Source organism: Aphelocoma coerulescens, chromosome 1 (assembly GCF_041296385.1).
Source record: "Aphelocoma coerulescens isolate FSJ_1873_10779 chromosome 1, UR_Acoe_1.0, whole genome shotgun sequence".
NCBI lineage: Eukaryota > Metazoa > Chordata > Aves > Passeriformes > Corvidae > Aphelocoma > Aphelocoma coerulescens.
The window spans coordinates 24,636,406-24,708,494 of NC_091013.1; the positions used below are offsets into that span (position 1 = coordinate 24,636,406).

The 72,089-nt window shown below is 41.6% G+C and overlaps 1 protein-coding gene across 2 annotated transcripts; it reads right to left on the reverse strand.

Moving 5' to 3' along the window:
• Positions 1 to 16,860: 16,860 nt before the first annotated feature.
• On the reverse strand, positions 16,861 to 45,505 carry IRS2 (insulin receptor substrate 2). Of its 2 annotated transcripts, none has more exons than XM_069003970.1 (2): positions 41,911 to 45,505; positions 16,861 to 19,259 (listed from the first exon to the last, which is right to left on the reverse strand). In XM_069003970.1, exons 1-2 carry the CDS (start codon positions 45,419 to 45,421, stop codon positions 19,255 to 19,257), a joined length of 3,516 nt encoding a protein of 1,171 aa, XP_068860071.1. In that variant the 5' UTR covers positions 45,422 to 45,505; the 3' UTR covers positions 16,861 to 19,254. The 2 variants fall into 2 exon arrangements, with proteins under 2 accessions (XP_068860071.1, XP_068860067.1); XM_069003966.1 differs by lacking the exon at positions 16,861 to 19,259 and adding an exon at positions 40,219 to 40,636.
• Positions 45,506 to 72,089: the final 26,584 nt, after the last annotated feature.

The window sequence follows — 72,089 nt, forward strand, 5'->3', positions numbered from 1 at the left end:
TAATCCAGCAATACTTGTTGCACATGGCTCCAAAGCAAGAACAAACAGCAGGATGCTATTGCCAAAAGTCACTGCAGTGCTGCTGTTGAGGCAGGTTTTGTCTTCTTCGGAATAACTACATGACTCAAAATAAGGATAGACCAGTCTCTTTTCAAGATAACAGACTTGCAAAGGAAAAAGGAGTAAAAACCCTGAAATCAGTGACTCCAGTGACAAAATGTTATCATTGATAAGTTACTAAAATCTGTCTGTTACATACTTGCCGTTATATGAAAATACAGTTCTTTCTGATTTTTGCCATTTTCATAGAGGAGACTTTGATTTTCATTGGCATGCTCAATTTTTGTACTCCATTGCATTGGAGTTAACTCTTGATGGAGCGAACCGTAGTCAACCCCACAGTAATTTAGCATGGCATTAGGAAATCCAAAATAGATTACAGAATCCAGGCAGCCTAAGGAACAAACCAGTTTTGTTTTCATGTAGAAGCAAGGTAAACAGCAGCAGTGCCAGAAAACTGGTTTAACATGACTGTGCAAAAAAGCTTTAGCTATTGGCAAAATTATGCATGAGTCTGGAGTTCCTCACCTACAGCTTATCAATGATAAATCAGGGAGTCATTCCCCAAAGCACTGCCTCATCCTGCCATTGGGCTGGATTCTGACAGCATTACCTAATTTTCTACTGACCTCTTTGCACTTGGAGTGATCAGTAGTTTTCCAACAAGGGCCAAAAGCAGGATCATTTCAGGGGTTTTGCTACAAACAAGTCTGCCTTCTGATTTAGTAGTAGTAGTAATATCCTGCATCCTTTAAAATGATTTTTTTCTCCCTGGAAAAAGTAAATAAAACCCAATAATTTCCTCTGCTACGAAAAACGTCTTCAGTCTCTTTTGTCAGCACACACCTGACTGCTGCTGTGGCTGACACCGATAGCCTTTGCTCTGTTTACTTTAAAGAATAAACTACTGCTGTTTGATTTAGTTTTTCATTTTTAATGTCTCAGCCCTCTCTTGATCCTGCATTCCAGAGAAAAGGAACTAGACTTCTTTTAAATATCATGCGAGGTGCCTCTGAAGCCAGAGCTGTAGATATAAATCCCCCTAGCAAATTTATATAACTGAGATTTATAGGGGAAAAAAGAAAAATAACAACAAAACAATCATGTGAGCACCAAGTTCCCCTGGCAGCATTAACATGACAGGTGTACCTCAGCCCAGCCAGTCACTTTTTATTTAACTGTCAGGACACATGTTATAATGCTTCTACCTGCATTGCACCAGTATAGCTTTTGATTCTAAAGGTCAGCCATCCACACCAAAGTTCAAAAAGGCATTTAATGCAAACAAAAAATCAAGTCAAAGGTGGCATTCATCAGACCTGGCTTGAACCAGCTAGGCAAGATAAAGTGCATTAATATATGCAGGTTCCAAATTTTAAAGCAAAAACATTCTCATCAGGGCCATATGAATTGCAAAATGAGTAAGCTATAAAGAGCTGTGTTCTTCCTTATGTTTGCATTTGTTTAAAGTACTAAAGCTATCAGAGTTACCCAAGGAGGGATTTGTATACAGAAGCAAAAAAACACTGAAGAATGAAATTTAATATTTCACACTTCAGGGAGAAATAAGGACCCTGATGTTCTCTCTGGAAACTTAGTGTAATTGATGAGGGTGGTCAGAAACAGGTTTGAAATTACTGATTATGAATGCCTAATCCTGAGTCCCTGATGTTGAAGGCACTCTGCAAGTCACCCCACTGCAGGTGCTGAATGAAGCTGTGATGGCCACTCAGTATTTAATATCAAAAGAGTGATTGTCCATCCAGAGTCCTGCTATTTGAGGCTGCCCCATACCACCTCATGCCCTATATCTCAGGAAGAGACAGAAAATGAGCTGCAATGGCTACGTTAGATGTCAGTAGAGGATGTCTCTACACAGCTCACACAAAGACAACTAGAAGGAAAAGAAATCACTTCCCTTCTTTCTCCTTTTCTCAGTTCTGGAAGGTGACAGAAGAAGCACAACAGCACTTCCCAAAACCTGGTGGTCCCACTAGGCAGGAATATTCCTTCCCTGGCCAAGTTGCCTGGGCTTTATGCTGACAGATGAACAAAACTACCAACATGTCCAAGAAGACTGGAAACATGGTAACAAATGTGAAATTAAATAGCAGTTTGGTTTGGGTTTGTACAGGACCAAACCACAGCAACAGCTGCTATGTTTACTAATGTAAACATAGTCTTCTTTAGCATGGAAACCACTTATACAAGTTGTTTGAATTGGCTGATCCTCAGCAAGGGGAAGATGATGTTTATATAAATCCTACACTTCATCCCAGATAACAACATAGCGACATCTTAATCCAAATGACATGGGGCCTGATCTTTCAGACTCTTTGCGTGAAGACTTCCTGATTAATTCTCTGCATCAGAAACAGGTTACTCATCTATTTTCAAGAGCATTTGTCTGATGCAAATATTTACAGTTCTTTATTAGGCAGCTCCATTCCTTGGACATCCTATCAGATTTCAAGATACCCTAATCCGCATGGTGATCTCAGAAGCGCCTCTAGGGATGTACAGCAATCCCTGACACATATCTGACTGTGCTAAGTAAAAAGGAAGAGTTTTTTCAGGTGGGCTTTCCAGTACTTTACAGCTTATGAAGTCATTTACTGCCCCAGAAAGCAGGGATTGCAGACTCCCCTTCCAAATAAGAGAACAGTCTGAACAAACCTAAATGTCAAATTCAGCCATGCTGAACACGGGGAAGTGGACTATGACTCAGGAGTCACCATATCTAATCTTCAAAACTTTCAGGCTGTTTTATATATCACAAAGCAGGAGAAACAAACAAACAAAACTCCACAATTTTTTTTCTCTTCATGTCATTTTTTAGTTCAGACCTAGGGCCAATGGTCTTAGGTTTTCATCTTCCTGAGTAAAAAGAGCCCAGCTAAAATTTGCCTAATTTTTCATGTTTTGTGAGAATTAAAAAAACAATACTTATTCCTGTTGGAGGCTTGGCTTTGAGGAGTTTGTTGTTTTTCTTCTTGTGGAAAGTCAAATGATTTTGCTATCAATGGAAAAGACATTTCAAGTGAAAAGCAACCTTTAGTGTAAAAATTTTATCAGTTCCCTTTTGAATGCAAATCTTCCAAATGTTTATACAAGAACTCAGTGCATTTCAAGGTACATTCAGACTTCTTCACCTCCTTCAATGAGGCTATGCAGAGGCTTAACTTTGAGGGTTTGTTCAAGTGTTTTGCTGCAGAGGAGCCCCTGAGCCCTTGATGCAGAGGCATTGTTGTGGTGATTTTGGACCTCCAGGCAGGAAGGAAATTGCACATGTGGCATCTTGCAAAGGACAGAAAATAACACTGGCTTTTTTGGAAAAACGTAAAAGTGTATTTTTTCATGGATTCTAAATGGATAAATTAGTACTCATTAGCAAAGACAAGGAGAGAAGAAAAATTACAGGAAAGTGAACAGTGGAAGAATAGATGTCTTTCTTCTTACAGACTTTACTGAAATGCTTTAGAACAAATGCCTTTGGATCAAGAATTCCTGAATTATTTTGCAAAACAAAGTAGAACTACAAACAAAAGCAACACTGATGCTAAAGGAGATGTTTCCCAACATAAATATAGTAAAACAAAAGGTTGGGGGAGCAGAGAAGAAGGGGGAAGGAAGAAATGCATTACCCTATAAAAGAAAATAAATAGAGGTTTTTTAAGGGATGGAAAAGTCTGTAAAGATGGGAAAGCACTTTTATATCCTGCTGTTTCAGTGTAACTTATATATTCTCAGCATTTCACAACCGTAATATTGACCAGTGTGTTTGATAAAAGAACTTGTATTTTTATCTATTTATTTATTATGATGCCACTATTTTTGCATATCAATAGAAGTGTTTTCCTCCAACCTCAGATATCCATATGTTGGTCTGATTTAACAAGGATAGAGGACAAAAACAGTCTCCCATTGCTGTACAGTCCACCTTGAGCTGTCTACAGAATCCCAAGATCATTTGCCTTCTAACGTATCTCCTCCAAACACCTGAGATGCCTGTGCTTCAGCTGAGCTGCACCAGGCCACTCTCTTACCCATCACCCAGCCTGGTTTTGTTGGGGGCTGTCTGCCACCTACCCTTGGCCCTCTTGTGAATGGAGACTCCCATTGCTACTTTCTTAAGCCCTTACACAGGCCATAAAGCCCATAGTTCCTCCCTAAATGTAGGGTACCTGGATTGATTTTTTTTTAATTGGGATTCCTGAGTGAGAGACTGTGCAATGTTTGGAAGACTTTAATTTTTGTGCTGAACTGCACATATTTTCACTGAGGACTGCTGGTCATGATGGACCTTGCTTCATACGTGGTTACCTCGCTCAGACACATTGTGCAAACAGCTGTAGTCTAAGTGTGGACTAAAAGCTGTGCTTACACACATAAATGCCACTGGTAAAGCCAGCCAGTGCCTGAGACATCCCCATATGATTACGTAACAAAGTGTCTTTTATTGCAGACTGTTACATTAACCTCATCTGCCTTTTGGATTGGAAGACAGTGGGAAGAAGCAGCAGCGAGATCAACTTTCCAAAGGGCAGTCGTCATTCCTACTGCTCTCTGGTTGTCTCCTGCTAACTACACACATGCAAGAACACCACGGCATGGGCTTTGTGCCAGGAAGTACCCAAGACCCCATCAGTGACTGCTGAAGGGCGCTGTTGTCATGGAGACAGTGAAGGCCCCCCCAGAAATGCAAAAATGTGTCAGTCCCTAATATCTCAGTTTGGAGTGCAAGCAAAGGGAAAGCAGCCTAACTCAGACTGGAAAAGACTTGATGCAGTCAAGCATTAATACACAAAGTTACACAAAAAACCAATAAAAAATAAATAGATTTATTGCCTGTATTCCAGGAGCCTAGCCTGATGGAATGGATGCTGGTTACCATTGACCAGAGAAAATTCTCAACCAAAATAGGATTTTATTCATGGTTTAACCACTCAGAGACTTTAATTCCACAAACACTTTGGTCCAACACTGGGGCCAAAAGAAGCAATTCCATTTTTTTTCTGATTCAACATTGCCCTCTCCCCTGTTCTGGCATTCAGAAGGTGCATGTTGCTGCAGTGGACCAGAGTGGAGACCAGACCCACGTCTGAGCTATCCAAGCCCCTTTTCCTGACACAGCTTTCTCCTGGGTGGGTTTCCCTGCCTAGCGTGCTGTGCAGCTGCATGAAACCTCAGGAGGCACCAGGGATTGTGTAAGTTCGAGGGGGAAACCCACGGCAGGGTGTTGAAACAAGATGATCTTTAATGTTCCTTCCAACCCAAACCACTCTATGATTCTAAATATGCACAGGGGCAAGGAGAATGAAGGACTGCCTATTCCAGTGGCAGTGCTGTCTGCTAGTTAAACTTGGCTAGGAATGACTGTGGCATCAGAGTCATTCCTTCTTGCTGCAGCCTCCAAATTCACTGACCTGTTTTGGAAGTACATCCTCCACAGTGACGTGCTGTAAACGTGTTAAGAGGATGTTACTTATACAGGATATTTATAAAAGTGACAGCATAAAGCTTACACAAAGGAAATATACAGAACATGCAGCATACATTTATTACAGAGGTTTATAAATGGTTTTAACTATGTTAATGCTGAGTATCCATATCTAGAACTCAAAAGGATGCATTTTACAAACACTGGCGTAACAACAAGTGATCCAAAATGGGGAAGGGACCTAGGTTAGGACTCTTCACAATCTATGGCTACCAATAGATACAACAGAGCTTTTGAAAAAGACCTAGTGAAAAATAAATGCCTAAAGAATTAATCTGATCTTAACAAACAGTTTAAATAAACACTATTTTTCTCAGCTGAGTTCTGGATAGTTTTTAATAAGGGGAAACAAACCCAATATTTTTCTGGGACCGAAAAGCAGCAGTTCAACGGCTGGCAAGCATGCCTGTAGAGTACACAGAAGAAGAGTGAGGAATTAGGCTGTGCTATTTTAAAAGGCTGCTTTCATTGACTGGAACTATTATTAGACTGCAGCACTTTAACTTTAGGAGGGTATTTTACTCTTTTTCAGTTCTTAGAACTTTCCTATTCCCTAGTACCAGGTAGACTGAATATTAAGTATTTCCTATGTGATGCTGATCATTCTTCTGTGCATTCCTTTCCCAGGATGGATTGATCTATTGACAAGCAACTATCTGGATTTGACTGCTTGGATTTACACACTGCCATTTGAATCACCTCCCTCAACCCACTGGCCATGCTGCTTTGGGTGCAGCCCAGGATGCAATTGGCTTTCTGGGCTGTGAGAGCATATTTTTGGCTCATGTCCAGCTTTTCATCCATCTGAACCCCCAAGTCCTTCTTTCATAGGGCTTTTTTCAATGATCCAGTCTGTGCTTATGTCTGTGATTGCCCCACCCCAGGTGCAGCACCTTGCACTAAATAATTAACACCTCTGTTTTCCTGACAATGGGATTTTCCCAGCAGACCACTCTGGAGTAGACACCCCAGGAAAGTAGTACCATGAGACCTGCACCTCCAGTGCCTTCTCTTTTTCTTCCAGCCTCCTCCTCTTTTATCCCTAGAACTATCTTTTTCTCTCTCTCAGCCCATGGCTTACTGAAATCCTCCCTCCAACCTGTCTTTCTGCTTTTCTCTTTTTTCTGGAAACATGGCCTACCTTATCCCCATTAGTCCCTCTATCCCTAAAGCCCTGGTCCTTTTCCAGACTCATTCTAGCCCCCCACAACACCCTCCTGGAGTATGGATCAGTGACATGGCTGAGGACAAGCAAGGGCACTCATTTCTGATCTATCCCCATTATGCATCTACACCATGCAGGCAGAGGACTGTGCAGGCTGCATCTTACAGATCAAAGGTGTAAGATCAGAGGGGATAAGGGTAGGGAAAGAGGCACAGAGGGTGGCCACGTGGCTAGCACACCACAGAACAGAAGAATGGTGTTGCAAAGGCTACACATGCATCAACACCCAATAATTTTGGTACTACTTGATACTGTGTGTTTAGAATGGTGGCAAGCTGCCTAACAGTGATGTAAATAGGGGATGGGGGGACAATTGTTGCTCTTGGAATTTGTCCTGTATTCTAACAGGTTTTTATCTTCCCTTGTAGTGAGCAAGTAGAGTGGTTATTGTACAGCATAAGGCTGACTATTAAGTGACAAGTAGGCACACTAAATCTGCTTCTTGTCCCCTCAGGCAGTGGTCCCTAGTTCTTGGCTCAGAGACAATATGTTGAGCACCAGATTCCTCAGTGTTACTTGCTGACATCAGGGAAAGTGGAGCACAGCATCAGACATCACTTTTGGTGTGCTACTTCTTCAGTACATTAGCCCAGGCTCGTGGAAGCTGGGGTTCTCTGCTTGGGATCAGACATTGGGCAAAAGGCATCAGAAAGAGAAAATAACAGACGATGGAAAAGGAGTTGGATGATCACAAAAATAATCTTTTCTGGTGCCTGAAAGCTCCCTCAAATAAAAAAGCAGGCCCTCAAATAAAAAACACTGGGCAATTCTTTGCTTTCAGTTCCTTCCACAAACTTCTTCCTCAGGTTCATGAGAACATAGACACCATCTCTGCACTAGTTATGGGCTCCTTGTGCCATACTGTATTTCATGAGGAAACTGGGAAAGCCACATCTTTGTTTGACAGAAAAAGAAACAAAAAACCCAAACAACAAACTGAAAAAAGTCTGGAAACATAATAAAGTAATTGAAATCAAACAGAGCTGTTCACCTGACTTGGGATGATACTTTTTGTCAGTTTATAAAGAATTACCTAAAACAATCTTAAGTTCAGATGCCTCACACATCTATTTATATTTTAACTGGAAAAGAAAATTATCCATTAAATACTAGTTAGGTTGCAATGCACTGCTGAACCACAGCCACTGACAGACTGGAGATATTTCTCTGCTATATTCAAGTATAATAGTGATGATGGAAAGAGGCTACCTGTGCTTCTGGTATGCAGGGCAGCAGCAGTAATGCCTATTCAGCAGAAATGAAGGGCTGTCCAGACAAAGACAGATATACAAGCTAGTCTCACAGATAAAGTAATTCTGGTGAGCCAAACTTGAAGTGAAACATGCATTTATGGACATTATTGCAAGCATGCATGTGCCTGACACTCTTGAGATTTGGATTATAAATTTTGCACACAGATGAGTTAATTCACTGCACAACCCAACTGTGGCTAAGAAAGAGATGATCTTAAAGGATGTTATCTTTGGATCTCTACTCCACATTCAGAAACACTCTCCAGGCAGGACTAACACTCTTGTATAGGTCTACTACATGGAAGAAGAGGAGAAATACCTTTACTGGGCTCCTGCAGCTACCTCTGCTGGGTCATTGGCTCTCTCCTTAAGTGTAATAAGCTACCTCAAGTTCACCGTAGCACACTAACAATGTGCTCTCCCTACTGAGTAAGTTTTTAATACCCTGCAATCTCCATGCATCTCTTACTTGTGCTGTGAACTGAGTACCTGCAAGAGCACAGCTTGTCTTGCAAGTTGCCAAGGCTACCCTGAAACTCTTCCCTCCTTTTCTCTGCTTCGTGTATCCTTTTCTTGGTACGCAAATGTCAGCAGTTGTAACCTACTGTAGGGAGGCATCTGGCAGTGATGGCTGCCACAAAGGAGGAGGCTCTTACTGAAGATGCTCTGCCAGCAGCGTTATGCAGACTCCCCTTCTCAATTCACATTTCTTGGCACCTACACCCCTGTCTGACTGACTTTTAAATGGGCAAAGAGTCAATCCAACAGATGGGCTAAATGGCAGGAAACCAAGATGCTATGAATGTACATTGTCTGGGTGTGGAGAGTCAAATTGCCACTCAGGGATATCCAAGTTAATGCCCATCACACAGCTATGTGACGACAGCACAGAGATATACCATGAATAGCCAAGTTTAAAATGTCTTCTGTAACAGCAGCATTCATAGACAGAAAAAATCCAGTAAATGGGTGTCACAGCTGACCATGCCTGGGAGGGATCCAGGAAGGAATTGCAATGGAGAGGCAAGTCCAGAGAAAAATGACTTTCCTTTCACAAAGTCACTGTTGCCATCCTCCATCATGATACCTTCTGGCATCACAGGAGAAAACTTTATACAGCACGAGGCAAGCAGCAGAGAAAGTTTATCTTTTGTCTCTCGGGAGTTCTTTAATACAAAAAGTCTAATGCATTAAATGTTTTTGCTAAATGGCTCAATAAGATTTGTACGGTATTTGGTGGCCTCTGCATGCATGGTATGAGCAGACCAGCCTAACAAGTCCAGTTACCAAGGAAACGGGTTTTTAAACATGAAACATAGGTATTCATGACAACAGAGATCTTACACTTTTTTGGAACATGTCTCTCTGAGGAGTGAATGTGCAAGCTGGCTTTCAAAATCCTCCTCGCTGTGGTCATGAGGCCAGTGGAAAATGTTGCATTGCTGACCCTGACTCACTGGTCTAGCAGAACTGGAAACAGAATATGGAACAAAAGATCATTCCGCATCATCTCCTAATGCTTTACTTTAAAGGAAAGCAAATGGGGGTGTTAATTAGACAAGGACTTCCTTTCTTTGAGGGACTCAATCAATCACGTTTTTTCCATCCTGAAAGGAGGAGATTTATTTTTTTTAACATAAATCTTTTAAGCCTCAGTGCTATGGCTTTATAGGAAGAGGAAATTGATCTCAGCTATTCCCTGACAGAGTGGCACTGAACAGAAAGTGTCTTTTTTCCAGAATATATTCATTAGCTTCTTCTCTCAATCTGACCTTGAATGCATTTGATTAAATGATTAAAAGAATTTTATCCCAAAATGACAGTTTGTAGGACAAAATTAATTAAGCTCCAGGACTGAAGGATGGAAAAGCTTGTGCTATGCTTCCTACTTTGTATGAACTCTTATGCTTAAATAAACACATGAGGACCATTGTAATCCCCTGAAATATGTTGGACATCTGGCCTCCCTGATTCTCCTCTACCTGGCAGGCTCTCCAAGCCCCAGCAGCCATAGGTTACTGCTCCCTGCCTGTCTCACTGCCTCAGACACAGCTCCTTTCCCTAAAAGCAGAGTGAAGGGAGCAGAGTGCACTGTGAGCAGAGTCACTCTTTAGCATCTTCTCGTTTCACAGCCCATCAAGAACACACAAACTGATCATAGAAACCTTGAAAAATCATTTGATGCATGTAAGAAGAAGGGAAGGGACTCCATTAGCTTCACTGTTGTGTCATCATTTGAAAATACAAAAAAAAGTTTACACATTCTGTAGAATAGTGCCGTGAAAGTTGTGAAATTACTGGTTTCTCACGACTTTGATGAGCCTATCTACACCATCAAAAGCCCTGAATCTGAATTCTCTGCTAAAATAGCACCACCACTTTTGGCAGTAGTGTAATATTAATGCAGATCAAAATCTTCAGCATTGCTTCTTTAAATTTGTCAGGTTATCTCATCCTGGCAGTTTAGAGATATGGGGCTTCATTTGCTAACATTCACATTGCAGCTAGCCTGTTTCCAGGGCCATTGGGTCTGACAATCCTGGATATGTCACATAAATACACCCTTTATACAAGGCTTGAGAGAAAACTACAGCAGGTTGAATATGATGCTCAGTTATAACTAAGGAATTCTATTGACTTAAGTGGGGCTGCACAAAAATAATTGCTAGCCAAACTTGGTTCAGAAACTTAAAAAATAATAAAAAATCCTTTAACTACAAGCAGTATGTGATTCATTTTGCAAACAATTACTTAACTCACCAATATATTACTGATAAAAACAAACCTCCCCTATTCCCCAGCCAACAGAAGAAAAAAAAAAAACAGTACTAGGAAAGCAAAATTGCCTATGCAGGGTAAACGCCACACAAATAAATTTGAACAGGAAAAACATATTAATGAATCTCCTTTTAAGAGGTAAACAAAATGCTGGCTTCTCGCCAAGAAGGCATGCATGGAAGTAAGCAGGGGATCCCTGAAAGCACAGCAAAGCAGCTGACAAAGCCTCTTTAGTGCTGTCAATGAGGCAGACACAATGTGAGAGATGGCCGTGCCACACACGCAGCGGAGCGGCGAGCGCGAAGCTGCGAGCGCAGCCAGCCGGGGAGGCTGCCGGGGCCACCTCCTTCGGCAGCCGCACTTGAGAAAGGTGCTAAAACACCTCGAGGGTCCCACTCGTGCCCTCTCACTGGGGAGAGCACGACAGCGGAACCGGCCGAGGCTGAGTCTGATGTTTTGTGACATTCCCGAGTGGTGCGGCTGGTTGGAGCGGGAGCAGCTGGAGCGGGAGCAGTTGGAGTGGAGCTGGCAGATGAGGCATCATCCCATGAGTTCTCCCAGCCCCAGTGGCCGGGGAAGTTGCATACAGTATTACGCTGCTTCCATACCCACCGCCATAAAGGTTTCCTGTGCAATGATGCACTCAGCTCTACGCTTAGCTGCAGGGGTTATTTCTTCTCTTGTAAGGCTCCTGAAAAACCTGAAATGCAAAAGGAAACACAAAAAATCCCACTTTTGCTCAAGTCAGACATCTCTCAAAGCCTCCCTGCAGATTAATGTAGTGAGACAGGGGTTCAAAAAGAGCTTTGCCCTCACTACATCTCTGTCCCACAGATCAATGTGATGATTTACATAGACGCACTAAGAGAGGGGCACAGCCGGTGTTTCAGGCTCTGAGGCAGGAAGATGAAGTCTGGTGGCTGACAAAAGCTGGACAGTCATTTGAATTATCATTCAGGGAACATTCAGAGATTTCACCTTGTGGATCTTCTGTGCTTGAGCACAAGTTAAATAGTCACCCTCTCATTAGCAAAACAGGACAAACAACCAACCAACATCCTCCAGATACATGTCAATGGTACAGTGACATCTGACAAACTATCTGAATGCACACAAAGCACCAGATTTCTTGTGTAGTAACAAGTATAATTAGGCCTTTGGCAAGAGTACCCATTGATATCCTTGTCCTGCTGCTGCATTAGAGGAGAACCAGAGCATTTTTCAGAACTTCACACACAGAGAGATGATGCACCCCACACTGAGATGGTGTATCACTGCTTTACACATCAAATTGAGGACAATCATAGTGTACAGTGACAGAATTTCTGGAATGTATAATTTGTCACAGGACAGGGAGTTCAATGGCTGGAAAGTGTAAATATGAGTCCAAACATAAATGAGGTTCTTCTGTCCATGGCCCCTGGATGTTTCTCCTAATCTGCATGTCTGTAAATGAAGAGCAAAGATCATGGAAATAACCTGGCAATGTTGTATTCCAGGTACATCATGGAAGTGTGATTGTCCAAAAACAAAAGAGCAAGTTTCCAAAATGAAAATTATGCTGTCTTGAATTTCTTTGTGGTGCTTCTTCTCTGGTTTTGAAGGCAACGGACTACAGATACTAAATTAGAAACTTCCTTTGTTTTTTATTCCCTTAGGGCAGAAAAAATCCTGGGGTCTGCTACCATCTAAGAAATACAGGCATAGTCAATAAAAAAAATGAAATGTTTATACAGTGAAAGTCTTTCCTGTGAAATAGTAAAACCATTATTTGATTAAAATAATATAGAATCCAGCACTGGGATATTAAACATGATGCATCACAGGCAAAGAAGGAAAACATTATTCCTCTTCTGTCAAGTCTGTTACTAAGAAAAGGCTCTACTAAAAGTAGAAACGTTTTAATACTTGTTCTTTAGATAAATAAGATTAAAATTTAACCTTTACTCTTATGAAACCTTTACAGAAACATTCATTTATCTGCAGTTGAAATTAATGCTGGATTTCTTTATTGATTCATTGGCTAAAAGCATAGACTAGTTGTAAAAATTCCACTCTGCTTCCATTGACACATTGAACTAGAATAAAAAAAAAAAAGTCATTTAAAAGCAGTTTAGCCTTGAGAAAATGGGCAGTCATTGTGAGGTTTGGCCTTCTAGAAAAAAAATTCTTCATGTATTCCACTTAAGAACCAAGATATTTATATGGAACAGCTTGATAGACATGATAAATAACTGACTATATTTACATTTCCTGAAGTACTGCCCAAAGGCAATCTTATACCACAACACAGAACAGCCTTTAGAGGACATAAGTTTTGAAAAAAAAATGTATCAGAAATACATAAACAACCTCCCAAATGACTCTGAATCAGAGCTGCAGCAAATCACCATGAATGCAATGGTGGCATATTCCTGACCTGTGGCCACTGGGACCAGGGCTCCAGAGTTTATCTTTGTGCAACAGCTTGGGCTATTTAGACTACAAACTGGCAGCAGTGGAAGGGCAACTGGTGGTCATGTTGTAGGTGACCAGTGTAAACTTAGTCCCCAGTGTCTGTGTTGTCACAATACCTGATCCCAAGTGTGAGATAATTTGAGGCCATCACTGTTCCATAGGGAAGGAGTAAACACCTCAAGGTTACCTCTGGACTGGATTAAGTGAAATAACAGATATGGCAATGTTGTTGCCTTGTATCCCTTATTTCTCCCTTATCTAGGTAGCTTGTTTAAGTGTATACCCATGTACATGCACCACAACACCTTCACCTATGTTTATCACACAGCTCAAGTAATGGTATAATACACCCCCTGTCCCTGCACTTTCTTGTCCTTTTGTAGGATGGTCCACTCTCCTCAACATCTGCATCTAAATCAGCTAAATTACCAGTAAAGGGCCAATGATACAGAAATATTTTTTTTTCTTTTTTCCCCAGGAGTAACTGCTCTGTGGAATACAGCTGTAATGTATTGTAGTATCAGATATTTAGACTATGCCTTGGAGACCTTATAGGGGACACCTGAACACCATTCCACAGTCATTTAGTGTATAGATTTGTTCAAAAAGTCACTATGCTTTGGTGAAAGGAATCTTTTTTTTAACTAATTAGGAGCATATTAACTCTACTCTTTTTAAGGTCAGACTTTTACACAACAATATTCTAGTGGAGATGTAGTTAATTCATCCCTTATACACAAATTTTATCAGCTGATCTAATATTTTGAACTAAGTGTACCCTTCAGTTCACCTTTTGGGGTGAAAGTCATATTACAAGATCTAAGTCTGGACCCTTTTGGTTGAGCAAAATTTCCATGTTGAAGTTTGTCTGAGGCAGAATGGTAGGCCTGGATGTTCAGCTCTACAATATAGCTTACTCACTATGAATGAATTGTTCGGTGCACCCACGTTTTCAGACAGGATCATTATTTAATGAGAAGGAAAACTATTTTTACGAGCAGTAGCAGAAATTTTAAAGGTTGAGACAGAATAATATACTAATGCTTAACTGCTGTCAAATGTGGGAGTTCAATTTAACTGGTCCATCTGCAGAAAGCATGTTTCCAACTAAGGGAATCCTGTTCCTTTATCTTGTCCCTCGTCGTATTCACATTAACGGATGTTTCAAGGTGTGCCTAATTCCACCTTCTGCCTCCTCCATTTGAGACATGTAAACTTAGCCCGATGTTTACATCCTCTTCCTACATAAGAGCTCGTATTTTAGCAGTAGTGCTCCTCACCTCCCAGATACACCTTCTACATTCAGTTTAGCACTTAAAATGCATTTTTATGATTGTATTTATTACTCACTTTATGCAAATGGGAAAAGAGAACATGAAAAGAGAAAACGCAAGGAGGCCTTGTGAAGAAATACCGAGGATCAAGTGGACTTTTCAAAAACTTTTGGCTGCCATGCATTCAACACATGACACTATGTTGCCTGATAAAATGCAAAAAAATGAGGCCATAGCTCATTTGAAGCAATATTATGTGCCATATCCATCCCAAAGGCCATCCCTACACTGAACATTATAAAACATATGTTTACTCTTATAGATAGACAGGACACATCACAATGATAAATAAAAAAGAAAAGTTGAAAAGAAAAAAAAGCCCAACTGGGATCTATGTTTTCAAAAGTAAATGTTGACATTTTCTGTCCCTATTACTTTTTTGCTCTCTGCAAGAGCTGGCTGAAGCTGAAGTTTCTCAAGCTGGAAAAGCCATCCATAAAAGACTGAAGCTGTAGTAATATACTGAAAGATTTTGTGGGTGATTTGCCTCCCACAGAGCATTAAGGCTTGCACCTCCAGCCTAATTTGTTTCCTTTACACTATTCAGCAATGACCCTCCCAAGAGCAAACACCAGAACACTCACAATTACTTCAGAATTAGCGCAGCAAGGACCTAAACCCTTTCCTATTCCCATGGTCTTTGAGAAAGGAAAGCAAGCTGGGGTGACATCTGGACACATATCAACCGTTCTCTGAACCATGTAACACAGAGTAAATGCAGGTTCCCAAGGAGGCTGGAAGCCATGGACTCCTTATCCTCGAGAAGTACAGACACTGGGAAATGACTGAAGAGCACCACTTCCAGTCAGTGCAAATGTTGCTCTGTTTGAAAGCATCCTACATCACATTAAAATGCTGCAGGGATGTGGAGGACCCAAAGGTTTCCTTTATTTTCTGATTATCAGAAATTGTACCTTCCAGAGAATCTGATACTGGATTTCCAGATGTCTTATCAAAGACATTCTTCTTCTATGGTATTGTAAGGTACCACTCTCATACCCTGTTGACAGCAAAAAAATGAGGAGGTTCTTTTGGATAGCTGTATTTCTCCAGAGCAATTTCAAAGACTAAAACAGTTGTTTTTCTTTGCCAAGGATGTAGGCACCACAAAACTCACAGTGTCCCATTTTCTCTCCCCTAGAAAAGCCTACAGATAAGAAGGTCAGGACAGATGAGAGAAGGAACTGAATGTTCTCTCTTAGGGAGCATACACATTCATTTCTGCACTTTGTGGCTTATATGGACACTCCAGCAGCCACAGGATGATCTTACTGCTGCAAGGAAGAGAACTGCTCTTTTCTATTCAAGCCACTTTCAGAGAAAGGATCATACCACAGTGAGCCAGGTTGTGTCCTTTAAAGGCCAAGTTGTACAAGTATGGTCCTTCAACCATCCCCAAAACATCAGGTAACCATGAAAGTACCAGCCACTTAGTAGGAGATGTGACCAGAAGAATATAACATACACATCCCAAGGCAGGACTTCACCTCAAATGAGTTAAAACATGAAAGACAGTGAGATCATGTCTCTTCCTTGCACCAGCAGGCCTTGCATCTGAGCAGATATGTCCCTCTTGAGCTTAAGCAAAGGAGTACTCACCAAGACTGCTGCAAAAAAGACATCAAGCTTTTTACAAAGCAACTGTTGTTGTCCCCTGCCCCTCATCACCACATTCCCTGACATGAGCCCATGACCCACATACATCACTTTCCTGGATGCAAGGAAAATTGAAAAAGGGTCTACTGTCAGGTGTAAAGACATTCCTGCTGACCAAATGAGGCTACAGCGACCTTGTGGTGTCTCTGACTGCAGGCCAGGGTCCCTGCATGCAAACCAGCAGCAGGACATAACTACAAATAGCATTAGGTTCCCATTCACCTTGTACCAGTGCAAGAGACTATACAGCTTCTATAGGGCAAGTCTGTTCTCACTAAATAGGCTGCCAGAAGGACTCCCATAGTCTTCCACTCACTTTTAAAACTGGAATTCAAAATTAAGATGATTTCTGCTCCTACTTATTTCCTCAAATACACAAACTTCACATTATAAAACCAATAGTTTTATCCTTAAACAAGATTTAAAATTATTTCACGATGTTTGAGGAGTTAAAAGGGAAGCAAGTACGTGCAGTGCAGTAACATTTGTTCACAGAAAGCATGTTTCCATTCAAAAGAGAGAATAAACTGATTTTATGTAAACAGCTAGAAAAATCCACTTCACCCCTAGAGAAAATAGGCACGCAAATGCTTTACTCCTTTCATAAATAACGTATTTTATTGCATATGGCTATTAAGGAGAGCATCCATAATCAATACAGACTAAATACAATACACTACTCTAGTTCCATTTATTCTGGTCTCCAGCAGCATCACATTTATCCTTATATACAGCGTGTACATTGGAAGACACAGCAAGATAAGTTAAGTCTCTTGTCATATCACAATAGCAAGAAATATATTTAACATCTTGATATCCAGAAACAATACGTACCCAAAAAGAAAACACTGCTTAATAACTGTTAAGGTTATATAGCAAAAAATATTTTAAATTTAAGGTAAGTCAGGCAAAATGTACAAAGACCCAATATACATTGTGAAGTTTTAGCAAACATAACATTTATACATTTTGGTTCCATTCTGTAAACTAAATTAAGAATGTAAGTATTGCATATGCCTTTGTGAAATATACAGGATAGAGAATAATTGATTATTTTGTCAAGTTTGGTTTGGTTTTTTTTAAGTAGCTCTATGCTGTTTAGCCATTTGTTTTAGTGGCATGATTTCTTAATTGATACAGAGGGATTCTTCAAAATAGACGTTCAAAACATTGAATTCAGCAGGTACCACACTCAGTGCTGGCGGGGGCAGGAGGGGGTCAGACAGAAAATGTCAAAGGTATGCGGGTTTTTAGTTCCAGACTTGAACAAGCAGCATTTCAGAATGTCTTAGAACCATTTATAGCATTAGTATTAGAGAAAAACTCAGATCAGATATTTAAATTGATTTTAGATCCAATATTGTATTAGCCTATGCATTGCTGTGATTTAAGATCCAAAAATTACACTGAAAAATAAAGTGTGCCATGAAGTAGGGAAGGAATTAGTTTACATTCATCTTTGTCTTGTAATACAATCCTCAGTTCTAAAAATTCAGCATGTAAGCAGGAAGACTGCATTGCCATTCATTGTATTTTTAAGACATTGACTCTTGTCTTCCTCAGAAAAAAAAATCCCAAAAGAAGATGATGCATTGTTAATAGTGAAGTACAGGTTCCACCAAGCACAATGATTTAAAAAAAGAAAGAAAAGAAAAAAGTCTCACGTAACTCATAACTTAGTAATACTTACATGTCTATCAGAGCAGGCACTGGCGGGGTACCCTTAAAATGTACACAAACACTTCAATCAAAGGAGAAGCAAGGTGGCATGACATTCTGCTAGTCTGGTGCAACAGTTGTATGTGACTTTCATGACAGTAGCTGCCACACCACTCAGATTTTCAGGCCACTGGAAATGTGATGCACAGTTAGCCTTGAAAAGAACTCAGGATAAGTGACTGCAATGGTTCTTCTTCCCTGTAATAGTGCCTGCAGCTACAATGGTGCTTTCCTGGTAAAAGGCAAATATCAGGACTTTATAGATGGCAAGATAATACTGTGTTAACATAGCTCTTGAATCTGCCCGATACCCAATTATCATCCCTGCATTCCTAGCATGCCTATGTGGATTTTTTTGGTTACAAGAAATGCAGCTAAGAACAGTTAGCTGACAAAAGTGAGCTTGTAAATAGAAGAAAAGGCTTTTGCAATCTGAAGTACCTACATAAACACCTACATAGGATTAAACAAGTGTGTCAAAGGTACAGAGATACCCCTAATATAGATTGATGTTTTTAACTTATGTTGCTTCAGTTACACATTTTATACTTTTTAACTACTCTGAATCCTCCGTCCAAGTCTGATTCACAGAGTTTCATCCCATTTTAGACTTTTCAGTGCCCTACTTCGGCTTTGTCTGAGAAGTAAACCCTGCAGCTAGTGATTCAAAACCCAGCAGCAGCAGCAGCTGTACAAGTTGCAAGTTCAGTAAGGCTGGCGACCGCTCTTGAGAGACTCAGCACAGAGATACAGGAGTTCCTGTCATACACCGACACGGCAAATCCGGCTTTACTTTGAACTGAGGTAGTACTGTCGTAGGCTTGAAATTATGCCAGTAAATACCAGATCTTGCTGCTTCAGCAGGTGTTACAGAATCCCCTAATATGCCAGAGAATAAATACAGTTTGTCTTTGACGAAAAAGAAAATGAAGGCATTGGCCATTAATTAAAGAGGCCAGCAGAAAGTTCCTATGGTTTAAAGAGCATCTCCAACTTCTGTCAAAACAGCAGCAAAATGATAACAGATGCCATGGACAAGTAATGAGTTAGGCAGGTTGCTTTCCCTTCCTCCCAGATTTGTTGTACAGTTTAGCCCACAACAGTTAAGCAACTGTTAGGACCAACAATAACAACAATAAAAAGTAAACGTTAAGCAGCTTCAGTTACCAAAAACAAAAACCCAAAACCAAATAAACAAAAAGGTATATGCCGAGCAGCTTCTTTGAATGTTGTACTCTGTTGTTTGAGGTCATGATGAGAAAACTAACTCCTTCACTCTGAAAAGAAAAATGAAAGAAAGTCAATAAAAGCTGCAAATTTTTTTTCATATATATGATACAGACAACACAAAAAATACCATAGAGAGATTATTCAGAATGGGTTTTCACGTGGGAAAAAAAAGCAGCTGTGCAATAATTGCTTTCATATTTGTATTCACCATAAGGTATTGCAAAGGCAATAAAGGGAGTATATCCCAATCCAACACCACTCCCTTTTTTCAGAACCTTTCAGCTACGGCTCTTCACATCAACAAACTGCAGGACACACAATGGGTTAGAAAACCTGACACAAAATCCCCCCAACTCAAGTCATGACCATCACAATTTTTTGCATCAGTGGAAAGGAAAAGGGGTTGGAGAAAATAGGTACAAGCTTAACTCTTTCCTTTTTTGTCAGCTGGATGTTACAAAAAGCTTTCCATTTCCAGACATTAAAAACAAGTTTGAGACTACCTTGTCTTTAGGGAAGGAGTCTACTAAAGACATAAGCAAAGTATAGAAAGAACCTTCTTTTAATTTAGTTATTTGATTTACTAAACAACTATTATTCCAGAAGTAAAAAAATTAGTAGGTACTTCTCCCAACTACTGACTACAAAGCTGCTTTAAACAGTCAACGTGAATTACGGAGTAAAATAGAAACTGATTACAGTGAGACCCATTCTATTTTAAAGAATGCAGCTGACTCCTTTAGTGTTTCTTCATTGCAAAGAATTAATGGATAGTATGTGCCTACCCCACAAAGGGACATTATTATATTGATTAACTCACAACATTAAAATGATTTGATAATGTGGCCATTAAAAATCAAAATTTAATAGTTATATCAATTTTCTTTGTTGTATGTTGTCCTCAAGTTTACAAGTTAAATGAAAACTTTAGTAGATGATGTATTACACAGGTTTTTATAAAAACTGAAGTTATTTGGAACATTTTGGGAACAAACACTGTTACTTAGAAAAGTCTATAGTTTTGACTGTATACAAGAAGTCACTATTCTTATATCTTTTAATTCCTTTAGGACCATAAAACCAAAACAAATTAAATACAAAACATGGATGTCAAAGTAAGTCCAGTGCTCATCTGTGCAAGCTTCAAATCCATGTAAGCCTCTGGCAAAAATACATAGTCTTTTCCCACAAGTTTACACAGAAACAAAGGCTGATGTATCTTGGCTTATATGTAGGACTTGCTGAATTGCTTTGAATCTCTGAGAGCTAAGGTTTACCTAAAGCATTAGTCCTGCTGGAGTCAACTGGAGCCACTACATGATCAAATACTTAGGATATTACTTGGGATTTTATTTCATGCCACATCTTGAGATGAATTAATAGCTTGCCAAGACCAAAAGGAAAGCACCTCATTGCCCCCACCCACCGCCATTTATTCGCTGCCACATTTCTGATCGGAATCTAAGTCCAATCAGTCCAGTCAATCTTCAGTAAACAAGTTTTCACTGTTTGTTCTGGAGGGGTATTTCAGATTCAGACCTTTAACTGGCTTATGATGTGTCCATGGGGGAGCTCCAAATCTGCCAATACCATCCCAAAGGGCTGCATGGGTGAACACGGGGCAGAACAGACAGCTCTCAGATGGGAGCAGAAATTCCTCATTTGAGGAAGAAACACTTCACAAACCACTTTGTTCCCATTTTTGTTTAGGGAAGCAGCATAGATGCATCATGTAGGCAAACAAGTGAGTGTTCAAAGGTACGTGTTAATTCTGTGTTATTGCTTTCCTCCTTCAAATGGAAACCAACGCAACAACTAAATTTACGCTCCCCAAAGTGGCCACTTCAGAGTGAAAGTCAAATAAAGTATTACAAAAAAATTTCTTTAAATCCTCATCTTCAGATAGGGAAACTGGTGGAAAATGCAAAGGACACAAACAAGTATGTTTCCAGAAGTATGCCAGCCTAGGGCAGACATGAGGGAAGATTATTAGCAACCGAGTAAATCCAATGCTGTTCTTACACTACAGCAGATACTGTACAGTCAGAACTAAACTGGAGGAGGTAAAGTGGCAGATGCTTCAAAGCACTTCCAAACTTAGCTTGCTTGGTTTTGCAGGTGGATGATAGGACTGTGAGCACAAGCCTAAGAGCCTATGATACAATAAACACATCATCCAAAGAGTCTATAATGATGACCTATAACTCAAAAAACCACCCCAAACATAGTCTTCAATAATAAATCAATTTCCTCTTACTTCAACAAGCTTTGAATCACGTTTTGAATAAGCTTTGAATCAATAAAGGAAAAATAACTATTGTTACCACTTGACCCATGTAATAGCAATGTCAGCTTCAGAGGAAGCCTACTTGGAAGAAAAAAAATTTGCAAGTTCCATGCTGAAGTATAAACAAAAACTAACCAAACAAAAAAAATCAATATCATGTTAATTTTTACCTCAGTGATTAGTATTTTTATTTATTTCAAGCCTCAGGTCAACATTCCACTCACACAGCAAGTCACACCAGCATACACCGTCTCTACCCAGGAACTCAAAATTCCTACAGGACACAAATATATTCTTTGCTAGCTTATTCCTCATGAGCACGCACTAATCAAAATACAAAGTCCAGCATTGTCTCAATACTGAGGTTTCCTCTTGGTTTTGGGCTTTATTAAGAAAAACATCCATTATCATTGCTGAATTTCCAAAACTACTTAAGTCATCTGATTCTGCCAGTGCTTCTTGGGGAATAAATCAGAGAATAAACACACACACAAACTGCTATGAAACTACCAAATATTCATAGACTTGCTAAATATACTGTGACGAGTATACAATGGTTAGTCAATTAAAGATCTACTCTGCTAATTAATTTTCAAAGTCAGTAAGCAGCAAATACAATTTTTTTTAAATTTCTAAAAATAATTCTCATCTGCTAACAAGCACGCAGGCAGAAACAGTTATTCATGTGGTTCATGGCAAAACACATTGCTGGTTATTCATAATCAGTAAATTTATTCCACTGGCAGTGTGACGGCCAAGGTACATCAGGCATTGGACACAGCACCCCCAGCTCTGCTGCAGGCTTCTGCCCTGACTCCATGCAAATCACTCAGTAGCTTTATCCCTTTGTTTCTCCTCCACATGCCGTCTGCCAAATTGATTAAGGCTGTGATTCTGCTAACTAACTTTTCCTGGAAGAGCAATCCTATTGATACAACTGAACCTGGAGGTTAACAACACATGAGTCTGTGGGCATCAGGCCAGGCCATTAAACAGCACAACCCAAGGAACTGAACCCCACTCACGAGGATTTGGTACGCCAGACACCTGAGAGGAGATGTATGCCCCTGGGAAAGGCAGCTGGCCACCTATAAAAGGCCAGTGCACCCTCCATCAGCAGGTTACACTGCCCGCCCGGCCCTGCAGCTTTCTCCAGCACCAGGCAACGCGCTGGCTGAGCTCCCCGCAGAAGATGGGTCAAAGGTACCCACACAGGTTGGAGCCTTGAGCCTCGACAGCACCGTCCCCATGCCTACAGCAGTCTGTGTCTGCAAGCAAGGGGAGCAGAGAGGGAGGCTGAGGGTGGGAAGGAACAGCACAGGGCCTGATGGTAATAAACTCCTGCTGACAGGGCACTGACAGCAACCAGAGGTGGTCTGAACCACAGTCTCCAAGGGCTTCCTTATTGGAGGGATCACAGGATGCACACACATCGTAAGGTCACAAACTTGGCCAAGCATCCAAATGCAGATGGAGCCTGACTGCTACCCACGATACTACTGGGAAGTGCACAGGGGGAACCAAATCCTGACCTGGCTCCAACTCTCATGAAGCAATGCAATGAATACTGTACTTAACATCATAGGTAACCCTGCTAAAGATAACAGAACAACTCATGTGCTGAGCTACGGCTCTCCACAAGTACTTCCAGGGAACCTGAGCTCCACTCAGGAGGACTACTCTTATCAAAAAAAGCTGAGCACAGACACTGTCAGAGGAACAGGTTTCAATCAGAGCTTAAACATTCACTTTACCAACACTTTGCAGGAAAACATTAAGTACTATACTCTAAAAGTTTACAAAGCTCATGAATATCCATCCAAAGTAAAATGTTTCCACATTTGATGAGAAAAACAAGTTAAACCATGAAATGAAAAAGCCATGTTATTTTTATTTTTTAAACAAGTCATGGTTGATCATAATTGGAAACATGCTGCACCAAGTCACTAGGCTCTTTTGATATGTTATTCCACTAAGAAACAGTACCTAATGTTGTTCAGATATGTCTCTGTTGTTTTATGAATTTTAAAAAACAAACATCTGGTCAACATAGATTCTTCTTGGCAAATCATAAAAAAATCACTAAATTTCTTTAAAGTAGTAAAGTAGGGATTTTGCATCCACAGTAATCTATATTAAAATGAGCTTCACAGTACTTTTAACTCTTGTGTCAAATGGTTAGAAATGGTATCACCTCGAACTTCATTAATATAACCATGGAGAAAGATTAACTTTTAAAGTGGGAAACAAACTGCTAGATTATCTGGAAAAAGATGTTCCATGTAAACACCTTTTAGGTTTGTATGCCCAAGCATACTGTCAAGAGGTTAAAATGTTCATCTGACATCATGGGCAAATTCCCCAAAACTTGTAATGACCATCAACTTTTAACCAAAGGTACTAAAAAACAAAATGATTTGTATTTGATGCCATATATTTACATGACTAATGCTTATTTTACCTACAGTCTGCCATCAGAGTTTAAGCAGTTGAGTGTATAGCAGAAGTATAGATGAGAATGTGTGCTATGCTTAGCTGACTTCAGAATTTGATATAATTTGTATTTCATATAATTTTGTCAAGGTTCTTATAGATTTTGTAGTACTAATAACTAAATATTAAAATGTAATTATGTGGAAAATAAAGGATTAAACTTACAAATGTAATTATAATGAACTTATAGTGCTGGTCCAGAAATACATTTTCCATATCAATTATAATAAATACAGGCACTTCTAATTTAAAATTAAGAAACTAGACATGCTCGTTTTTCCCAGGATTAATTTAATACAGCTGCTATTATATCTCTTAATTTCAGAGCTACAGCCACTCTGTACTATTAAAAAAGTTTGTATAGACATGATTTAATCCCATGATTAGGAATAAAATAAATTAGACAGAAACCCCCCAATATAGAACTGTCTGAAACATGTTCAATTATCCTCTCCCTTGCAAGCTGGGTGTACAACCACTCAAAAGCATTACATGAAATGAAACAAAAATCAAGCAGCTTTCTCCATACAAACAAAATGCTAGTAAATAAAAATGTTTAGTTCTTTTGCCCTTCCACTGGGAGTTTGTAAGACAGACAGAAACAAATATGCAGAAGCAGATGTGGAAGATACTTAGAAAATTTGCAACTGGAGAGATTTGTCTGTGGCAGCCAGCCAGCCAAAGATCCACTCTACAGTACACACACACAGCACTTAACCATCATGGAACAAGAAGTCATGTTCTTGGTTGATGACCATTATCATACATGTGAAATTGCTTCCCACCTTACAACCATCACTCTGTTCCCCCCATACCAGTGTAGATTCAAGACCCAACACCACAAACATGGCCTCAATGTGGCTGCTGGCTCGATTTTACAGCTCTGTTCACTACACCAAGGAGAGAGAACATCTTTTCCTACTTGCAGTCTGCCAGCAATGTGGGAACTCCAGCAATACCACTTTGCACACAAAGTGAGGCTGAAGTTTCTTAAGAGACAGAATTTTTGCAAAACAACATTTTCACCTTCCAAGTGATGAAGGGTGAGGGTGGAAGGGATCGGTGACTAACACACTGAACTACCTAACAACCCCATCTCTGGAGACACAACAACAACTGAATTAGCATGCCTGCCCCAAAAGCACATACCAGGCTATACTCAGCTAAATTCTACCAAACTCTGTGGGTACCTCTGCTTTTCTGACCTACTCATCCTATGAGGAGCCAGCCATTCCTATTCCTTAGAGTCAAGGGCTAAAACCAGCAACTTCTAAGCAACAATTCTTCTGCCCTGTGTCATACTGTGCTCTGCTAAATAAGTTCTGAAAGATCTCAAACTCTGTGAGGTATAAACTTGGTATTCATTTTAGGAACAGAGATGATATCCTTTTACACACCTTTACAATTGCTGGGAAGTTTGCTCAGCTGGGATGTCAAAGGCATTTGCACCTCTTCTAATTTATATCAGTAGTCACTAACAAGGTCAACAAGTTTTGACAAGGAAGAAGAGCTCTTGTGAAGCAGAACTTGATATTCTCACACAACTGCCAACTGAAATGTCATCAAAGTTAGTCGTCCTATTTCCAGCAGGTAACAGTGAGGTGGGAAAAAAAAAAAAAAAAAACCAAACAAAGTACATTCAGGCTTCTGGTTCAGATCCACAAGTGAGAGCTTGACTGCCATTCTGGGTATCAATGGACAATACCAAAGTTCAAGAGCTGTTCCTGAGCCACTAGGCTGAAAACACATGCCTGAAAACACAATATTAGAATGTTCTCAAAGAGCTTAAAAATATGCTTTTTCCCTCTCTCACTTGGGAGAAAAAGCAATCTTTTCAACTGGTTAAATTGAAGAAATATTCACATTAAAAATTTAAATATTCATAGGAACAGGGATAAGGACTCATGTAAGTTGTGGGAAGTCATGTTCAGTATCCCTTTCCATTACAGTGGATATCTAATCATTCCGTGAAAACAGCTGCAGTAAGAAAGAACAAGAGCACTCTACCAAAGAATATATGGTTAAGACACGCTATAAACTGGTGAGGGGAAAAGACAACTGAGATCTTTTTTCAGCAAGAAAGGTACTGGACACTTGTCAGTCCCAGGTAGGTGCTCTTGCTTCATAAATATTGCGGAGAGGGGAACAGAAACACTTCATCCAGGTACTCTGTTTCAAAGACTAATCCCTGCCTCCGTCACTGCCAAATGGGCTTAGGCACCTAGTATCAAAAGAGGCTTCGCACTTATAAGAGCATCCTAGAGGAAGATATTTATCTTCCAGAGAGCAGCATGTTTTAGAACACAAGGCTCTCCTCAACTTTCATAGTCAACCACCCTCCTGTTTTGCAAACTGACCTTCAGACATCTTACCAAGCAGACAGACAGCCCTGGCATGACACACATTCACTTAGGCATCTCACCTGCCACCTAAACACACTGGATGGTCACACACTAAATGTTAACTGGCTGCTGCAGCTTTTGGACTTTCAGGTTAGGAGACAAGTCCAGAGAAATCCATCTTCTTGCAAAAGAGATACATAGGGAGAGAAGTGAGATAAAAAGAAAGCAGGGAAGGGGTAAGAGGAACAACCTGGCATGCACAGGAGGGCAGCCTTTTCCCTACAGCTTTCTCTTGTTGCCAAATTCTCACTTAAAACTCTTGAGCATCCAGAAGTAGAAGATTTTAAAGGATTATTTTCCAATTTTATCAACGCTTTCTAGAAAATCTTTCGTGGCCTCACCTTTGTAAATGTGAATCTGTCAGTAACAGAAGTGGGGAAAAGATGAACCCAGTCAGGAAGTTTCATCATGTTCTATGATGAAAATGCATCACCACTCTCATCCTCCCTGAAGCCATTTAGTGAAGTGAGCAATACAGCACAAAAGCGCTGCACTGAAGCGTCAATCCACTTTCCTCTCTCTGACAGTGGGACAAAAGCAGCTGCATACAAAATCCAAGACATGCAAATGGAGATACTACCCAAAGTACTCATTTACTTTCTAATGATTTAACTGTAAGGACAAGCCAGCTTGTTAAAGACCATGAGGGAAGCTCTTCTTAATTTCCTTGGTACTGTAGACTAGCAACACACAGCAGCCCTTGGCACAGTGGATACTTTCCAAAAGCCAGATTCACAAATTTAGCAAGGTGCCCCATCTCTGTTGATTTCAACAACTTCACCTTAATACTTATCACTCTACAGAAGCCCACTAAGTCTCTTCGAAAACAGCCACTCTAACACAATCCCCCAGCAGACATTTCCCATGACTCCTTCAATAAAGTCAAACGTCCCAGAATTCAAACCAAAATGATGTCTCAAAGAACGATACTTGTAGATTTAGTACTGAAAAATTTTATTCTATCCTCCCTTGCATCAAATACTTTGCTGAGAAATGCTAGAAAAAAATTTAAAATATTTTATGTTGCATTTTCAAAGCAAACAGGGCCATCTGTAACTTCTTACTCTGATTTTAATCTAGAGATGAATTAGCATTCCTTTCTGAAGCTGATATTGATTTTATTACATACAGAAGTTGGTAGTCTATTAAGATATGAAAGGAAGAGATGTATTTTTGTCACATGGGCATGATAAATACCATCTATATATCACTCCCAGAGGCTAACTGATACTCAGTTGGAAAGCAAAGGCAAAAAGCTTAGTGAACTGTTTAGAGAAGTAATTTAGGTGGTTAAAATTTATCTTCTGAGAACACCAGTTTCAAAACTGAAAGCTGGTCATAAAACAATTTCTGATAGCAGAAAGAATGTAACTATCTCCTCTTTCTTACTTCTTTTTCAAGCAAGAAACACTGATTATACTGAATGAATGAATGCGATTGTTGCCAGGTCCACTGGATGCACCTTGAATCCTCCCCAGTTTACTGCAGAGAAAGTGAAGCAAGCCCAGAATGATTTGCTCTGCAAGACAAGGCAGACGCTAAGACTATGCTTTTTTAAGAAAGGTAAAGGTAAATGCAAAGCACCGAGTTTTACCCATCCTCAAGAACAAGAATATCTGAGACATGCAGTCAATCTCAGTTTAGAAAACAGCACTTATTTCGTTGTTTTTTCAGCCATGACACTGCAGTACAAAATGTTACCTTCCTCAAGAAAAACAAACGAGCAAACAAAAAGACCCCAAGCTGTTAAGATATGAAAAATACTATGCTGCCAGAGCACAGTGCGCTTTCACAGCACTTTTCTCAAAGCTTCTAAGGGACTTCTTTAAAAAGACCCAAAAAATTAGTGTGAATTACATGCAACATCACTAGCTCCAGAGCAAGATGCACTTCCTTCCGTAATTATAAGAGATCTCAGTAAATATTTACAGAAACAGAGCTGTACTCTACTGTTTCACCAGTTTTTTTCCTCCTCTCCCAAGTGCTCTTACATAGGTGTCTTTGTTTTGTTTTATGGCTCCCCATATTTGTTGCCAGCAAATATGTTTATAAGCAACCAATTACACCTAATTTTCTAAAAAGTGCTCACCAGTACCAATACAGCATTTTTTAAAAATACATTTTACTTATAGCAATATGTCCAACCACACAACTATACAACTGACACTGTCATTGTTCTGAAATTGTATTATGTTGCCGGACTGTTTTTATAAAACAGATTAAAACCCATCTTTGTCACTTAAGATGGAATACTTTAGAGTTTGGCTCTAGTCTCACAATGCTTAGCAGAGAATTCCCTTAAACTTCAGGGAGGCTTTCCAGTACATCAAGACCTGCACGCATTTTCTCCTACTGCCAGCATCCCAGCTCTTAAAAGCTGCTTAGGACATCGCAAATAGGTGTGATGAACACCCCAGGATACCATATTAAGGCACTATGACTTCCTGCAGGATACAATGCAGTAGCTGAGACTTGATAAAGCTATGACGCTGTTCTAGAAGAACAGAAAGATCACAGGCAGTGCCATGAAGAAATGCTTTGCAAAACACCAGCACTTCCCCCAAGGCATCTGCACCTTTAAAGCCCAAGTTTGCTTGCAAGCGCCAAGGCCCTGATACTGTTGGATATTTCATATATTGTGATTGACCAGGAAATACACTGAAAAGTGTTCAGCCAACAGTGCAGCAGCTGCATAGCTAGAGAGAACACAAATCCCTTTCAATTTCACATTTACTGAACAAGTACAATACATCATCAACTAACTAAAGTACAGTCCAGGTCAGGCAGGAATACTTAGCTATGCTAGCTGATCCACATACAAATATCAGTCTTATTTCAAGTCCTTCTGCTTAAAATAAGACTCTACACAGCAAAGTTGTTCTCACAAGCTACAGATCTCTGGAAGTTAGATGTTCCATTTATGCACAGCATATAGGCTCCCTCTATGGTCAAGGAAGGTGGTTTTGTGCCAATCTCCAAGCCTGGCTTTGACCAGCCTCTTCAATACTTAAAAGGCACCTGTATCCTTCTAATGACCACTTACAGAAGATAGATCCTTCTTTGAAGAGGAGTCTTTTGGTAGGCTCCTAAGGTGCAAATGCAAGGATTACAGACTGAACCAAACCTCTCAGTGCAAGGACACTAGCTCGATGAAAAAAACCCCACTATATAACTAGAAATCTAAACCAGGAACATGGACCCTTAGGACATACTGGAGACACTTGATTGCAATCTGCAACACAGAAGACATTAAACAGCTTCACTCAGGACACATACATGAAGGTCCCTTAAGATTCTCACATCCTGCAGTTAACCTATAGCCTCTGCCTTTTAATTAGAGTCGTGTCCATCAGACCAAAACAGGACCCCAGCACAGCTGAATTTCACAAAGCCTATTAAGAAAAACACAGATAAATTGCCTCCTCTGGAACAGCCTCCCTCATCTTGCAAATAATCCCATTCCGTCTGGGCTAAACAATCCTACCAAAACATTTCCACAGCAAACACAAACTTGTTTACAAGGAGGAAAAAATCAAGCAACCAAGCAACCTGAGGCACTAATAAAAGGTACAGCAATTTTGAGTGTCTTTCACTTTGATGCCTCTCCAACTATCATCAAAAATAGATAAAAAATTCAGATTCAATCTATGTTTGAGATAAGAGACCACAGATACACTTTCCCATAGAGCAGGAATAAGTCTTGGACAAAATCATCTAACCATATCCATAAAAGACATATAAACCCAGCATGAACAGGCTGTAAATGACTGGTTTCTCTATATCAAAGCTTTTCAAATTACCGTACAAAATAGTCTGTGGACTGTCTTAGAGGTCCTTATTTCCAGTAGCTATTTTTAGATAAAGTACCTTGAAAATTTATATGAAGCAATTAATTTCTACTATTCCAGAAAGATATTATGTGGTTACAAATGGCCAAAAAAATGACCTAAGACAATCCACGACAAAGAGAAATGGTTCCGAGCTTCCCTATTAAAATCTCATCACTACTACAAAAAATCTTGGAAATCTTTGTCAAATTAAAAGTTACCACATTCCAGAAACAGAGAAGTTAAAGAATACTGTCACCATATACACCAAGAAAAACACACCTACTAGGAAAAAACCTCCAGCAGCCCATGATTCAGTGAAGAAACAGAATTTCAAACTTAAAAGACAGATGGTAAGGCTGTTCATTCCAACCATTACAGTCATAGCCATTGTACACTATATCCTGTACCACTTATTCTCAACGTTTTTCCTAAACTAAATCACAGAATTTACAGAAGTTCCTCCTGCTCCTGAATTAATTTACAATTACCAAATAAAATTATTTTTAGCATGGTGCTTTTCTTAACTGATGAGACAACATCATTTATGTATCAAATATAAACAAGGCTAATTCTTACCTGGAGTAAGAAAATAATGTGCATCTGATGCAAATAATGAGCTAATATATTTTGAGACATAGTAAAATGTTTTAATACAGACTCAAAATCAAGATCTTACTCAGGTACACACATACAGAAAAACACAGCTATACTAATGAATAAGATAAAGCCACTTCACAGCCCAATAAAACAATGGGTTTACATGGTAGAAAAAATAAAAGATTGCAAAGAAATTTAACATACAGATTCAATAAAAGACTTCTTTGTCCACTGTTTCTTAATAGAACTTAATAGAACTTTGTCTTCAGAGCAGAATGAAGTGTCAGCTGCTCAGGTAACCCATAGAAAACAAATTGGAAAATCCCTCAAGAAGACGGGCAAAAAATGAGTGCCTGATAAAGGGGTTAAGACACCCGACCAAGGACAGAATGCACACACTTCATTCCACTAGGGGTGAGGAGTTAAAACTTGTCTCCTATGCATCACTTCTCAAAAGAGCTGTTTCCTATGAACATGTTCTAAAGTCCCAGCACCTTTTCTTTTTTTCTTTTGTGTTATTATAAACTCTTCATTCTCCTTTTCCTATGCCTTATTAAGGAAGCAGCATAAGCTGCACTAAATCAATACTATTTTTCAGCACAGTAGAGTAGAATACTTTAGCAAAGTAAGTGGAATACCAGCCCAAGTCTACATGACGCAAAATATCATGGACATTACTCCCAATATGGTTTTTTAAAACAGTATGGTTGAAATGTTGTCACCCTGTAAAAGTGACAACAGCCAATTATGAAAACACAGAAAATAGAAAACATCTACTGAGGAGTGAGAGGAATAGAAAATATTGCAGCATTTTCTCTTAGTATGACAACATAGCATCCACACGACCAGTATGACAAGTTAAAGTTTGCCATGTTTGTGACTGATGAAGAAGGCTCAAGACTTAAGGAATAATTTCAGACTCTAAATGACCCCTCACAATGCCTCCATCAAACAGCAGCCTGGTATCCAAACATCCTACACAGCTCATTCACACCACGGTCCTGCTCTCTGCATTCAGGCACACCAGTTCCACTATGCTCACTCAAGCTGCAAGATCTAAGCTGTTGTTTCAACTTCCTCACACAGTCAAGTGTACATGCACTAAAATAAATGTCCATCAATTTATTTCCTGGGGGCTGAATCCAAGTTCTACTAAAAATCCGTAATATTTTACTGCTATCAAGTTCTGATTTTTTTTTTTTTTAATAACAGATATACTATCTCATGTTACCATATGTTACAAACTTTTCAGTTTACTGTTCCTTGAATATTCACACTAACAGGGGGGCAGGGAGGCGGGGGGGAGTAGAAGTTGGGGAAGAAGACCTACACTAGAAATCACTTACAGTGCTGAAATACATCAGTGCATTTGCATCTGGAAATCATCCTATTGGCTAACATTCAACATCCAAGTAACATCAATTTACTTATTTATTTAGAGCCCACACAATCTACCATTTATTTAAAAATATATCAGTTAAGGTTAAAGTTAAAAGCTTATTTTTATTTAACTTTCATTTGACATTTGAAGATTAAAACAGAACAGTATAAGAAGTCACCTTTCTGTAGATATCCATAAGAAAGTAGTATTATCCTAGCACTCGCTAGAGCATGTTAGAGTCTCACTGGTATTTGTGAGAGTAACTGCTAGACTATTGGGATAATGAAACAGTAAGTATTAACAGTTTTAAGTTTATGGCAAATTTTTTCAAGTATTCTGTGCATCAGGGTAAAAAAAAATTATATATATATATATATTCCTAATGCGCCTCCACAAAGTTAATTTTCTATAACTGTTGTTGAAGTCATGAGCACTAATTCTGTAACTTCAACATTCTGAAAATTATGTAACCTTGTATTGTTATACAAGATTGACTCCAAATCCAAACATAAATGTTTGAAGTTTTATGCTAAATTAAAAATAATTAATTATAAATAATTTTAAATGAAGTGACTTTTCATAGTTCACAAACAACTTTCATGGTAATCACCAAGACAAATCTTGACCATTTCTGTACAGGATTGTTACATTGAAAGTGTAACTTTTCTTTTTGTTATGTTAAAGAGACAGTATTATTAGTTATATATCATAAATTTTGGCAGAACTAATTGCTCAGGACTGAAAGATGTTGTAGAAGATGCAAGTCCACCCTCCTATAAACTTTACCAAATGTTTATAATGTAAAACTGAATGATGTTACAACACAACTGAGTGCAACTGACTTTCAGAACTTTATCTCCACCTTTCAGTTTCAAATCTCATTATTCCATCACGAGAAGTCTTTTTTAGGTTTAAGTGAAAATTTTGGCTAGACACATTACCTGATTTTGGTTTGCCTTTTGAAGTAAACTAAAAAGCACTCACTGGAGTTTTTGAAAAAATCAGTACCAGACAGACCAGTAAAAAGAATACATAAGAAATTCACTCCACAACTTCTCAGTAATTCAAGCATGGGAGAGACCACAGTATTTGAAGCAGTCAATTTGGTGATGTAAAAGTTTTGCATTAACTAGAAAACTGATGAGGTTTGCTTCCATTTGTCAACTCCATTCTTACTCTTTTAAATAATGCTAAAAGGTAACATTACCAGTTATTGCAAGTAAGTTTCTGTAGCCTCAATTACCTCCATCACTTGAGGTCAGACTAAACCAATAACACTACTGTTTTCTTGTTCTTGAGCAACTATTCAACACCACTGCCTTCTACATAAGAGTTAAGCCTAACCCAGCCCCAAAAGACTGTTATATGTCTCATTCAATCAATATTGTGACTTCTAGTGAGAAAAAGCCTAGATTCAAAGCAAAACCAAACCAAACAAACAAAAAGACACAAACAGGAAAAAAAAACAACAAACAAACCCAAAATAAAAAAAGGTCTTCATAATTCCAATTCCATACATTACCTTGACAATGCCACTCAATCTAAGGAGGTAGACATCGTGACTATCTTAAACACTTTTTAAAATAATATACTGCCTCAGAGGACACAACGTAAGAGACAAATCTAAACCAGCTTAGATCTTATTTCATTGACATGATTTTCCCACTGTTACTGGAATGATTTATTGATTTGTCTTTGACTGAAGAGAATCAAAGTCCTCTGGCTCAAGTTGCACGTAGAGTGGTGTTTTTAATCTACTTTAAAGTAACTGAAACTCAATGGAACAATGAGTTTTATACCTCACATTCAACATCACAGCATATATCAAACAAATTTTACTAAAGCATCACTTGGAGAAAGCTTGGAAAATTCTCCAAAGTGCTCTACTTTTTCTAAGAAACTTCTGCTGTTTGTGATTATCAGCAAATTTGCTGTTTTGGCATTACACTAGAGCCCCAGTGCCTCCATTTCTGACCCCATCAAACAAAAACAAGCTGCTCAACAATGTCTAATCCGTGCGTCATGTAATCCTGCTTAATACCCTACAAACTCTGGGTAATATTTGGGTAGTTTTTAAATTTAGCAAAGAACATCCTGGCCTAGTTCAAAGATACCCTTGCCTTGGGTAGTGTCCCCTAGAAACATCGCCCACACTAGTTTCAAATAAGAACAGCAAACTCACATATATGCATAAGAGAAATTAACGAAAAAATGAAGTATGAGATTGTGGTCTAACGTCATAATAAAAACATATAAAATTACAAATCAAATTACTGAAATAGGAATGCATTATGCAAACACCAAACACACCACTCAAACAATTAAAGACACATTCTGACTTTCTAACAGCACTCATGGCCCCATTTACCAGCGCAAGTGCATCCAACTCCCTGCTCCCAGCGAGGGCAGACTGCGCTGCAGAGGACAGCGGCACAGCCAGCAGAATCATGCAAGCCTTCCTCCCATCAACACTGAGCTATTAATACCCGTCAGCTATGGCTCTGCCAGAGAAACAGAAAATCCCTTCTTTGAGACACTGTTTGCTTTTTGAAGCATCATTATCTTGCAAGTGGCTCATACTGCAAACACCACCAAAGGGGTCTAAACTAAGTCCCATTATAATTTTTCAGCATACTGTCCTGACTGTCCTACCTAAGATCTCTCAGACCCTTGCTGAAGGACAAGTATGTTCCTATTTTGTTTAGGCTGTCAGGCAGACAGTCTCCAATCATTAGCCTCTTGTCAACAGCGATGCTGGGGTACATTACTACTGTGTAGTGCTTGTAATGGCAGGTGCATGGCCCTGGGGCTGCCATCTGCCAGGAAGGAAGTGTTCTCCTCTAGGATGCTGAAGAGATTGACAAATAATGCAAACAAAACACTGAATCATTCCTAATCTATGCAATAAAGCTATTACATTACTCTTCTGCAGTGTAGATGTTACCATCAGAGGTGGGGGCTTAGGTTTGTGGCTTGGGTTGTTTTTTTCCTAACTATTTTTGTGATTGATTTACTGAGAAAAAATACACTCTGAAATAACTTTTATTTAACTGAGATGGGCAATTCTAGATTTGAAAACAAACTAAAAAAACCACCCTAGCATCAAAGATGTTTATTCTGGAAAGTATCTCCCCACTGTTCACTTGTAACAAGCCTCTTTCCAGAGTGTATTTGTCCTGCACTGTGAGCAAGAACTTGATTTTTTTTAATTACTATTTTTGATACAGCTATACACAGTTTGGGGTCATCATCACTGATTAAAAAAAAAACACTGAGAATGTTTTGAAATATTTTTTTAAAGCAAAAATAGTAAGAGAACTCCAAGTATTGTCCTTGGCCTTTTAAATCAATTTCTAAAGGGATTTTTCATCATCAGACTGAAAATCTTTCCTAAACAGTCCCAGTTTAGTAGCCAATTCGTCACCGGAGCTACCAAGCAATAGCACAACTCCATGTAAATAAGCAGGCATTTACCTGTTCTTCAGGAAAGTTACTCATTATTGTTTAACTGGTGACACAGAGATTGCAAACCACTGCTGTCTTTAAGTGAGCCTCAAATGTTACTATACATATGTTAGCACTTTAACACTCCATGAAATGTACTTTTAGGTGACCCTCTGTAAAGATGTAAGCAATCTTCGCATTGATTTTACTGTGGTTTGCATCAGGCTTGAAATACCTAAGTCTTAAAAGCTTGCATTAACTACAAACACAACCCTGCAGCTGAGGGATCCATTCTACCTGTATTAGCGTGGAAACTGCAAATACAACCTAAACCAGTAACCCTGGCTTCCTCCAAAGCTGACAGAGATGCAGGGGAGAATGCATGCTACTTTATAACTTGCATTTAAAAGACAACGGGAGCAGTCACCTTTGCTGGTGACTGTTTACTGCTGGTGCTTCTCCAGAGCCCTGGGAGATTGACTAATCCAAGGAGCGCACATGCTGGATAGCTAAAGACAGTTGAGACAAACACAAGCATAAAAAAAAGAACCCAAACAACAACAAAAACAAACAAACAAACAAGTTTTCCTTTGAAAACTCAGCTGCAGGAGAGACAGCCTTTTCAACAACCAGCAGCAAGGGGACTATTGAGCTGAACTTGGCTTTTCAAAGCTACAACTCTTGACCCCCTACATACATATGCACGAAACTTTAAAAATAACTACATGCCAGACAACAGACACAAAAAAACATATCCGAACTTTGGAGGTCACTACACCCACTACACTATCTTCTGAAAACTCAAGGGATAATACTGATTTCCATGCACACACAGAAGAAAGTACAAAAAACCCAGAGAGTTGTGAACCTCTCATAATTACACATCCTAATTTATCAAATCAGTCAACATATACACTTTAAATTGCCATTACACACACTGCATCAACTTAATGTTAAAACTTCCAAAAAATTTGCTGTATCATGACTAACACAATGAATACAGACACAAAGAAAAAAACATATGGACAACCAGTATAAAAAGTGTACTATATTTCAACAAATTCAGAAGAAAAAAGCCACAGATATAACCATTTTTAAAGATGTTTATTACTTTAAAAAGAAACATTAATGGTGTTTTTGGAGAAAAACTGATATAGACAGAAAATACCTGGATGTAATTATGCTGCCATTTAACTGCAGAATAGGGAGGGAAGTCAGATTACATACAGTAACTGGCTAAATTTTTCAGTGGATGCTTGCTATGTTTCAGTTTATAAACCGCTCCAGTGTAATTAACACTATTTAAAAATAAGAGTAAATCAAGTGTAAAGAAACCCATGTTAGTCTCTCCCTTATAAAAAAAACCAAAGCAAACAAAAAAAACAACAAAGCCCACCATATAAAACATGTCCTAATACCCTTTCTGTTCAAATACTCCTTTATTCTTTTTACTTACAAACGAACATTAGTCTCTGTAGCTATCTTGACAGAAATCAAGTAATCAAAAGCAATCATCAACCTAAGCATTTCCTCTGCCTTGAGCAATGACTGTACTGGTTCATTTTCGAACAAACCCACCATTCAACTTGGTCTATAACAATTTATTTTCAATGAATCAAAGTAACCATGACATTCTTTCTACGAGAAGTACAGCTAAACATAAATTAAAGTATAAAGCAAAAAAAAAGTTTAATAGATGTCATGATATTCTATCTGCTTGTAAAAAGCTGACACCCATATAATCAACATAATTTAAAATATCCAAAGCTTCATTTAATCCTAGATCATTTCAGTTTACATTTTGTGTTTCACAAGTGGCACTGCTAGGTTCAGATCTAACCATTTTAGTTTGGTCACCTGCAAAGTGCCAACTGAAAGACAGTAAGTGAATTTTGAGATGTTTAAAAGAAACACTTAGAATTAAAAAGTTGAGGTTAAGTTAAAAGCTCAAGCTATGTAAGTTATTAAAAGTAGCTCAGTTCTTTCTGCTGTTAGTTTGATGTTCTTACAGAACTTAACAGTAAGAGAAACTACTACAATGGATTTATTCAAAAAAGACTTTAAAAGATGCATAAATTTCTAACACAGCACATAGTTCTTTTAATACATTTAAGAAGTAATTTTGAAATGAGCATTAATTTTGTTACAGAGACAATTAAACATTCTCGTGTCGCTCTGAGAACCAAAACTTTTTGGTAGTTGGCATATGAAGAGGAGGTCAAAAAAAAATTTAATATAATTCACTGTGCAAAGTAATCCTAAAGAAAAAGGAAACAAAGTTTACATCTTCAACAATCTAAATGTCATTAGAAAGACAGAGGAACAGATTTCTTAAAATAGGCTTTTTATTGTTTAGGTGCAGCCATAAAACCCTCACAAAACTAACTGACAAGGCGAGTGCAGGGAGAGGATCATTATTACCAAAAATCACCTTATTATGATCTTAAGTAGAAGCATTACAGGTGATGATTTCTTCAAACAAATCAAGGCAAAAAAACTGACACAGGAGGGAAAGAACCCTCAAGGTTTTTTGCGTTATTACACATAGTAGCTGTTCAGTTTTAGAAAACTAGACCAACTACTAGAAACATTTACATATTAAAACTACAGAGTACTCTGTGAGTGGAAAAGAAAACAAAATTAAAGATTACCCACTCGAGTCTGGTGATTTCGATTAAGGAAAATTCCCTATTATACACCCACTAAATTTAATGGTAATCTTAATTAAGAATTCCAGGATTACACACAAAGGGTAAAATCTTAACCCTTTTGAGACAGAGACAAAACTCTCATTTTACTTCAACAGAACTAAGATCCACCATAAAAATTCACATCATTATTGAGTGTAATCTCATAAATATACTGGAATAAATAATTCACACTTATACGAGAAAAACGAGTGTAAACATCTCCATAAATAACGAAATCCATACACAGTTCATATGTTTTTAAGCAAAAAAGCAGTCATAATTTAAGAACAAAGGCTAATTATTAGTAAGTAACAAGTTTTAGCCCACCAATAACAGTATTATTTTATTTACATATCAGATGAAGGCAATTGTTTCTCCAACTCCTAAATAGTTGCACGTATTCAGAACACAGTAAAACTAAATGAAGCAATAATTTCAAGCAACCTTTTAACTGTTCTGTTTTGAAAGCAGTTGTGGATGCACTCCTTGCTCTTGCCATGACAGGATAATATGGACAGAGATCTCCAAAAGCACAGCACTCCCTACAGCAGAGGCAAGTTACTGATAACAGAGAAACACACTACACGTGAAAGCCAGCCACCTTTAAATTATACAAATAATTTCCCTTGAAACATTTATCCACATGAAAATACAACTACTTCTACAGACCTTAAGAAAGAATTCAAACTGAGTTTTTACATGTATTTTGCACAAATCAAAATATTAATTTACTGAGAAGGTAATTACAAGGAGCTTGTTTGTATACCCTGTATCACAGTCTCCTGTTCTAAATATTAAACAGTGGATTATCCATCATTTTAAAATCACCCTTGGTTTTTGAAGAAAACATCTCACTTTTCTCATGCAGCTAAAAACAAAGTTTGAAAAAAGTGCAAACTAAACAATGCTGATTATATAAGCTCTCTCTTGTGCAAATCAGTATTTTTACAGAATTACATTTTCTCAACTCTACCCAAATTACTACTGTTAAAATAATCTTGCCTATAAGCAAAGTATAGTTTTATTTAAACAGAGTATTTTTCTCAGTAAAACTGAAATTCTTAGTAGTCTCCCAAATCACAATGTTTAAAACTCAAATACATTAGCAAAATGCTGGGTGACCTTTTTATGCACTGGCAGAAGACCTGGCATAAGCAAACTCTGGTTGTGAAGTCCCAATGAAAACCAAAAGCAAATCTAGGAAATTTGCAGAAGTTTACGATTTTATTAAACTTACACCAGTGAAGACCTTTGTGCTGTATTTCCCCTTCCCCATGCTTTGACTTTCTCAGTTTGGCTGCCACAAGTGCAATTAACCTGATCCCCCGTTCTTGGTACCCAACCCACTGTTGGCTGAGGATGCTGGTGGTGTGAGGTTCTTACTACCTTGACCTGACTCTGGTTCCATCCATCCATCCCTGCATCCCGTACCTCTGAGTGCACCCTACAGGCTGGCACCCTTCTCAGGGAAGCGAGGTGCTGGAGAAGACAGCCCACCTCCTACAGATAGTGTCAATTCCAACGAGCCTCCCCGCACCACTCCTCCATGTGATCTGCGTTTAGAAGGTTACGGGAAAGAGGAAAAACAAACACACATGCAGATTAAATATTAAAATAAGGCAAGCCTATAACCATCCTTGGACAAATACACGCAGCAGCAGCACTGAGCCCTCTCCGCTGTAAGCCGCGTACCACATTAATACGGTTGCGTTCACGGCATTATCCTTTTGTTTACTGGATGGGAAGGACAGCGGTCGTTTCCCTCTCCTTATCTGACCGCCCGCCGCTCCCATTCCCGCGTGCCGCCTGCTGCGGCCGCGCTCCGCGCCGTGTTTTCCCGGTAACCGGTGCCCGCCTCTGCCCCCACCCCCCCCCTTAGGGTCAGCAGTTTGGGGAATGCTGTGGAAATAGCTCTTTCCCAACACCGGGCTTCGCTTGCAATTGGGGCTGTAGGTGGCTCAAGACAAGCTCCTCGTTTCTGCGAAAAATCCGTTTGCAAAGCAAAGGGGCATGATCGTCTGCTGGCGCCCGGGACCGCCATCCCAAGGCCGGGCAACGAAAGAGGGGGCTGCAGCATCCGCACCAGGCTCGGGCAAGCCAGAAGGATCCTGAAAGCGACCCCACCAAAACTAAAAGCAAGAGACAAATAAGGCTCGGCCCTCAACCCTTCCAGTCATTCAGAATAAGCCTTCATCTTTTCAAACTCTGACATTGCATTCAACAATCCTCTCGTCTTAATTAGGTTCAAAGCTTGCTCTGCAAACGGTGCATCTCTCATCTTTTCCATCTTCCTGTACTTCCTATCAAGAGAGAAAATATTTTCTTCTTCAAAATCAACTAGCTACTGAAGAAACACAAGGAAAAAAAAAAACCCTGCAAGTAGCTCTTAAAAGCTGTTGCTGCTCACTTGTTATCGATGCCTCTATCAGCACCGCGAAAAGAGAAGCAACACTTATTCCCCTACAAGCAACTACTTTTTCATGGTTTGTCATTTCACCCAGCTAGACCCATAAACACATATTACAGCTATACATGCATAAGGGTTTGACTACCATAACTTGCATAAATCCAAGAGCCAAGAGAATCCTTCCAGTGTCTCATCATTAACTTTCTCCTTGACAGACTGGCTGTTCTGTGCCCTCCTCAACCAGCCCCCAGTTGTGTACAAACCCTCACTCACTGAGAGAAGGTGGATTACTATTTTGGGGAAGAAGGAAGGATATTTGTTTCTTTCCTTTTTTTTTTTTTTTTTTCCCAGCATAAGCAGCACCTAATAAAAGGAATAGCTACATACTGAAAATCTGCATTCTCTCTCACCCTAAGTTTCAGATTCCTTCAGTTTGACACCCAACATTTGTAAGCCATAAACCATCAACTGTGGAACACACCACCACACGGTGGGCCCTTCAGTGAAATATGTGATACAGCATACAACAGCTCAAACATATAGGGACTTCTGGAAAGAATTATCAGTTTTTAAATTCACATTCCATGCCCACTATGATTTACTGTTCAACTTTTGCAAGAGATGAGATTTTTCAAAACCACGATATTAAATTTATCCTTCTCATTTTGATATTACAGCGTTTTTCAGCTAGAGAGCCAAGGATTGTTACTGTAATCTGACGTCCTCAGTCAAACAATCCTGGTTTTAACTCAATCATTTTACATTTTTAAATAATATTTAGAAGATGCATTAACATAAACTATTTTGGTCACATTTTCCAAACACTTTCCAAAATCTTACATAAGAAAACTCTGAATGCAGCCCAAACATAGTAACTGTGTAAACAGCAGCTTCTAGTGGGGTACCCAGAAGTATATACTCATAATAATGCCACAGTAGTATTGAAACATGAAGAAATATCCCAAAATTAAACATTTTCCTCATACAAAGAGCCACCAAGTTACTCCTTATTAATAATAAGGCTGCTTATTACAGGATGTGTAAAAAGGGATAAAAGTGACTTTTAAGGAAGCTAAGAGGGATAGTGCTCTACACATCAACACACAACCTTGTGATGGTAAACACAAAGCACACGCACAGCAGGCACTGTCAGACGCAGCTACTCACCTTTCACAGCACTTGCTTCTTTCAGGTTGTGAGGCAGAAAGTCTATGCTGGCATAGGCGCTCATCTCTACTCCACTGATGCCCCCATTCAGGAGGTGCCTGGCTTTCAACCTGGACTTGTCACAGTTTGCCAGGGACCCATCCACCACGTCAATGGCGATGTAGTTGAGGCCATTCTGGAAGCCAGCCGAGGTCTCCCGGCACATGGGACTGCTACCCTGCTCCTCCTCCAGGCCTTCGCTTTTCCTGAGGGACACGTTCTCCACTGAGGCCGAGTTGTGTCGTTTGGGGTTGTGTGCGAAGGAGGGGGACACTGGGGTCACAGTGGTGGTGGAAGAGAAAGTTTCTGAGCTGTGCCTCCTCCGTCCCTGGGGATCTGCCCGGATTACTTTTGCCCCCCGATTCGGGTCTGGGGGAGGGCTGGAAAGAATGAAAGCCTCCACCCCAGACAGGGTGAGCCTCTTCACCCCAGATGTGGGGCTGGTGACACGGGCACTTTCTGGTTTCTGAATGATGGGTTGAGGTGGGGTAGTGGCCATGCCAAAGGTCATCTCGGTGTAATCACCACCATCCGATGGGCTGGACGAACAAGCCACCCCCACAGCTGCCTTCAAGTAGCGTCCATTGGGCTGGCTGGTGCTGGAGGAAGAACCTGGTGAGAGAGCTTCCAAGGAGCCCACCGAGACCGTGCCTGACTGGGAGGGAGACTGTGACCCAAAGTCAATGTTCATGTAGTCAGAGAGAGGGGAGCGCCTCTGTCCCGTGCCTGAGCCCAGGGAGGAGGCTGGGCTGTCAGCAGGCAGTGAGGGGGGAGAATAGATGGCAGCATCCCCAAAGTCAATGTTGATGTATTCACCAGGGCTCTTGGGCTCAGGCGGCAGAGGGTGCTCATTCATGCTGGGCAGCATCGTCCGCAAGGTCTCCAAAGAGAGGCGGCTGGGCCGGGCCACCCGCTGGCATCGCTGGCTCAGGAAGCTCTCGGTCCGGCTGTGCCGCAGGGGCGAAGGCACCGTGTGGCTGGAGGGGGCGAAGCTGCCTGCAGGCAACTGGCCCGCTCCACACACCACCTCCTCCGGGATCATCCTCCCCGGGGAGTTCATGAAGACATACTGGTCGCTGTCCTTCGCCAAGCCCTGGCTCTTGTAGGAGCGGGGTAAGGAGCTGTATGAATAGCAGCTGGGCTTTGGGGGCTCACTGGACCCATGCCCTGAAGGGGCAAAAAAGAAGTCTGGGGGGGTGAGGGAGGGAACTTGGGGCCCATTCTGAGGGTCCCGAGGGGACATATTGATATAGTCGCCGTTACTCAGCCTTCCATCTGAGCTCTCCACAGACAGCTTGGAGCCGCACCACATCCGCATGTACCCGCTATCGTCAGGGGAGCTCTCCCCAGGCGAGCTGGTCTTGTAGCTGCTCCCGTTCCCCGGGGACCCGCTACCCACCCCTGCCCGCGGCTGCAGGATCTGCTTGGGGGCAGACACGCTGGTTGGGCTCATGGGCATGTAATCATCGCTGCTCCGGCTTCCCTGCCCTAAGGCTGCGGCCACACCGGGGGTCATGGGCATGTAGCCGTCATCATCTCCCCCTCCTCCCCCCACTGCCGGCGGGCCCAGATTGGTGCTGCTGCTGCCGGAGCTGCGGTGAGAACCGATCTCGATGTCCCCGTAGTCCTCAGGGTAGGGGGTGTAGGTCACTTTGGGGGAAGCCCCGGCTTGGCAGGACGGGAAGAGGCGGCCGGCGCTGCCGGCGAAGGTGGCGCGCATCAGCGTGTACTCGTCGAGGGAGGCGGAGGAAACCTGCGGCGCGGCAGGTCGCTGCCGGCACGGCGTGGTTAGGGAGTAGGTCCGCTTCCGATGGCACCTGTCGCTGGCAGCATCGGGGCAGGGCCGGTAGCAGAGGCGGCCACTCGGGGGCCGCTCCATCGCCATGTAGCCGTAGAGGTCGGTGCCGCCCCCCGGGTCCCGCACTGGGGGGGTCTCGGCCACCGACTCGGGGGTGTTGCTGCGGTTGCTGGCAGTGGAGGAGGAGGAGAAGGGCCGGAGGTCGCCGCCCGGGCTGGAGCCGTACTCGTCGAAAGACATAAAGCCGGCGTCACTGGGGGAGCCGGACACGGAGGCGCTGCCGCTGGACGGGCGCTGCGGGTGATGCGGGTGGGCAGGCTCGGAGCCGAGGCCGCTACTGGAGGAGAGGCTGATGGGGCTGGTGGCGGAGGGGGGCGAGTGGGAGGCGGGCATGGACATGGAACGGCTGCTCTGCAGCCCGCCGCCGCCACCGCCGGCCAGCACCGGGAGCAGTTTCCCCGCCTGCCGCCCTCCGCCGCCGCTGAGCGTGTGCGAGCGGCTCAGGGGGGTCCGCACGGGGCCCGGGCTCATGGGGCTGCCGGCCGCAGAGCCCACCCGGCAGCCGTCGCCCTCGCTGGCCGTTCTCACCCGGCACGGCGTGCACTTGGTGGCGGCGCCGGCGGCGAGGCTGTCGGTGCGGGAACGGCGGAGGAGGCCGGTCTGGCTGGGAGGCAGGTTGACCAGGTGGTGGTGCCGGCGACCGGGCACCGTGATGGGGTGGGTGGCGGAGGCGCCGCTACCGCCGGGCCCGCCAGCCCCCCCAGACGAAGAGGAGGAGGAGGACTGGCTCTTGCTGCGGGGCCGGAACTCGGACAGCTCCTTCAGCGCCTTCATGGCCTCCAGGATGGTCTCGTGGATGTTCTGGGCCACCACCGAGTCGTCCGCTTGCATCCAGAGCTCGCCAGGGCCGGTGGCGGCCGAGCGCCCCACCTCGATGAAGAAGAAGCTGTCGGAGTGGCCGCAGCGGCGGATGTTCATCAGCTGCAGCGTGACCGAGGGCAGCTCGCAATTGAGGCGCACGAATCCAATGGTGCGGGCCGAGAGGCAGAGCCGGTGGACGCCGGTGAGGTTTTTACTCTGCCCCAAGCCCTTGGGCTTCAGCGTCACCTGCCAGACCTCTCGGTAGGCAGCGGTGGCCGGCGCGATCAGCCCGTAGTTAAGGTCTTCGCCGGCGGCGGCCAGGGAGGCGGCGGCCGCGCCGCAGGAGGCAGAGAAGGGGGAGGCGAGGTGGCGGTGGGGGGACCCCTGGCAGGCCGCCTTGCCCTCGTTGAGCAGATCGGTGAGAGCCCTGTACCAGCCCTCCTGCTCCTGTTCGTTCTCGGCCGCCACAGCGAAGTACTCGTCCTTGGTGTAGAGGGCAATGAGGTACTTGTGCTTGGCGTCAGCCCGCTTGTTGATGTTGAGGCAGGAGTCCAGGGCGATCACCCGCTTGGGCGCCCCGGACTTGTTCCTCCATTTCTTCTCGCTCTCGTAGTACTCCAGCCGGGCGCCTCCCGCCTCCTCCCCGCCGCCGCCCGGGCCACGCAGCACGAAGAAGCGCTTGTGGCCGTGCTTCTGCTTGCGCAGGTACCCACACTTCCTCACGCCCTGGTTGTTGTTGTTGTTGTTGTTCAGGTTAGGGCCAGGCGGGGAGCTCAGGGGGGGCAGCAGCCCCAGCACGGCGGGGCTCGCCATCCCCAGCCCCGCGGCGGGAGCGCCGCCCGGCTTCTCTCGCTGCTGTCGCCGACGCTGACCGGATCCGGAGCCCGAGCGCCGCGGGCGGAAAGAAAAAAGGAGAAAAAAAAAAAAAAAAAAAAAAGGGAAGGATGGAGGGAAGCAGATAAAATAAAGTTATTCCTTCGTAGAAGAGCGCGGTGCCCAGAGCCGCAGCGGGATCCTCCGCTGTCACCTCTAGGCAGCGGGTGCTGCGGGTGCTGCCGGCGGCCGCCCGGCGTCCTCCCCGGCTCGAGTACCGGCGACGCCGCTAAGGCTCCCCGACCGCCGCCGCTGCTGCCGCTGGTGCTGCCGGCGCCGGCGGGAGTTTCGCCGTAAGTAACACATCGCGCACCGAGTGCCCCAACTAAAGAGCAAAACAACACGTGACCGCCGCCTCACCGAGGCGCTCACACACCGAGACGGGGCGGGGCGCCGCCGCCGCCGGCACCGCCCCGCATTGGCCGCCGGGCCGCGCGAAGGACGGCTGCGGCCCTCAATGGCGCTGCGGGGCGGGCTCTCCGCAGCGAGGCGGCGCGACGCCGTTGGACAGCGGCAGCCTCTCCCCCCCACCCCTTTCCCGCCCCTCCGCGTTCCCGCCCACACCCTCCGGCCCCCCTCGGGCGCCGCGGAGCCCGCCCCTGCCGCCGCTGCTCTCCGCGCACACAGCGCGGAACGTGCGGGGGACGCGGGCCCGGCGGGGAGACCCGGCACGTCCGGCGAGCCCCGGTGCTGCCCCTCGTCATCCCTCGGGACACGGCGGGGCGCCGGCGGAGCTCGCCGAGGCCATATCAGGTGCTGCGGACCCGCCGGGCGGAGCTTCCGGGCGTGCGTGAGCGCCGGGCGCCCCCCGCGCGCCCCCGCACACACGCGCGTGTGCGTCAGCCCTGCCCGCACACGCGCGGCGGCTCCGCGCGCGCTCCTCCGCCCGGTGTGTCACAGCGCCCACGCGGCGCGGCCGCCCCCGCCCGCAGCGCCCGCGCCCCGCCGTGCGGCGGGGAAATGCCACCCAGGGAGGGCCGGGGGGACAGAGGCTGCCGCTCGTAGTCCGTATTAATGGAGCAGCACTAATTTATCCGCGCGCTTCGCCTTAGTGGTGAATAAGGGCAGCGTCCGCGTTTCCTCTGGAAACGATCCCGGCCCCGTTGGGGGATCGCGGCGTGGCGATTACGGAACGAGCGGCGGCGGGGTCAGAGCGGCCCCCCGTCTCCCCAGGGCACCCCGCTTCCCTGCTCCTCCCGCCGCGGCCGCTCCCGCTCCTTCACCGGGCGTGCGGGGGCTCCGCGGGGCGGGGAGCCAGGGGGGCGGGGGGGCGCGAAGTGTCGCGCTTGTTTACAGGGGACCCGCGCGCTCGTCACCAGGCGGGCCGCGCCCGGGGATCAATGAGCGCCTTTCTCTCCGCTCCACCGGAGGGAGGTGAAGGGCGGGGGGCGACAGAGGGGCCCCGGCCGGGGTGGGTGGCAGGAGGGGAGGCGGTCTGTCCAGCCCGCATTTTCCTGTGTGAGGCGGGAGCGGGGGAAGGAGGGGGGAGCGCAGGGGCCCAGGAGGCGGCTGCGGGGCGGTTATGCCAAGCTCTCGCCCCCCGATGAGGGCGGTCGCGGCGCGTTACGGAGCGTGGTGCGGGGAGGGCAGCGATAGTAAAAGTCGAGGGATGAAGAGAAGAGGCTGTACTGAAACCGTCCAGCCTGTTCCTAACCGCAGCCGCATCTCCGCCCGCTTCGGGAGCGGCCGGGGAAGCCTCCCTTTGCACATGCCCGAGAGGAGAAGTGAGGCTGGGGTCACGCAGTCATCCATCCGTGTTTTCCCGTCTCCCCCCGGAGCGCCGTCGGGACACGCTTTCCTTTGTCGGCCTGCGCCGAAGCTGAAGCGAACGGGTTTGCGAGTGAGGACGAGGGGAAAAAAAACACAAAAACAACACCGCAAACAAATAAGCAAGGGAAAAAGAAGACGAAAATGATGCGGCGCTTCCAGCTGCCTCCGTGCGGGGCCGTAGCCGAGCTCTCCCCGTGTTCCCGACGGGGAAGGCGCTGGGGCTGCCCGCAGCCCGCATATACCGCTGTCGCAGCTCAGCTCCCTCCTGCACGAAATTCTCCGTGGTTTGGGTCATAACAACTCATTTAGAAATTAACAGCTGTAACGGGGGGGAGGGGGGAGTGTGATTGGAAAAGACCACTTCACTGTAAATACCGGCATGCTGCAGTAAAGCATCTTAGGAAGGAAGACCTCTCCCATCATCTTACGGGAAAATACTAACATTAACATACAAGGTAGTAGTTGCCCGGGTTTTTTAAATTTTGGGGGAGGTTAACGGAGTAAGAGAAGTTATTTGAGATCGGAGGCACTGACTTCTCGTGAGAAGCAAGAAGAGTGTAACCTTAGGCAAGGCACCTGTGACCTCTCTGTACCTGTGGGACTCTTCACAGAAAATGATGCTGACAATCCTTACTGCCCTGGCAATGTGCTTTGATTTCTGTATGTGCAACAATGCATAGAATTGGTAATTGTAAACTTAGATTATATGTAATGATTGCATAACAATCCTCATTGAGGACAGCTTTATATGAAAACTCAGGAATAGTTGATTTTTTAGATATGACTATAGCCTGGGCCTATAAACACAAACTTTTGTCTGCAAACCCCTTGGGAATTTGAAAATATTTTCTCCAGACATTTATGAAATATATTGGTGACCTTAAGCAAGCATTCTTAGGTCTGAAATGTAAAAAAGATAAATATTATTTCATCTACTCGACGTTGTTATATATGTTATTCTTGACCATGTGGGCAATACACATTCAATGTACTGGCTATAGCAGCACAGCTTTGTTTGCAAACAATTTCTGTGACAAAGACATTAGGATAGACTAGAATCCAAGGTTGCAGTTTATAGTTTTTATTTCTGGATTGGCATTGATACATCTTTAACAGCTCATTTTTGGCAGGGGTTGATTCATAACAAGCATTATTTTTTCCATAGTTATGTTTGGGGTTTGGTTTTTAATGCATAACTGGTGTACCAAACACAAGAACTGGGACTCAGGTGTGTGTAAAATGCAGGTTAAAAAGTAAATTATTTCATGACCAATACGCTGGAATGAATGATCCTAGTTTACATACATGATCTGTCTTACTGAGAGTTTCCTCTGAACTCCTCTGAATTGTTTTTCAACACTATACCCTTCTGAAAAATTTCCCCAGTCATTTCAATGTAATTACAGGGCACTTAATTACAATAAATGCACTAATACCACTCATCCATCCCACCTTTCAGCTACAATTCACTGGTCCTACAGGCTGGCATGTCTTATGATTTAGCTAGTCCTGTGCATTGTGTGGCATGTTAGCTTTAATTTCTCAGGTAAGAGGGGTTTCAGAGATACAGAGGGCAGTGAGTTGGGACTGTTAAGCACAACACACGCACCCTTTTTCCACCAAACAATTTCAGGCACAACGTAGGAGTGGACAAATACGGGTGACAGAATCTTTAGTAATGCAACAGATTTGCCAGAGGATGTTTTCTTAAATCATCTCTGTAGAACAGTTTCATCATCCTGAAAGAAGAAGTGATCCTGTTTTACCCTCCCATTCCTTTTCTTCTGTCATATTACCCTGCCCCAACTGTATTTCACCATATTCATCTTCTAGTTTGAGGTCTTGACCGGGAATGCTTTGCTAATATTTAAGTACACCAGCCAAATAGTTCTAATATTAGCATCTTTCCTGCCTGCTAAACTATGCTTTTGCCAGCATACCAGGCTTCAGCCATCTCCTTTTTATTCCAAGAAAAATAAACTGTGTTAGGTAATGGTCAGATTTATCAAAATATACTATCTATGTATGGGGCATTTGCCATCAGTTATGTCAGTCATAAAATGTTGCCTCTGTCCACCCTAAAATGACAGAGACATGCCTAGAAAATTATAGACCTTGCTTATGACCATGAAGTTTAGATACAGCAAATGCAGTTTTGTTGGCACAGAGCCCTACTGATTGCACATTTCCATGCTTCAAATACTTGGGGTTCCTTAGCTGTATTTAAAAAATAAAATTAAAAAAGAAGTTGTGATTATTTCATTTATGTATAAATGTATTTAAACTTAGTGTTTTCATTACTGAGCTATACGGATGAATGCTAAGCAGTGGCCAACAACACTGTTTTGCAAGCAATGAACTTCTCAAGCCATCAGTGAATTTTGCTTGAGAAGGCTGTTTGTCTGAATAATAGCTAAATGATTGAATTTATTACTTCTAGGGACATGCAACGAGTTTTAGTTACATCTGAAAGCTTGATTCTACAAGCCTAACACACACAGGATCCAGTTGGGGGTTTTGGTGTCTGCTCCCTGTCCCTCTCCCCCTCACCTCCATTAAGGGGATTGAAGCATGAGGCCCTATGAATATGTAGCTATATTTAAATACTGCCCAAATTCACAGCCAGTTACTCAAAAAACATTTTCTGATAGACTGGATGCATGAGTAGGTTGAATTCCAAAATTTCTGACATCCTTTAAAAATACGTTTTCCTTTGTTCTTATTTTAAATATAATTTTGAAATATCTTTCAATATCATGATAAGGAGTAACAGTTGAAAGGGATGTATTTGATGTTTGGCTTGGCTGTTGCCTTCTACCTGTTGCCAGATTCACATAGCTGATGGAAGTGAAGCCATGGGAAAAAGGTGCAGAGAAAGATTATGTGCGTCAGCAACATTTTCTTATACTGACAAGAGTTTATCTGTTCCAACACAACAGTGATTTATATTTTGGTGTCCTTGAACTTCTACATAAACAGGTGAAGTCAGTTTATTCCCTGGTACATTTATTTGCATATTCCTGATACAGTGTAATTCTGGTTATACATTTCATAACCTTAACGTAAGAGGACATGAACTCCCATCAACTTGTTTCTGTCTTACCTTTCTCAGCTCCTTTGAGTGCTAATGTACCATGACTGTGCTACTATCCAGTTGAGAAATCTGTGTTACTTGGGAGGAAGGACAGGCCATTTTTCCAGATAGGTTTACAAAAGACTTTGTTGATACTACGCATTCAGTAACTCCTAACAGCAGGTTTTATTCCTTTATAGCAAGAGTAAGGCTAAGTGATACAGTTGACCTTACCCTTAAACCGGGGCTGCCAATTTTTTTTCCCCCTGGTCCTGTGTAAACATCTATGGGTGGCTTCGTACAAGACAGAAAGATATTCAGAAATCACAGACTCTAAAAATACTTATTTCTTAACTAAAGGTTACTTACTTCAGTGAATATCGCACCCACGGTTTTCCAGAGAATTCCAGGTTAAATAAATAGGGGTTACAGTTAGGGAACTTCGTGCATATTCAGTAATTCTTGAGCCAAATAATACTTTTATTAACTACTTGGAATAGATAGAGATATCATGTTGATGTCACTACCTTGTATGTTCTTATATGGGAGGGGGGATTAAGCTGAGCAAAACCTGGAGCATGCCTTATTTACAGGGGGTTTTTTTTGTTTTTACTAAGACTTCAATATTTTTCTGCATTTGGATCATTTCTTCCTCAAAATTTTTATCTCAAGTGGCAAGTTCAGAACCCCGGAGTCCCCGGGCAGGCGGATACGCCGGTGCTGTTTGGGGAAAGCCCTGAGCAAGTTCCCGGGCTCTGAACAAGGAGACAGTTCTTCTGTGGCAGGTGAACCCGCAAAAGGCCGGTTTGAGACCAGGTCTGGCTGCAGCAGCACGTCCCCGGGCCCGGCGGGGGCTCCTCGGGCCGGCCCCGGCCCCTCCCGCCGCCGGCACCGCCGCTCCGTGCGGGGGCTCCGCGCGTTCGGCGCCTCCCGCGGAAATCGCCGCTTTTGGTAAATCTCCCGGGGCGAGCCTGGGGGAGGGGCTGGGGGCGTGCGGGGGGTGTGGATCAGCTCCTGCCCCGCTCCCGCCCCTCCGCTGCCGGTGCGAAAATTACGCACCGGGGGCCGATATGCGTCAGCGCTTCGCAATCACCAGGATTTTCTTCCTGGAACATCTATTTTTGTTGGTTGCGGGTTTTATTTTGGTTCGGGTTTGTGTGTGTGTGTGTGTATGTGCGTGGTTTTTGTACCGTTGGGTTTTGTTGTTGTTCCCCCCCTCGCTCTGCCCCCATTCCCGCCTCCCCCCCGCGCCCGCGGGGCCGCGGGAGCAGCCTCGGGACGCGCCCGCGCCGCCCCCGCCGCGGAGGGCACCGCGCTGGTGCTGCCCCCCCTGGCGGCACCGCGGGGGCACCGCGGGCGCGCTTCTGGAGCAGCAGCAGCGCGCAGCTTCCAAAATACGGGGGTTTGCTGCTGTTGTTGGTTTGTTGGTTTCTGTTTCGTTCGGATTTTTTTTTATTCCCCCTCCCCCCCCCACCCCCCCGGGCAAATGCTGTCTTTCATTCCTTCTGGAGTGATCAGTGATTGAACAAATATTGTTATTTAAAGAAAAAAGCCTGATAGAATATAACCAATTCTGTCCTAGGGAAAAAAAGTGTTCGTGAAGCAACAGAGCCAAATGTTTTCAAGCAGTAGTTGAGGTCGATACCTCTCTTGCCTCTGAGAACATATAAATATCTAAAATAATCGAAAACAAAGCCCTCTTTGCTTTTTTTTTTTTTTTTAAGAGATTTTGTAATGTACTTTTCTCACCTGTATGTATAGCCAAGATCTAGGGTCCTTTAGGGTATTTTTGTCTCCAAGAAGAGAATGGATGATAGAATTCAATATTTCTTTGATGCAATATTTACAGAAAATTTGCAAAGCCTCCTGTTCAAAAAACACAGGACTTGAACAGAAGAGGGTTTGTTTATTTGTCTGTTTCCTGCTCTTTTTCAACTCTGTTTCTTACTAGGGAGCATTCTGTTTGAAAATCTATTTGTTTACTTTTTTTTTCCCTAGGCAGGTTACTCCAGCCACTATTTCTGTTATTTTCTAAATGCTTTTGAAGGCTGTTCCCCAGCAAAATCATTCCAGGCATTCAGCTTTCCCCCCACCTTACAATTCATTTGGCTATTTGCCTTTGTTTCACATGGCCTTTGCATCTACTTTAGGTAGTAGCTCTTTTTCCTCTAGCCTTAAAAAAACCCCCAAAACTTCAGAAGGTAGCCTAACTTCCTGCATCATTTATCTTGACATCAGGATCATTTTCCTAGCAGCAAGGGTAATTCAGTTCTGGAGTAGGCTATCAAGGGATTTTTATAGAGTCCCTACTGGAGCATTTGGGCTGTGCAAATGTTTCTCAGGAATGACACAAGTACAGTTGTCCTGACTCAGGGCAGTGTGATAGTCTAGATGATCTCATGTTTACCTCCAGTCCTATTTTGTTGGATGTCTGTGATATATACACCTATAAATAGCTCCAGGATTATTACTGTTGAAAGTGAAAAAAACTGATCTTCTCTTTCTCTGTCTCTATTTTTTTTTCCTTTTCTCTTTCTGTCTGCTTATTTAACTGTGCAAAATAAAGAGTGTAAAACTGTGATTATGAATCATCGCTTACTCTTACTGTTTGGGATATGCTTTTGGTGCAATTCTTACTCGTGCAGAACATTTGCTGATCTCATTTGTGCATGCACAAGACCACCAGGAATATGAAGAGACATTTAGGGAAATAGAGACACTACAGAGGAAAATCTTTCCTCCTTTTCTCGATGCACCCCTTCAGTGGAAGTTTTATGTGAATAAGGTTGGGAAAGCTTGCCCTCAGAGTAGGTCGACTGCTTTCAAGGAAAATTATCATCTATCTGCATTATTTAGACAGCGTCTGGGAAACTCACTGGAGCCTCAGGCTTCCATTGTGCTAGACATTGTGTAGATAGGTAATTAATGGTGGGCCTCCTGTTTTGTTTAATGTACATATTGTACATATGCAATGACTCGAGGAAGATTGCCAATGTGAGGAGTCAAATGCAATTCTGCAGTCCCGTGAACGGTGTGGCTGACAATCAGCGGCTTTGGCTCGCCCATTTCCTAGCTAATGGACACTGCAGGCATGCTCAGCAAGAACTAAAGAACTAAAAAGTGTCAGCTTTCCATATTTTGATGGGGGATGCATGGGGGAAGCACAAAGGCAACACATGTCCCGAGGGAAGAGGTGGAGGATCTTTTCTTTAAATATATTTTTGGAAGCGTGTTTTTTCAGATATGCAGAATAAGTGCAACTATTAATTTCAGGAAAGTTAAGCATCACAATAAGATGAGTACAAAACTCTTGGCACCAGAAATATATGCAATTTCATGTGCCTATGAAAGAGGTTGAATAAAACCTCCTCCCAGGTTTTGGGCATTATGGCTCAAACATCCCACCCATGGTAGAGACTTTCTCATGGATTCTGGGGCATAAGAAGGAGGAGTGGGCATCTCCAAGATATTTGTTGTATCAAGCACTACCATGGTTGGAGGCAATCTGCATATCTAATAATAATAACAACTTGATTAAAAAATTGCTGTCAAGTAGATTCCACAAAAAGGAAAAAGGAAAGATTCATGCCTGTTCTGCTGAGTGCTCATGGATGCAAAATGAAATGGTCACTTAATGCTTTTTAAATATTCATGTGAGCATGACATGTTCAGTACTAAAGTGTGAGACCACAAAATGAAATACAAGTGAAGAGTGTTCTTCCAGTTAAGCTGCTGATTAAGCAAAGGAACAGCATATGTAACAGAAGAGAATGAGGTAATCATGGCACATGAACATGTTTTTAATTTCATCTGTTGCATTTAATCATACAATAAGGGAATGTTTCTGGGTGCCTCACTTCATTCCTACGCACTTCTTTTTGAGAGACTCTTTGCTGACTTGTAAAAACTTCCAAGGTTACAGAAGTAGATTTTTAAAGATTAATAACTCCAAATTAGACATTGCAGGAGCTGCTGTCGCCTCTCGAATGCAGCTGGTATGGAAGTGGATCAGTGAGCTGACTCAGTTCACTACCTTGCAGTGACCAAACCAAAGCAAACCGTTTCTTCTGCTGGTGTTGTATAAGGACCTGAAAGATGCCTCAGAAATTAAGCCTCCTAGGGTTATCTTCTTCTTACACCCTCCAGTGAGCTGAAAGGACCTTTTATTTCTGGGACAAAGTGTTCTGAGCTTGATTGCTGACAAAAACTTCTGTCCCAACTAAATTGGACCTGGTGAGAGATCCCTGGACTTCACTGCAATTTGGCCTTTGGGTTACCCTTGCCAGCATTTATTTACAGAAGTTTCCTCTGCAACTATTTCCTGAGAAGGTATCCTTCTTTGCAATAAAATGACCTTTTTGCTTTGTTTAGGAATGGATAAACACAGGCAATGTTCTAAATATATAACTATCACACCAGTATAAGTTACACAGATACAATTTATAGGTTGTGGAAAGATCAGATAGCTTTAAAATCAGTGGTTGGCTGTAAAGCTGTTAATAGAACATTTGCTGAAAAATGCCCATGGGGAAGTGATCTTGTTATTCTTGCGGGATAATCAAGTTTAAAAACAACAGTTGTTGGCTATATTTAAAGAAATACCTACAAGTTAAAAATCACAGTCCCTAAAGCATTCACACTTGGAGACATCCTTACATTACCAGTCCTTTGGGTACGTAATACTGAGCTAATTTTACAACACAATTTAATGACTTGTTGATTTAGTAGCATTTTTAATTTCAGATGGGGAAAAAAAATAGTGGGTTTTCCTGTTTCTCACTTTTGAAGACTCTCTGTAATTAATTAATTTTTATTTTCTTTTTCCAAGTGCAGGTTCAATTTTGTAACCACACTGCGCACACACATCAAATTAATATATTACTTTAAACATTGCCTCCACTTGGATTTTAATATTCTGAAAAACCTGAAAATCTTACAAATCAGTCACTAACTCACAGAATCACAATGTGAGTAAGGTTGGAAAGGATCACTTGAGGTCATCTAGACCAACCTCCCTGTTCAAACAGGGTCCCTTAGACAATGTTGCTCAAGATTGTGTCCAGATGTCTCGTGAATATCTGCTCGAAAGGAGACTCTCTGGGCAACCTGTTCCAGTACTTTATCACCCACACAGTAAAGAAGTTCTTGCCTATCTTCAGGTGGAACTTCCTGCGTTTCAGGATTCCTGTGTTTCAGTTCCCTCTGAATTGTTTCAGCAAGACTGAAGAGTGTACATCAGTTGACAAGGCTCCCTTGACCTCACAAAACTGACAATATTTTGTCTCAAGTTCATTAGTTTCAGTAAATTAATTTCTGTCCCTCATTATAAACTTCAAGTGCTGAATAGATGTCCTAGTTTTTCTCGCAGGTGCTGAGGAGGGGGTGGAGCTAGGTTTCTATTCTAAACCATGCACATCGTCTCTGGGGAGAGTGGCTTGCGGGGGAAGAAAAAGGGAACACACTCTCGAAGCTGGGCCATTTTGTTCCGTTTCTTCCTCAGGGAAGTTGCCAGGACCATTCTTGAGGACTTTGTCCCTCTCTCGTCGCCTCCCATCCCTTCCCATCCGTCGGGAGGAGTGCAGCTCCAGGCAGCAAGCACAGCGGAGCGCACACGCTGCAGCCCCGGTGCAGGAAGCCGCCGCAGGCAACAGAGCAGCGGAGGCGAGCCAAGCCCAGCGGATCCCAAGCCGAGTGGAGAGGGCCCGAGCTGAAGACTGCCGACCACAGCCGAGCCCAGCACCCAGAAGTGGGCGGCACAGTGCAGACGATCCGGCTCTTTCGGTGTTTGTCCACCACTGGTTTTCGTTGTCCCGTGCTCCGGGACAGGGAATGCCAGCCATGGAGAGTGCCTGCCATCTTGTCTTTGTCTCGGCAGCCGTGCAGAGCTGAGTCGAGGTGGTGAACACCTCTGTGTGTGAAGCACCTTGTCCTTTGTTTGTCCTTTCTGTTATTGATGCTGTTGTTGTTATTGCGCATTTCTTATCCCGTGGCTGTTTGTTTTCAGTAAATTGTTATCTCATCCCATAGTCTGTTCCTCTCACTGGAGAGGAGGCAGGGGGAAGGGGAGCAGCTTATTTGGAGTTTGATTCCTACCTGGTTTTAAACCACCACGGTAGACCGGGGTATACTGCAGAAATGCAGCAGCTGTACTCTGCATTTCCGGAAGAGATGTTATAGCTGAAGAAAACCATCACAATCCACAAGACGCATTATCTCTCAACAACCTCATTCTACTTTATTGTTTTTCTTGGATAAATTTTACACTTTTTTCCAGGCTTAACAAGTCACTTAAGAATAGATATTCACAATTTAAGTTGTATTTGTTATAATAGCCTGAATTTTAAAGCCAGCTAGGGAGGTTTCAGATCTGATGTCTTCTGCAGCACAAACAACTTGTGATCAAACTCAGTTATGATATTTAAGTCTTCCTGTACAGGCCTTGGGGGCCCGTTAGGTTATATCCATAAGTGATGGGATAAATGAAGAGATGCTGTAAACTTGCCTAGATTGACTGTCCCTGCATGTTTGGTGAGGTGGTGTTCATCTCAACTAGCCACAGCTATCTAAAAGTTCTATGACTAATGCATTTTAGCATCTAGATTTCCTCCAAAGTAATGAAGGGAGGGTTATTAATCCTTTCTTCAGGTAGTTCTGAAGTTTGACGTTAAGCATAGTGTATCTGGTTAGTGTGTCTTTTAATAATGGAGGAGATAATGTGTTGCCATATCACAGAGGTGTTGATTTCTACAATAGCTACTACTAATTCAATTTTTTTTACAAAGAATTAAGGCATTAACTTTGTACCAGAAAGTTTATGTCCAGACAGATGTCATCCCTCTCAGTATGCCACACTTCATCTTCTTGCCACTTTGGGCATTTTTGGAGCTTCTGTAGCATGAAACCCAACTCAACATTGTGTGCTCTGCTCACTTAACAAAAGCATTCAGCCTAATTTGAAAAAGCATTCAGCCTCTTGGATTTATTGGTATACAGTTTTGGTGTCAACAATCACAAAACAATGCATTAAAAAAGGTGTGACATATTTTCATTAGAAAATAACTTTCCTCCATTTGCTGTAAAGGGACTCTAGAGAACTAGCTAACCCTTGCCCCCTCTCTTTTACAACACCAAGATGAATATATTTGATTGCCTGCCTGCCTGGATACAATGGGACCACTTTGGAATTTATTGGAAATTTTCAGGAAACATTTTAGGCATTATGGAGCACAACACAGATGATTTTCCTGAAAATCAGGAAACTGGAAGACATTTAGACTTTAAGGTTACTCATTGCTCTTCAAGTGCTGTGTGACAGCTGTGGGACAGATGCTTAGCCAGCGAGGAAAGCCGGGAAGAGCAAAATACAGACATTTCATTTTTTTCTCTCTCCCTTCTCACAGATGGTTTGTTGATGATGGTAGAGAAAGAAGGAAGACACCAGCTGTTGGGTCATTGTTTTAGAAAGAGTAGAATTACAGGCTAGTTAGAAGAGGGATTGGAAAGCCTACAATATCCTTGATGGTGAAGATGCTGAGGGGCAGGGATTTTGTTCATCAGTACTTCATTTATAACCTATCCATTTTATCCCTTTTCATCTTTATTGACCTTCACACATTCCATATGAATATCAGCAACAATTATATTAGATAAGGTGATTTTTTGAATCCTGCATTCTCCCAGCACCAGTATCTGTCCTGCCCCACATTTGCCTCTCGGTTCCCAATCTGTCAAATCTCATGCATTAACAATGAGATTTGTACACTTGCTCCTGCCTGACTTCTCTCCATTTGGCCACATTATACTTATTTTTGCTGCAGGCTCTTCTTCTCCACGGACTGATACATTAGAGGGTTATGCGTCAGATCAGAGAGAAAAGGCTGCAGGACTGTAAGGTAGCAAGTCACCAAAGATACTGTGCACCCTTAGGTGTGTGAGGTATATGCCTGTGTTGCAGAGCAGTGTGAGGGCTGCTCCCTCACAACATGACCTGATGCCCCAGTCTGATTCCCCATCACATTATCAGCCATTATTTCTGTCTTATCCACAGACACTGACTAATACCAAGAGATATGCATCTCTCCATTTTTTTCTCTTCAGCTTCACCTCTGCTTCCCTTCAGCAGCCTACAGAGCTCTACCAGGTTACCAAATCCCAAGCAGTTTCTTCAAACTTCAGGTTTGACTCCATCCAGAGACCTAAACATTGAATTTCCCCTTTTCCTACTCCATGGTTTCCATCTGAAACCCTGGCCCTGGATTTTTGAGGACTGAGAGATCAGGATCCCTTGGCTGGCTGCATGCAATCTCATATAGCTTCTCAAATCTGAATCAAACTTCTATATACACTTTCTCGTCTCTGAACTACAACATGAGGTGAGACCTGCAGAGAGTCTGTCTTTATCATCTTTCCCTTTAAAACCATGCCAAGAAGGAAAACAAGGAGTGGAAAATTAGTGTCTTTCTCTGGTGTTCCTGGAAAAGAGACTGGAGGAAGAGGGGTAACTGTGGACGTTGTGTGAATGTGTGTGCCACAGACAGCTCTGTCCTTCCATGCTGGTGATGACTGCCCAGGGAGAGACCAGGAAAGAATTCCAGCTCTTACACAGCAAGTCACTGGAGACCAGAATACAGGAAAATAAGGAGGACACTGTCAGAATAGGTTTCCCATTAAAAATCTTGAAAATTTCATCATGGCCTCAAGCTTCTTGATTCACTCTGAGACTTGTTTTGTACTTACTGAAATCAAAAAACCCAAAACAAAGACACCACAAGGGCTAGCAAAGTTGTGCAATCTTATTTACAAATAATGTAGCCAAAGTCTGGTTTCCCCAAACACAACAAGGAAAAACTCCCTGCTGTTTTTCTTGTGCCTTATTTATGCAGATGTACATAACCCCTGCTAACTATTTCTTCATCTGCTGTGTTTGCAATATATCCCAGGGAAACTGCTTGGTTTGTATAGTCCAAAACAGACTAATATATGTCTGTAGCTTGGTAGCTTTCATTGCTTCTGCCTTTCTCTGTGGACAGCTTAATTTGGTCTGACTACAACAGCTGTAAGAAGACCAGTTCTCACCCCTTCCAGAGTAAAACTATGGATCACATTAACCAACGTAGTGCTATTTTACACTAAAAAAATAGCCATCAACCATTGCCTACCCATTTTTTTAGACCCACTACACTCAGTCCTGCAAGTTTAATCTCTATGTTTTCCTCCCAAAACAGCTTTCAATTGGCAGTATTTATACCCATATAATTTCTACTTATCTACAGTTGTCTAAATCACTTCCTTTTTGTAATCTGTCCTCATAAATTCTCTCCTTTTGCCATTTTCAGAATATAGAGATATTATTAAAGTTTATGGCTTTTTTTTTGTCATGCCATTGGTGTTCTTAAGGCATGAAAGAATCTTTGTAGCAGCATGCTGGTGATACTTGGTAAATTTTAGTTAACAATCACACATTAAATTTCTGAGTTCCACAGTTTAGTCTCATTTATTATATGTTGTGTTGGTTTTTTCTGGTGTAACATTTAGTCAGTGTCATGTGGTATCAATGCTTAACAGAAGTCTGAAAGGCATTGTTTTGTCAACATAGTCACCTTTATTAAACAAATCAAATAATCAAAATTCTTATCTCATAAAAGTACGATGCCGTTTGTTTAACTTAACCTGTTTTGCATAAAGTCATGTTGACTGGCAGTAATTACGTTACCGTTTTCTATTTCCTTATGGACAGAGTCCCGTATCAGCTGTTCCATTCTTTCACACGGAACCAAGGTCAAGTTAACTCATCTACAGTTACCATGGTCATCCTGTTTACGTTCTTGAAATATCAACATGGCATTAGATTTTTCTGGGCCTCTTGGACTTCTCCAGTATGCCCAAGCTTTTTGCCAATGCACAGCAGTACAAATTCTTTTTAAAACCTTTTAATCAAGTTGTCTGGTCCTGCCAATTAAAAAAAAATTAATAGATGTTCTTTACCATCTGCTTTGGAGAATGTCAGAATAGATGATAGTTTGGCAGTGCAGACACTGTTTTTCTTTCTAAATGCAAAGCAGAAATATTCAAGGAACGCTTTTTCTTTTCCCTGATTAGTGATGGAACTATGTCAGCACTAAGATTTCTATTGTGCTAAATAGTCTTTCAGAAATTCAGAATAAAGTAAGGACATGTTCTTGCTGCCTTTATCCTTACATTTTCATAGATATATTTAGTTTGCATGCCAATATACTGCATTTATTAATGTATGAAATTACAACCATTATCTATAATTGTCTTTTAAGTGTTCTGTTAGCATGTATATACACACGTATATGTGTATATATGCTAATATACTGATGTACTGCTGTATGCAGTAATTATAATACACATACTAATCAGCACTGAATTCTGTGTGCACATCTTTAATTAGATCATTGCTGTGTACTTCTTGGCATGTGTTTTATGTTTAGTAAGCAATCACTTTCACAAGTCAGAGTGAAGGATAATGCAATATTATAACAGGCTTTTGTCTGGGATAGAGATTTCAGTCTTTAAGTTTTATAGGATATAGGTCATTGTAGGGAATGTGGAACAAGAGCTTTAGCACATATCATTCTATTAGAAGCCCTTTTTAATAGAGGCAATGTTTCTTTCTTTATAGATATTTATTCTTGGTGACAAAAGTTACATGGGGTGGAAATCATCTCACCTTGCTTGATAACATAGATATCCACATCTAAGCTAGTGATTCCCCAGGGTGACCGTGCCTCTGCCCATAGAGAAAAACAGACATTTTAGAGCTCAATGAACCTGACCTATTTTAGATGCCTACATTAGGGTGGTATGAATCATGCCTTAAAATGCTTTTTCTTTCTCCATTTTTCCCCCCACAGACAATAAAAGGAGCCCGTGGTGATTAGTCCTGATCCAGTTCTTTTGCACAGCAGACTTCTACATCTGGACATCCATGCAGCATTTTTCTTTTCTCACTGAGGGAAAAAAAGAAAGTTTGTTGTATAATCATGAGGAAAAGAGGCAGCTGAGCCTCAGAATCTTCAAGATGCATAAATTATTTTAAACCATTAATTTTCTATACAAACTTTGGAGTTGAATACTAAGGTGCCTCAATGTACAAGATCTCAGTCCCGTTTGTGTAAAACAACTTTCAGATGAAGTCTGCTGAACAGCCCTTCATCATTGTTACCTTTCCCTCCCATTCTACCATTTCCATCAGAGACATGCATGTCTAACGGGGCGACATTGTGTGACCTAAAGAGTAGAAGGTAAGTTAATTGTAGCAGTAGATACAGGATAGGAAAAAAGAGGATAGAATAAATATTGTGGATTATTTTTGTTATACCTTCAGTTTTGGATTGAGTTGTTACAAATCACCCAACTCTGACTACACAAATATTTTAATAACAGAGATTCTCAGTATTTTATACCCTTATCCTATTTATTTAACAGATGACTTTATACTGACCCACAGGTATTAAAAAAGAAATCTTCAGGCAAAGATAGTTCTCTATTTTGGCAAGGATCTTGTGCAATTAAGGAAAGAGCTATATTTTATTATTTTTGGCACAGAGGCCATTTCTTTGGTAATGACTGCCTGTCCTTTTTATCTTTCTCATCCATGCTACATTGCTGCAGCCATGGCTGCAGGTGCCTTCACTGGATGAACACCTGTCCAGTCTACGCAAAAAGGAAAGGAAGTCAGGGGTAGCGTATTTACTGCTTCTCTGTACACAGCAAAGTGATAAAATGATGGAGAAATGGAAAAAAAGTTAAATTTAGCATGATGAAGTGGAGAGAGAATAGAGGAGAATGGTCATGATCCTTTAGAAACAAGCTCTTAGAGGAGACAGACAACAGGTAAATCTAAATATACTCTTTTTCCAAAGATGAAACCCGGTTGCTAATGGTGTGTCGACTGAGGTAGAACCTTTTCACAGCAGTTTGCAGGTACGGGTTTGTTCTTCCACATTCCACATTGCAAAGCAGCAAATAAAATGTGCATAGTGTGGGACCCCATAAACTTACTCCATCTGCCTGAAGGGGGAGTGTGTTTCTGCAGTTCCAAAGAATATTTTCTGCTGCTCTCTTGCCCTAACTAACTTACACTTTCTGAAGTGATTTTCCTAACCTTGCTTGAGTATATTAAGAACTTTGCAGAATTCAATAAAATCCCTGTTGTGTGATATATTAAAAACTTTAATGTATACAAATTTCCCTACTCCTGCCCCAAGAGGGCAGGCATTTTGTTCACAAATCTGCACTCATTTCACAACTTAATTGTAGGGCATCCCTGACTGTAGTCTTTGTGATCAGATGAAGGAGTGCACCATCACTACTTTATTTACTTCTCAAAATTCCTCAGTGTTTCTGTTTACTTTGCTGTGAAAAAAATCTACAGAGATTTGTTGAGATTCTTTCTATAGAGAAAATAATTTCCATGAGGCTGATATCTCCAGTCAAGCATCCAGCTTTTGAGTATTATTAGTGCATAATCTAAAATCACCCTACTTGGCTGAGTATAAATGAGCTTTTCTTCACTTAAGCATCCAGTGAAAGTCTCCAAAAACAGGGGAAGCATGGGTATGTGGGTATGCTCAGTCTTTTGAACAGACAAGACTAATCATAGCATTATTGTTTTCTATGTTTGCCCTTAATGAAAAAAAATAGCATTAAATAGTCTGGCATTTCTAAAAATGTAGATTTTTGGACCCAGATGACTCATCATGTCATTCTAGTATTAGTAAGTTTCCCATAGTGATCATCTGCTATATCATAGGAAAAAGCCTCCTTCCGTTAGGTACAACCTGAAGCGAGAATAACCTTATCTGTCACATTAGTTGTGGAATCATAGAATTACCTAATGACCTAAACAAAATTAACTAATTTCAAATACTTAATCTCATCAATAAATTCCTGTGTGTTGCCAACTCACACATGCCAACTAGTTTTTCAGTTGTTGCACATAACCCATTCACAATAAACCTGACTATTTTTTCTGTGGATTTCTTTCTGTAGAAATGTTACTAAATGAGAACAGTGAGTATATTTCACCAAGCCAAGATAAACTCTTATGACATGTTCCATTCTTACAGTTGCAGGGCAATTTCTCCATTTAAGGCTCTTGAAAGTTAATATTCCCAAACCTTTTGAAATTGCTGGCTGTCTTTGTTCTGCATCACTGCTGAGCCTCGCCATTTCATGAATTAGTCCTCAGTCAGTTCCCTGCTCAGCTTCAGCTGTGAGTGAGTCCCTGTCCCTAAAGATATGCAAATAGCCCCAGGAACCTCTCAGTGGTCTTCAGTGCATCTTGCCTGATGATCAAAAGTCCTTTAAAAACAGAGCTCACTTTGAATGTTTTGATGAAATGAGAGAAATCATAGAAAGTACTCCACTACTTTCTGTACTGGAGTATTCACAGTGAGCAAGCAGCATGGAAAAAAACAGAGGGGTAAGGCAATAAACCATGGAATCTCCCAAGAATGCAAAGCAGCAGTGTTGTAACAGCTGTGTAGGCATAGTGATTCCAGAGCACTCTGTGTAGACATGATTATTCCAAATGCAAATTGCATCACCAGGGATAATGAAACACCCTGGACATACTGCTCCCTGTTTCAGAGACTTATCATAGATACAGATGTCCACAGCAAATTTTGGTTGCATGTAGAATTTAGGTGTCTTTTATAAGCTTTGTGCTATGTGGAGAGTTAACTGCTGAAATGCTTCTGAAGTAACACAACAGCAGATTACAAAGACTGGTTCTTTGCTGCTAAAAAAAAAGTACAATATTTTTCCACAAAAATCACTTGGATATATCAGATATGCCAAACTGGAAACACAGCCAAGTGCTGGATACTTTACTGCAAGGTTATATTGGCAAGGTCTGCCCCGTCTTTTTAGGCTGCGACTGACCTTGGAAAATTCCCCTCAGTCCAAAATTAAAGCACCTTATCTTGACTATGCTTTAAGCACAGGAGAGCTGACACATGTTGGTTTCTCTAAGGTTAAAAAAAAAAAAAAATAGCTAATCTTTTCAGCAGTAAAGTCCAAATCAATAGAGTCATCTTCAGTGTGTATCACCGCAAAACCTCTGTGTTACCTATGTGTTACATGTTATCAGGTGTTAAATATGTTCTTCAGTGTGCTCACTATTGCATTAAAACTTGGTTAGCAACCATGGTATGGATACAACAATAGTCTGTCTGGTGGTGTCTTTATGCAGAACCAGTCTCGAGAATGATGTAAAATGTGGGATAAAATAAGGTAGATGTGAGTTTAAACAGGCAAAGAGGCTGCTATAACAAGTAACCTTGGTAGCCATACAAATGGCCAGTGAGGTGCTTTGTCTTGCATCCTTTTTATACTGGTAAAGTCCCAAGGGGAAACCCATTTATCGTTGCACAGAAGTGTACAGCTCTTTTGGCACTTTTGGCACTTGTGCATGTTACACAGGTAAAGAACTTTTGTTGCACCTACAGCATCCCCCTGTCCTAAGAGAGCTTTCTGGGAAGACTATTCTGACAAATTTTCCAGACATGGATTTGGCTCTACTTTTGTATCAGAGCAAACTTTCATGTGTACATTTTTATGACAGAATAAGCATTATTTTTCTCATTTATTTTGAATCCATTAATAACAGGGTGCATATCAGGGACAGGCTCTACAGTAACTATGCTGGCTTCAAAGCTAATTAAATTTATCTTAATGTATCTTTCCCCATAGACAAACCCACAAGTGCCAACCCCATCAGTCATTGCCTCACTCACCTTCCTGACCTATCTTTAAAACTAGAAAGAAGAGCTGATCAGATCCTCTCCATTTCAATTTTGTGCTCCCCAGCCTAAAGATCTTTTTATGTCCTAGCTTCTGGCATGATGCCTTGCAGTCACTGGTCAGATTCAGCAGTGGCAGCTGCTAGCAGAAAATCCTCCTATTCAAGAGATGACCTTATGTGCTCCAAACACTGCTTTCTCATTCTGACTAAGTCACATCTCCATGTTCAACATGCCTGCACTAACACCGTGATGCAGATAGATAGGTTGCAGGTGTTCTGGAGCAAAAGATATTATTTAAAAGGTTTTGCATTTTAAATTGGAAGTGAGACAGTCTTGTGTACTAAAAGAAATCAACAGAATTTCACACGTTGCATCCAAATTTTATTTTGAAATCAGTGCCACAGTATCCGTCCTGCTTTCCTTCTGAAAAATCTGCTGTAAAATCCTGTAATGCCTTGTGAATAATGTTAGTGATTCACTCCCATGCAAATCTCTTATTTTCCAATGCAAATATTGCATAAGGGTAGCACAGTACTCTTAAATGTGAACAAGACATAAACCCATTTCATTCAGATTATGTTTGTGTCATAAATAAGGCTCTGTATCCACTCAGTTCAAATCGGCCTCCTTAAGCAGGCTTGCACTTGTTAAATCCTGTCTGTGACCTCAGGCAGCCTGTTCTAAATGTAAGACTCTTGCATGTAAAGAGAGGAGCTTGGAAAATAGCACTGAACTGAGCTAAGGCTAACTCTGTTTGTATTCATTACATCTATGACTGGTCTGCCTTTGTAAATAACACTTATTTACATACGTTTTAAGAACTGTCGGGTTTGCATATGGAAAAGACAATCACAAGAATATGAAAAACTCACTTAAGTTTAGGTGACCCACAGCCACAAAAAACCACCCCTGGGTGCTTATCCCTCATATTTTACAGAAAATACAGTCAGTGCATGCCTACTAAAATTACTCCATTTCTTCCATCCCTTTTTTTTCCACACCATTCTTTTTTTTGTTTTCTGCGCGTCATACTAGCTTGAGTATTGAGTAGATTTTACATATGCAATTCACTGCGTGTGCGTATGTCTGAAATGACTGCTATTACTGAGGGACAAGCCAGGAACTTTAGGAACTTTCCAGCAGCACAAAGTATGGCAAAGTAAAAGAAAGTTGCATACAGGAATGTGACTGTTTTTAAACAAACATTTTTTGATACCTTTCCTCACTACCTCACTACCCTTCCTCACTATCACTATCAAAAGATACTTGTCAAGTAACAGTTTTTCTAGATGTTAACCTGGGTTTAATCCTGTTTGAAAAGGTTTAGTTCTGTTTGCCATTTAATTTTAAAACATTGGGCTTTTTCCTACATTAGGCTTGGCTTAGGAGCCCCAATAAGGTGCCATGGTTAGAAACCTCTTGTGGTTGTGCTGACACAATTAAGGGACTTGACTCATGCTCACACAGGACTCTGACTCAGGAGCTAGAATGGCTTATGCTGGTGTGGCTGTAATATTTCCTGCTCACAGTCATCTATTTTGGTCTACATTTCTCCCTTCTTTTTGAGTTTACTCACTCCTCTGCAAGATGGGCTAGGCTCTTTGGGAAGCAGCCATAACCCCAAAGATTTTAGGCTTGTCAAAATAAACCAGCACTGATATGTGGTTCTTTAATTCACGGCCATTAGCAGCTTCATGCATGACTTAGTCACCCTGCAGTAAAGGTGGGATGGAAAACTGCACATGGGAAATGCTCTCTCTTGCCCAGTATTGGTGACCATTTTAAGACATTAGCTTGTGGACATGCATCCTCTTCAATGGTTTCCATGGAATCTGAAATTACTACCATCCATAGGTGGCTAACACAACAGTTGGTGGCAGGTTGTGTTAACTGAGCCAGTTTTTCCCAAGAAAGATTAAAAGGGGCAGTGGGGGAAAAGAGGGAGGTGTCTGTCCTGAGAGGATACTGGGAATCTAGGATATTAAAACATTATCAGAGTGTGCTGCTGTCTCCAAACAGTCCCTTATAAACAGTGTCAGGACTTGTGCAGCACGTGTTCAGCCAGAAAATCACCTCCCAGCTAGAAATCAGGTGGATCAAACACAAGGCCATGTGTAACCATTTTGGTCCAAAATCTGACAGTTTATGTTCACCTGTATGAAAAGTTTATGCTGAGCTCACTGCCTCTGCTGTAAACTGGCTGAGAATCACTCGCTGTTGTGTATTGCCATTTGCCTGAGGCAGTTGTAACCTTGGCCAGGGAGAAAAGCGGGGGTAGAGAACCAAATAGCTGCAGGTGACAATCCCTTTAGATGCTAGGATTCACTTGTCATCTTTCTAAATTTTCAATAGCAAGAACAGGATCAAATGGACATCACATGACTGTGTAGAGGTCCTAACAGCACAGTCAGTGTGCAAGATCCACCCTCTGCTTTGAATGGAGAGTGAAACATGTATGTAGGACATAGTTATACTGATGAAAATAATTTTTTTGAATTATCGTGGCCTAAGAGCTGAGACCCACTGAAAAAATGAGAATTTTTTTGCCAAATTTAGTAAGTATACATTATGGTTCTAAGTGTAACCTTAGACAAGTCAGAATGGATTTGAACAGTCTAGATTTAAGAGTAAATTGGCAACTCAGGTAACACTTCTTATTGGAAAAGGTAATATGTAAACAGGATGGATTAAATTGCCAGGGAAGATGAACCAGATGATAGCCTCTAGAAAATATTAGTTATAATTTTTTTCTGTGTCTTATTTTTCATCAATTTACTAAGAAATAGACTTTTTACAGGACTGTTCTTCTTATGAGAAGATAGCAACCTTCTCAGGAAGAGGCTTTAGAGCTGCTGGCCCTGAAGGAGAAAGACAGAGGGGTAAGAAAATAAATGTGATCACTGTCTGAAGGTGAGCTCTTTGTCCAGGTCACCACACACACCATGGGCTACATGAAATGCTGGAGACCAAGCCTCAGGCTCTTTAATGCTGACTTAATCCTTAGAAAAGAGTTAAGCAAAAGGTTCTTTTCTTCATGAACAAGAGCAAGCCAGCTGCATAAGGGTGCATTAAAGTAGGGTGACGCCAGAAAACCTGTGTTGGTTCATGCTGGAATAATTGAGCATGTAGTGCCCCCAGGCTGTGCTGCACCTCTCTGTGGACGTCACCATGCCCAAAGTGAAACCAGTGTATTTGCTTCCCAGCCACACCAGCCCATGGTCCAGCACATTAGGTTTAACTAGGATTGATGGCCGTTTAAGCCAGTCTTCCAAGTTTGAGGCAATGGCAGCTGAAGATCAGATGCGGTGCCTGTTCTCTCGAGTTTACAAAGGGCTAAAACTTTCTTCCAGAAGAGCAGAGCAGCCAGCAGGAGCTATAAACTATTCTAGGTTGCCCCAACTGTGCTCTTTTTAAAGAACAGCTTTTCTTTTATTTGCTGCTATTTTGCATTTTCAGCTGATATCACTAACTTTTCCCAAGTGATACTGTGTAAACATAATGACTGCTATTGCAGTTGGTGCAGCCATACCCAAGCCAGAACGTGAGGTCTGGTGCTCTGCTCCCAGTGTAACCATAGCAATGAGAAGCTGTACATCTGAGACACAGCAGAAGGTATGTTAATATCTTTTTCCCTAGGAGTCAGTTGATATAAGGTGAAGTGCAAGCCCTATGTCCATTACACAGTATGTTTTGACAGAGAAACACAGGTTTCTGTAGGCCATCTGTAATTTACTGTGTTGCCTATATAGTGGCCACCTCTGAGCTGGTGTATTTAACATGTTTCAGGTGTTTTCTCCCTCTTCAATTTGAAGATTGAGTGCCCTCTCCCAGTTCCCTGGATAGGAACATCACATATTTTTTTTCTATTCACATTTAGGAAAGGGGAGAATTTTTAGCCAGGTGTTGCTCCAGAGAAATCAGAAACCTTCTCCAAAACTATCAGTTCAGTTTCAATCAATTAATTCTTTTCAATTCAGTTCAATGGATTGGCACCCTAGGAAGTAAATAAAAGACTTCTTGCAGAGGTCCTACTACCTGCAGGAGAAAGGCTCACTGACGCATCAAAATTCGATTCCTCACATGATTAGAGAAAGTTCTGTTGCCACATCAAAAGCATAAGGTAACAGAAACAGTTTAAGTTTGAAAAGTCTGGCCACTGATGGAGCTTCTTCTGCCTCATCCATGGCCACATGTGCTGCTGCCCCTGTCATATTGGCACACGAGGTGACATGGATCAGTTCTCTGATATCACTAAATGCTGATCTTGCCAAACATAAAGTTTGTGTTTCACCTGGATCAGAGGAGGAGATGTGAAAGCATTCTCAGGACAAAATCATCACTTTTTTGAGCAGTGCAGTCTTAGATCACCTCCCCTACACAATGACTGATTAGTGACTTTGTCTTCAAAGAAATCTGATCTGCCTGTGGCTAAAAGTTCTTCTGAACACTTTTTAAGAAAAGACTTGGTGTAGTCAATTTGCTTTTTATAACTTCTATGCTTTATAATACAACAGTTATAGAGCTTATACTGTTTTCCAAAAGTTGCTAGAATTCTAAATATTCTAAGTTTTGGAGTATTTATGATATTTTCCCATGAAAATAAATACTGTACCTTCGGTGAAGGAAGTGTGATTTAAGTCAGATGGGCCCATGACCCTAATTTTTGGACTACACAGCAAAAGAAAAATGGCATTCAGGCTGACTTTTATGCTTGTGTATTGGTTTTATGCTAATTGTCAGAAATTAGCTTATACAATTAACAATTGGTAAACTACACTCAGATGAATATTGAGCTCCTAATTATACTGGTAATTCCTCTGTCTAGCATATCTGTTCCAGGAGGGTACCTCTTTAGCACTGACAGATGAGAATTTCATGATAGGATTAGCCAAGTTAGGAGTCAGGCCCTGAATAAGGTTGGCCAAAAATATGTTAAATCAATAATATATTACTCAAATATATCATTAATTCACAAAGGAAATATTTAAATGGGTTTTAATTACTATTTTACTGTCTGAACACTGTTTAAATTCTTGCTGTTAGTAATTGATGGCCTTAATATTGTGTGGTTTGTGACTTAGAAACTTTTCTAACATATAGCCTGCTTGAGTACATGCATTTGAGTTAATTTTCTTCACTGTAAAAACTGCCAGTAAAGACAAAGGAAAGAAAAACCTGCCTGTGTCTCCTTGTCAGCATCCTCTGCCATCACAAAAATTGCATCATCGTTCTCAGGTAACGCTGTCACTAATTTTACACTGGCTTTCTTCTTCAAAACACAGTAGGTGATTAATCCAATTTATCCCTAGTAGAGTATTGTTGCAGAGCCTTATTTTTCCAATGGTCCTGATAATTGTTTGATTTCATGAAATGCTGAATTGTAGCACATTTTCCTGTTTCACTGGGAAGACATTGCAGTATTGGTTTTCCATGATGAACGTGATGTCTTCTGGTTACAAGAGAATTGTAGGTGGTTTAGCTACAAAAGAACTGCATCATGAGCAAGACCTAATATTCTTAGCTCAGACTGAAAGATAACACACTCATTAACAGCTTTTTTTTTTTATTGTTTTAAATAATAAAGTTTAAAATCTTTTGAATTGTTCAAAACAATGCATGCATTCATCTTGCACCAAGTTCTCTCCTGAAAACCAGTGCCCATGTGTTGCAGCAGCTATTGACATAGGTCTTCTCTTGCCTAATGTGAGGCTGAATTTTTCATTTGTAAAACAGTGTGCCTGGGTGCTGATGGCATAATGGGGAATTTAATTTCAACATTACTTTAAAATTAGTTATTTCCTTTACACTTTCAATCATTTAATAACTAAGCACTTAAGTCTTCAAGTGATCATTTGTATTTCATTGTCCTTTCTTTTCAGTACTAGGTAAGAAATAATTGGAAAGGTATCTTCTTTGTGGACCCTTTCATTTTAAAATAATACCTATTATTATGTGTGTAATCAGAAGTAGAGTGGCATAATTTTAAATATCTAAAATTAAAATGAAATTACATCTCATAGCTAAGATAAATTAGTAAAAGGAAAACTATGACTTTTTGCAAAAGAATGCCTTAAAATGACTCTAAAATAAAAAACTTACATTCATTTTGCCTTGTATTTTATTCTGTATCTTGTAATAGAAATTAATCTGTATATTTTTAGGTTATTTTTGTCTTATAGACAGGATTGCTACAATAAACTGTAGAAAACAAGTAATAACTTCATTTGTGTATCTCATAAATATATTCTAAAATACAATATTAAAAAAATCTTTTTTAGTGGCAAGGCTGAGAGTAGTTGTAATTTCATGTTTATGAAATGGAAAAATTTTGTTGAAAACATATTCTAGTTTCAAAATGAATGCAGAATGTTTTTTTTGTATAATTAGCACACCTACTTGCAAAGGTTCAGATAAAATTAGAATTCAGTCAAGATGAAAAACTACTTAAAATGCACAAAAAGGGACCCACAATTAGAGACTGGAAGGGGGTTAGGCACAATAGTGGGAATACATAATTCAAAATGTCACTCAGCACTCTACTTTGGAATAATATTAGCTGTACACTGATTCTCCTGTTTGTCAGCTCAAAACATACTTTGGCTCAAAACAGGAAAATAAAAGGTACTTCACATAGTTCACGTTTCACATTCAATGATGGTGAAAAATGGAACATTTTCTGACTGTTTCAGGAGACATCCGTGTCAAATTAAATAAGGTTGCTGCCTTTCACCTGGTTATGACTCAAAAACATAATTCGCCTATGCACAGAATTCGTGCAGATTTCCTAAAGTCCTCACCATATCTGCCCTAACATTTTAGCTCATTAAGTAATGAGGCTTAACATGGACTAGTTCGAAGCACAGGAAAACAAAAAAAAAAAAAGCAGAAAGTTAAATGAACACATTATAGTAATTTTCAGTCTTTTCAAGAGTCAAAAAACCCCATGCAGTTAACTTATTCTTACCTTGGAGTTTTATTCAGATGTTTCCTC

Coding starts and splice junctions, on each gene's coding strand:
- IRS2 (XM_069003966.1), bottom strand. CDS start 45,421: ATGGCGAGCCCCGCCGTGCTGGGGCTGCTGCCCCCCCTGAGCTCCCCG. Junction 40,637..41,910: donor AGAAGCAAGTGCTGTGAAAG/GTGAGTAGCTGC, acceptor CTCTCTTGATAG/GAAGTACAGGAAGATGGAAA.